Below are 72,089 nucleotides of genomic sequence, written 5' to 3' on the forward strand. Positions count from 1 at the left end.
ATATTAAGTGTAAAATCCTGACCTCAGTGAAATAAATGGTGAAAGCCCTGTTGATTTCAGTGAGCCAAGATTTTGCCATACTTATGCCAGGTTTCCCTTCCCCCGTGAGCGATAGAGGCAAAACACTTTCCTCAAAAACATTACCATCACATAATGTTCATGATAATTCAATATAATGACTCTCCTTTAAACAAGAACATCTTAAACACATAAAATAATTTCCCCCCTCTGCTTTCTTGTGGATGCAGCGAATGAGTACCCCCATGAATAAGGAGTACATTACCAGTTTATTTAGGTACTGTGTGGGGAGTAATTATAATAATTGTACTTCCAATTCAGAACAAAGCTGCCCTGCTTTGAAGCAAATTATTTTCTATTTCACTAATAGGTGCTAATCATAACATAACCAGATCCAGGGTACTGTAGTAATCTAATCTCAGATGTAAAGTGACATTTGTGACATTAATTGATTCACTATGTAAACAACTGAGATCCTGTGGCTTTCTAATGTAAATAAAAGAAAAGCCACAATAATCCTTATGGTTTGTGCTGCAGGGTTGTGGATATATATTGCATGTGTGCCATGAAATTTACCGATGAATTCATAGAAAAAGAGTTTGGTATTGTTTAACTATAATCCAACACAACAGGTAGCTCCTGTTATTTGCAAAGGCCATATTAAAAACCATGCACATGTCACATTACTCATTCATTAGATGCATTGGCTGCAGCAGCAATGTGGCTTCAGAAGTTTGGACTTTGTTAGTAGCCATGAGATGCCTGCTGAATGTCACAAATATCTTTACTTTGTTAAATAATAAAATATATTATAACAAATTAAGCCAAATTAAATAGATTCTTCATTATCTTCAAGACACATGGATTAGCCTCTCATGTGAGCAAATAATTACATTGTCAAACTTTTCCCTCCCACATCCTTCCCTGAGTTGCTGTCTCCTGGTTTTACTTGTTTCAATTCAGATTGTAAACATGCCATGTAGGGAATATGTCTTTAAAATACAGAAAATGCTGTATGCGCATTCAGTGAATAAAACCAAGTAATTATTATGATTATTAATACCTGAAGCTGAGGCAAGAAGTAGTATGGTATGTAAGTCAGTGAAAAGCCTTTATACAAGTAATAGCAAAATCGCTCAAGGAAGCATCTTAGCAATACATACAAAAAGCTATCAGTGTTACTGTGCTAGTTGATGGATGCAGTGACAGATCTGTAGTGAAGCAAGAGGAAATGTATGTCAGATTTGAGCAGCATGGGAAACCTTGCACTCTGTTTGCTGACATACAGAGTTGGATTTCTGGACAGCTGATGGAATCAGATGGGAGAATAAATAAAACAGGTTTTGAAGTTGTGGAGATGAAAATGAGAGGTAAAAGCAAAACTTGTTGGTGTAGTTTTAGATTTAGCAGAATAGAATGTGGGCAGTTTAGGTATATGGCCAATTTAGGTACATGGTCACGTAGAGACAAGATATTTCTCTTCTTGTTTTTATATACTGCATCAGCCACAAACATGGGCTTGCTGGATCTCAGGAAATATTATTCCTGAATTGAAAAATTATGACTTAATTTGAGAATTTCCTATTTAAATCCCAGAAGACAATGGCAACTGTCAGTTCTTGTTGATGCCTTTGAGCAACATTGAATCATTTTGAAGGAGTCAACTTCATACACTGAAGACAATGTACAGGGCACTGAAAGAAATGACCATGATAATCCCTGTATCACGCTTTGCAATGTGTTACAGAAACTAAGTGAAGGGCTGATGCTGGCAATGTTAGCAGCATTCCTAAGGAAATCAGTACAGACAAACTACTAGGCAAAATGTATTTCATGAACTTATCACTATTATGATTGAAGTCTCTCAATTTTGGCGACTTTTTGCCATATGAATCTTTGCAAAAAGCTAAAAATATTTAGATAGAACTCATAGCAATGAAAGTCAATCCTGGGCTTCACATCCAAAAACTTACCCTTACCGAGGACATATTTGAAGGAGTAAACATTCATTTATCTTTAAAATTAAGCCACAGAAAGTTATCTCCTCAAAACTTCTACTGAACCTGCAAGCATTACTTTCACCAGGCTCACATAACTAACATTGTGCGAGGTTTCAATTCTTTTGACTCTAGTGATAAAAAAGAATGAGCCAAATTAGAAGAATATTCAATCTGCTAAACTCCTTTATATAGGTTTTGAGTGAGAAGGAGAAGAAAACGGCTACATCTCTATCACTATTTAAGAGGCTACTTCTGAAATCACACTGGAGTGCCATCAAATCTACAACAAAAGACAGTGTACATGCATACTTAAAGTTGTAGCAGCAACAACAGGCAGAACTACAGAAGAAGGTGATTGCTTCACAGGTGATATCAGATTTCAAACCAGATTGATAGTATTCATAATAATATTAGTATAACTTTATTTGAATTTTTAAAAAATGATTGTATAGTCTCAGTTCTGACTCAGACTGCAAGTGGTCAGGAAAGTGACATTTTAAATCATCCTAAAGGGAGAATAGCTAAACATTTAAGACCATACGACTGACACATTTAAGGAAGATAAAAATGAGAAACCCTGTCATAATCGCCAAAATCAGAACAAGAATGCAAAAAGAAAGTGCTTTTCAGCCACAGCAACAACAATCTCTTGTTATAATTTGCTCAATAAAATGAGAAACCTGGGAGAAACCTGTGGACTGATCCCCTAGAAAACTGTCTTCTGCACAGCCTGACCCTTATTGTTGAAAGCTCATTGTGCCAGAGGAGTGGAGTTGTCAACCACAGCCTTCATCCCGTAGTTTGAGGAGACATGCCTCACCTTTAAGATAAGGACCACTTCACCTTGAAGATGAGGACAGAGACTTTGAATGTGATGATATTCTATGGGAAGCTAGCATAAAGCGTGGAGAAGGTGTGATGTGCTCATAGTAACTTGTGTTGCTAAGGCCACAAGCTGCAGAGTTCTGTATTTGTTGGAATTTCCAAAGGGCAGATGACATTATGAGCAGGTATACTGCATTGCTATACCAGACAGGAGATGATAAAGACATACATCATTGAAGACAGGCCAGTATCCACCAGGATGTAGTAGAGTCTCCTAGGGTATGTCTAGAATACATGGCTCTGTCGACAGAGCCATGTAGATTAGGTTTCTAGACATAGGGAAATGAAGCGGTGATTTAAATAATTGCCGCTTCATTTACATCAAAATGGATGCCACGCTGTGCTGATCAGTTGTTTGGCGCCACAGCGCAGTAGTCTGGATGCTCCACGGTCAACAAGGGAAGCCCTTGTCGATCACCCCATTATGCCTCATGGAATGAGGTTTACCGGGGCGGTCAACAAGGGCTTCCCCTTGTCGACCGCGGAGCGTCCAGACTACCGCACTGTGCCGCCAAACAGCTGATCGGCACAGCGCGACAGCCATTTTGAAGTAAATGAAGAGGCGATTATTTAAATTGTTGCTTCATTTCCCTTTTTCGAATACACTAATCTACATGGCTCTGTCAATGGAGCCATGTAGTTTAGACGTACCCCTCGTCATCCAGAGATGACAGAAAGTGTTACTGGTGAATGGTGCTATATGTTATCTTAGCATAAGTTAAAAATCTAGGACTCTGAAACTGTGGACTGTGGTGGTAAGTCTAAATAGCATTACTAGGACAAATTACTTTGATTATCACAGATGAGATATTCACTATTCAGTACAAAAAGCACAGAAAATAAAGTAGCTAAGTTGTTGTACTTTTCATGGGTGATCTTCAGAAATGTGTCTTTTTAATGTAACAGTTTCTTCCATAGAACTTGTAGGACAGTTATTAGGATGTTATATTTTTATCTTTCTGGGAAAGTCACCATACTGAATCATCTAGCAGACCAGGGGACTACCACGCCAATAACTCTAGTTTCTTTTATATTCTGTCATAAAATTTCTCTGAAGCATTGAATGGCTGATAGATTCTAAAATCTGTACTGTCTTCTTTTCTTGTACAACTTAGTGCTGTTCTGTGAGCCAGTCCTTTGTTATGATCTGAACTAAACTGACATTTATTTATCCAGAAATCTGATACTATTTTTCTGATATAAAAAAGGACAAAACCCTCAAAAGACACAATATACTTTCTATCATATGCCTGTGCAGCAGAGCAAGATAATCTGTTTTGCTGTTCCTAATGTTACAAAAGGTACCTACACCACCTGCAGGCCCAACAAAAAAAGGAAAAATATTAAAAGCAGGTTCTGTATTTTCCTTACTCTGGACTGTACTTGCTGCTATACCTTTCCAGTAAATTCTTGCAACTATGTTTTAAAATACCATATTTGCAGATTAATTATGTAATGTATCCTCCCTCCTCTGTTTGCTGTTTCCCCTCCCAAGGATATTCTATCTTCAGACTCAGTTGTTTTATTTTTCTTCATTGTGGAAATATGATAGAGCATTTTGTTATGTCTGGATTCTAACTTTCACTTTTCTGCTAGTGTAAGTCCAAAAAACATAACACAATCCTTTCCTAACTAAGGTGACTTCCGCATTTCTGTTAACAAGCAAAAAGACATTTCTACACTTAATATTAGAGCTCTGAAACTCAATATTTTTCCTGTCTATGTTTATCTTGATTTTGTTTAAAATATTGAACATGATTATTGAAAAGCCATATAGCTTCTGAACATTTCTCTTGCCAGTGGATTTTGACATAGTTGTAGACTGTATTAAAATAAACATCTTGGCATATAAAAGCCAATGGTCTGCTGTCTCTGAAAGGAGACATTTTCACTTCGTCAGTTTTTTTTTAATTGTACTTAGTTTTCTGAGAATGCAATTTTGACAAAGGTTAACATAGTATTTTTTTTTCCAGGAAAATAATGTTGTTACATACCAATCCTTTTATAAATCATAACAAAGCATTTGCATTCAGTATATTTAAATTTTGATTATATAACATGTATTATGAGAATGCCCTGACTTGTAATTTTCCCAAAGTTCTATTCTCCAGCAGCCACTGTGCTCCCATAAATTCAATCTGCTGCAATGGATTGCAGAAGCAGAGAAAGACTAAGACAGCTAGACTCCAAGCCAGTATTTTAAGAGTTATATTCAAGATGTTGATTTGGATACAGGGGTGGGAAAGATGAAACAATGGAAGGAACAGAGTGATGGGCTACTGCATATTGAATGAGCTGTTGCAGCCACAAAGCCTTAATAAATATTGCAGTAGTAATGTACTATAGTAGGCTGGTAATGACAAAAGAGTGAATCATGGGGCTGTCCCCTCATCAAAAGGAATGGGCAAAATCTCCTGGCCAGTTGACGATGGAGAGTGTCTAGAGTCCTGTGACAACAAATGACTGTGAGTCTTCAGAGTTAGGGGTACAGAGAATTTTGCAGGATTGCACTCTAAATATTTGCCCAATCTCTAGCCATATATTAAATTCTGTTGGGATTTTTTTTTTGTCTAAAACCCATAACCCCACTGTCATCTTAGTGCAGAATCAGGTGGTTAAACAATGTTTATGAATGTGAAAACAATTATCTCAGCAATAAGGAGTGTGGCAAAAACAATAGGTGAAGCTGTCCTGAGTTATTTATCATGGCTCTAGGAGATTTTGAAGTTATGATAATCACTTAATCTCACTTTTCAAATATTTATGTACTGAGTGTCAATGGGAAATAAACTATGAATGCTGGTTCATTCAGACGGTTGCCAAGAGGAAAGGGTTCTTTTAATAATCTTCCTGTCTCAGTGGTGCAGGCCACCTGAAGCCACATGTGTCAAAGAGAGCAACTTTTCACAAACACATTTCTATCTAGGTGTCACAAGAGAGCATAAAGGTATTCTCCTACATTTGCAGTTCTCTCACAAATCACTTGTTTGCTCTGCCAAAAGCTGCTGTGTTACTGTACCTTTTGGCTTCATTTCTGTCAGCATGTCTGCTCTGTTATCCTGACAGTGAAATTTGCTCAAGGGAGCAACATGTGTGGCTGGGAAAGTGAATCAAATCATATTCTTCAATATGAGACATCAGAGACCTATAGCAAAGAGCTGCAGAGAACTGTGCTAGGAACTTTAGTTGAATACATATATTGTTCTTTTGCTTGTTAGATTAGTACTAATGCAGGATTGCAACTGGTTTATAGCCCCTACAGCTGGTAGTGGTGTTAGCCATTTTATTGCTGTATAAAAACTGGAAGAGTGATGACATTTAATGACACACACACAGTATTTATAGTATTTATATCACATCACCAGCATCATATATTAGACACAACCCTGTCAGATGTGCCCTCTATAAAGGCTAATGCTCAATCAACCTCAATCAAAATCTATAGGTGGGTTCTCTTTCAAACTAATAGAAAATTAATCCACAAGAAAGGCAATGAAAGCAGAATTTATTGATCTAGCTCCTTAATGAAACATGGATATTACTTGAGGTCAGTTACTTCATTAGACTAAATGAATAGGAGAGCCTCATAAATATATCAACCATGCAGTATGTAGTAAAAGCTCTATGTTCACGTGATTTGGACTTGAACCAAACTCAAGCTATTCTGATGCCAACTATGCCACACTGAAGTTCAATTAGTGTACTCTCCTGCAGTATATTTTTCAGATGTGTATGGCTATTATTTAAAAGGTCACCACAGAACATAAGAACGGTCATATTGGGTCAGACCAATGACTCATTAAGCTCTGTCTTCAGACCGTGGCCAATGCCAAGGCCTTTAAAGCAATGAACAGATTAGGTAATCAATGAAATCTCCCTTGTCACTAATAGCCAGCTTTTGGGAAACAGAGGCTAGGAACACTTCAAAGCATGGTTTTGCATCCCTGTCCATCCTGGGTAATATCCTCCATGTACTTATTTAGTTCTTTTTTGAACTGTGTAATAGTTTTGACCTTCACAGCATTCTCTGGTAAAGAGTTCTATAGGCTGACTGTGTGTTGTGTGAATAAATACTTCCTTTCATTTGTTTTAAACCTGCTCCCTATTAATTTCATTTGATGACCCCCTGCTTCCTGTATTATGAGGAGAAAAAATACGTATTTACTTTCTTTGGACCAATCATGATTTGTACACCTCTATTATATCTCCTCTAAGTCATCTGTTTTCCAAGATGAAAAGTCTTACTCATTTCTCCTCTGATGAAAGCCATTCCACAACCCTAATAAAAATAATTACCCTTTTCAGGATCTTTCCAGTTCCAATATATTATTGTTTGAACAGGGACAACTAGATGTGCACATAGTATTCAAGATATAGAAGTACAATGGATATATATATATATCCAAAAAATGTACCCTGGTTGTGCCAAGCTGTTGCCCTCTTTGTGCCAAGTCTTTCATCACATTCCACTGAAGCCAAAGATTTGTACATCCAAATAAAAAAAGAAACTGATTGAAGAATGGTTACAGAAAAAGTTACAAATTACACTAGAAAAATCAAGATCTTCTGCAGCTGGATTTGGAATCCATTTTAAATTCAGAATATTCTGGTGGATTCTGTTACCTCATCAACAATTATTTTTATAACAGTGACTATTTAGCAAAGTTAAAAAGACAAGTCACATCTCCTCTTTCAAGACACTCAAATCTATACCAGTGCTGAGAGCAATGAGGACATTCCCACTCCACGCTGAGTAGGGCAGGGAAGGGGATATCAAGCTAGAGTAGATGGTCAGAACCCTGTGTGCCTCCCCTCCCACCTGATGGCCTGGAATGTGTGCAAAAGATGCTTCTTGTTCTCTCACTCCATCCCTTCCTACTTTTGTTGTGCAGCGGGATGGTGGTGATTGAGTTTCTTAAATAGAAGCTGCATCCTGGAGCTTTTCCACCTCACTCCTGCTGCCACTGGGCAACAGGGGACATGATGAACCAACAAAATTGCTTGACCCTTCTGGAGTACCAGAGTGGGGGGGAAAGGATAGCATCTGCCTCCTGTTGCTGCTGCTGCTGCTGCTGAGTATCCAGTTTGACTCTGTTTCAGACCCACCCTGACCCACCTTAATCCAGTGAGGTGGCATGTAGTATCTCATGATGGAAGGAGCAAGGCTGATTGGCACACTCTGCTTGCAGTCTGGAAGGGATCTTCTCAATGAAAAAAATAGCAAACTACCATTTGAGATTTTTCTCATTCCATCCATCATCACAGGAGTTATGGGTTTGGGGTTTGAAATTACATTGTTGTAACTTGGGTGGGTTCCAGTGACATTGGGGGCTACCCTCATTATGGAAGAGGGGAGTGGGCTAGGACCCTGGCTTCCAAACTTAGTTCCTGGGCAGGCCTACGGGTGGAGAGTGGGTGTTACCCTCAGATCGGGGTGTGGAATAAGTGTCCAATGGGTTGGATGCAGTTTGACAGGGTCATTCTCTAGCAGGCCACCAGATGCTGTATTTACCTGAGTGTCTGCAGGAAAGCCTGTTTGCAGCTCCCAGTGATTGTGGTCCACCATTCCTGGCCAATGAGAACTGCAAAAAGTGGTGTGGGCTGGTCCATCACTTTTCAGAGCTCCCATTGACCAGAAACGGTGAACTGCAGCAAACAGGAACTGTAGGGCTCCATGCCTATGAACGCTATGATAAAAGAAAGCACCTGGTGGCCCACCAGGAACTAACTCTGACAATCCACATTTGGCCCACGGGCCACTTTTTGCCCAACCCTGCCTAGACACATCCAGGATCTGTATTTCCTAGCTGAAATGAGCACTGATACAGCTCTGCCAGTTACATTGGGGAGTGTTCCATTACAGGCAGCCCCCGATTTGCGACACTATTGGTTCCTGGGAAAGTATCGCAAGTCGGGGGCGTCGGAACTCGAACCCGCATTTACTCTAGGTGCCGTGCGCTGTCGTAAATGCGGGCTGAGGACATAAGTTGGGGGGGTTTGGCCCTGTCCACACTTACAAAAATGGTTGTAAGTGTGGGGGGTAGTTGCAACTCAGGCCATCATAAAGCGGGGGTTTCCTGTAATGTTTTAAATAAAGTTGCAGACTGCATTTAACCACACTGTGCCACACAACTCATTGTTTCCATGTCCCCATAAATGCCTGGTTCCCAGAAAAAAACCTCTGCCTCAAGAATGGATTCTAATCAAAGACAGGCAGAAGACATACTCTCCTGCTGCTCACATAGCTCCATGCCCAAAGACCACAGCCTTTATACACAACATTACATAACCAAACAATGACAACAGTCTTCCCAGGATGGAACATTTCCTCTCACACTAAGTAAAAAAGCATGGCAAACTTTGTGTAACATTACTACCATAATGGCTGTCATAACAATATTCATATCCAAAAACTGATCTTCAAAATCTGCAACAAATGTGATCCTCCAGGCAGTACAAGACTCCATGAAAAAGGCACAAAATCCCCATTAGCATCAGTACATTTGAGCGCACATAAACAGACAAAATCTCTACAGTTTGTAAGCACGTTAGCTAGCTCTTTTTCAAGTCCTTTGCAACAGTGCAATTTGATAGTGCATTAACAACAGGTGAAATGCTCAAATAATAAGTTTACATCAGAAACATTTTAAACGCGCTCCTATTTTGATATAATACTATTGCACGTGGCACAGATTTCAAAGACTTTCACATTAGATCACCAGATTGTACGATAAAAATTCATCACTGGAATAAATAGCACTAACATAGAAGAAAACAAAATCAAATAGTCTGTATAAAAGACTGATTGAACTCTGGCAAAACAGTTAAATGATGAAGTATTAACTATAGTTTCATTATGCATACAACTGTCAAGGTCATTTAAATGGTCTGCAGTGGGAACTATGAGTTCCACCGACTGGATGACTGAAACCCACACTGCTGGGTGATTTGGTGATATTGACTGTACGATAATGAGCCATATGATTACTACTGTACATTTTTTTACAGAAGCCAAGGACCAGATTTTTCCAAACACCTCAATGCCCACCAGCTCCCATTTAGGCACATAGATAACTAGCTCAGTGGAACCCAGTGGGTACTGAGAGCTTTTGACAATCTGCTTTATGTAGGTTCCTAAATGAGAGATGATCTCTTTAGTGACTCTGGTCCTACTTGTGCGTGCAGAACATTCTGAAATGTTCTTTGCATTGTGCTAAGGTGTACACCACGTGTCACTTGCCTGCATGCGATGCTAATGTTCAATTGTTCCTTCATGGGAAAGAATAAATCCTGACACCTACCAAGAAAGGAAATAAAAATGACGTTATCTATATTGTACCATATCTTTTAAGCCATTACATTTCAACACAAAGCTTTTTCTTGATATCCAAAGCAGAAGAGTTTACAATAGAAAGCAAACTAGTATAGGCAACTAATTATTTACATTTATGCCCAACATTTTAAAAATTATTGCAAAGAGTCATTTGGCACCCAGGGGGCAGTACAGTCATAGAAGAGGGACAGTGTGGTACTCACAGCATCATTAAGATTTCTGTGTCCTAAAGCAAGGTCTGACCAACTTCTGAATGGGCGCCATGCCAGACAAACAGATGGGCACCAGTACTGGCAGCAATGTGGCCCTGCATGTGGCTGTGCATCACAAAAATGTGTCTAAGGAACGGTTTAATCCAAGACTGTACCAACAGCTGTGCATCCTGAGATTATATGCATATCATTAAGGAGGAGTGTCACCACTAATCCATTTTGAACAAGATTAATTATGTTTTTAAATGAAGGTGAAGTGGCTGTTTGGTGAACAGAGTGAAGGCAGAAACAACTGAATGAAATACGTACATGAGCACATCTTGACAACGTGTTCAAATCTATCAGTCAAAGAAAGGAGAAGCAAAAGGCTCTGATAATCCCTGACACAAGCGGAAAAGCTGGTGACCCTATTCAAGCATGAATAAACTCAAGAACAGCGTCATTTAACATGTCTCAGATTGACAGTGCCAGACGAGTACCCAGGAATCTGCTTCTTCAAGACCAGCCCAACAAGAAAAACAACAGAACACCACTGGTCATCACCTACAGCCTCTATCTTAAACCCCTCCAGTGCATCATTAACAATCTACAATGTATCCTGGAAAACAATCCCTCACTCTTACAGGCCTTGGGAGACAGGTCAATAAGCCTCATCTACAGAGAGCCCCTCAACCTGGAGCAAATCCTTTCCAGCAGCCACACATCACATTACACCTCAGTCATACTCACCCAGGAACCTATCATTGCAACAAACTCTGTTACTAACTCTGTCCACGTATGTATACAAGTGACACTATCACAGGACCTAACCACATAAGCCACAACATCAGAGACTCGTACAACTGCACATCATCTAATATGATGTAAGCCATCAAGTGACAGCAATGCCTTGCTTCCATGCATGTTGGCCAAACCAGACAGGCTCTAAGCAAAAGGATAAATGGACACAAATCAGACATTTTCTATCAAGGAATTTCAATCTGATTAAATGGATTTTACCCACAAAAGCTCTTGATAAGGTGCCACAGAACTACTCCAAGTTTAACATAGTTACTGATATTCTAGCTGCTGGTGCCAGTATGCTTTCAGTTCTTTAAAAGTGGTAGGTATGTCGACAATGCAAGGAGGGAATAATCTTCTTCAAATCTGCAATTCCTATTGTCAGAGGGATCTTTCCCAAAGTTTCTTCTCCTACTTTCACTGCCTGGAAGCTCCTCTTTGCTCTTCTTGCCATGTAGAGGACAGGAGGAGGGGAGGAAGCTTTAATACCAAATTTGATCCCTTAGCTGAAGTACAGTATTGGGAAAAAGATGAGGGATTTGATGAAAGAATTTTCCTATCCTGTAGCATCCATTTTGCATGTTTCCTCTCAGGCTGAGGTAAATAAATTTGTGAAAAAGATACCTAAATCCAATGGAAGAGTGAAAATCTGGAAAATTTTCATCTTTGCTGTAGTGTGTCTCAAAGATTTCACTTTGAAATGTGAGAAAATTGAAATAAGAAACTGTTGTTAAAGTTTTAGACTCTGAGATGTATGAACACCTGCAGCATATTGGGTGGGTGTCAAGGACCAGACTTGCCTAATGTTATCGGCAATGCACTACTTGCTTTTGTATTGAGGTTTGCTGAATCAGCACCTATAGACTGCTGTCAATGTAAAAGTCTCTACTGGGTGACTAACAGATATTGGTTCTAAATCCTTGGGATGATATGAACCTATGAGCCTCTGACTTCATAGACTCCGCACATTTAGCTCACTGAGTAACTGTCTCTGTGAAGTTTGCCGATTCATCACCTCCATATGTCAGAGTTAATGTCAAAGCCTCACCTATTTGAAGCTGACCTCATTTCTGGTTTTTTGGCACGTATGCCACAAATGTCAACCTCTTGAGCAGTACAAAAAGGTGACTACTAGTGGGTAAAGGATAAAAAGCCTTTCAGATGTGGGACACCTGAGGCAACAGCATTAGGTCAGAAATCAGTCTTTTCACCCAGCCCAAGTATGCTTTGTTGAATGGTGCTAAGGGATACAAAGTCAATGCTGGTAAAAGGAGTGGAGATTACACATTTCTGTGGCTCAGATGAAAATGTGGCACAGAAGTGGCCATTGGAGTAGTGCTTACTCTCTGCATTCAACTTGAGCTCGTATATGTGTAAGACAAATGTGTTAACTGCTACACAATAACAATTTGGTTAATAATTTCTCACACATGGAATGAGGAAGATTAATGCCACTATATCACATCCTTCACAAGGCCCCATTTTAGCTATTGCTCCATCCAGTTTTTTTTTTTAAATTCCAGGTCTGTCCTGTGTTAACAAGAACAATGAAGTGAAACGAAGCAGAAGGGAGACAATGCTTCCATCTATAAAACACTGTTCCCTGGGGAAATATAGGAATGGAAACATTTGGAGACAGGCTATAGTTTTACTGGTGCCCTTCATGGGATGCAAAGAACTTTCATTTACATGGCATTTGTGGTTCAGTTTTTTTAGTTACAGCTGCCACTCAGGAGATGTACGTTCCCTTCATATCCAGTAAGTTGGCATCTGAACTGATTTGTTGATTTTTCCCGAAATTACTTTGATTGGAGTCCATAATGAAGCTTGTTTATCTAAACTGGTATTGTGTATATGGAGTGACAAAAATCCTGGTCGGTCATTGTATTTGCCTTTGCCAATATCTGCCAGGGCTCTGTCTTTAAATAGACTTTGGTTAAAACAAAAATGTACTCTGCTGCTAGGGTGGCTGTTAATACAGTCTTCTGATACTCACAGGAAACTTGCAAGTACTAAATATGTGCAATTTGTTTTCAGGAGCAAGAACACTTACAAGTTCCTTTAACCACAGGTCCTCCCATACAAATGAAATTCAGGACCCATTCTCTTCATGTAGAAGACTATAAAATTAATGAATATTTAAGTGAAAACCATATTTCCTCTTATGTAGTTGCTTGGTTTATGCCCTAAGAGGCACATTTCTTGTTCCAATGAAAAGAGGACTGAGATAATGCAAAGTTCACAAAGTTCTCTTATTTGTTCTGTTACACCATTGAATCCTGATAGGTGGTACAATCACATAATAAAGTTAACTTGCATTAACAGTGTCCTACTCCAGGAAACTAATGGACTTTTGGAATAAATCCATCAATAAGTTCATAAAATATATGCAGCATCAAAACAGTCAACTTCTTACTAAGTTAATTTGCTTGGTCTCTGTTGAATTTCCAGATAACCATGTCAGATTCCAAATTCAGAATACAAAACTTTATATTTTAAAATATGATATTATGGCTTAATTTTTTTTAAAAGTAGACGGAACCTAGCCAATTAACTAGAACAAGTCTGAGGACATCATGCTATTCCTTTTATCATGATGTCAAAACAAATCTTAGCCACCTATCAATTTTGTGTTTCATGAAAACTCATTAAAGACATTTTACAAATAAAAGTCCGGCAACAAAACCTAGAGTCTCCATGTAGTGTTTTGTTCCATTGTATAAGCCATGACAATTACAAATTAGTTTGGAAGAAGCTCCTTCTAAAGACAGAACATTTTCTGCCATATTCATTATTTTCTGTTTTCTTAACAATCCTTCCCATGTAGTCTTGAAAATACGAATGCTTGTGGACTTGGCAGTCTTAACAGGTTTTTTTCACAAAAGTAGCCATTTAAAATACTGTTAATAATACAACTCCATTGGTGTTGACACAGCTATTCAACAACAGCAACAGCAGCATCACCACAATAAAAAGGGATGGGTGGGGTGGAGATGCTGATCTCTCTGTTTAATATATGGATCTATACGCAGCACAACATGTATCTATTATTGCAGCATTGGGAGATGGAACCAAGACTTCACTTAATCCTCACTTTCCCTCCCCCTTCCCCACCCCCTCCCCCTCCCTTGCTTGGGAATGGGACTTAGCAGCTCTGCTGAGCCTCCTTCGCCTGGAAGTACAGGTAAGACAGAGTACCACTGGCTGGCACTTGGTCTAAATGGTTTTAAGTTTAATCCATACCCCAATGGAGTTAGCAAGAGTCTTTCTACTGATTTCAGTGAGCCTTGCATTATGTCCTTTATGTCTCCTACAACTTGTGATGAAAGTATAAATGACAGCGGAGCCAATGTCATCTTAGGGTATGTCTACACTGCAATTAGACATCTGCAGAGGACGCACACCAGCCGACTCAGGCTAAGGGGCAGTTTAACTGCTGAGCAGATGTTTGGGCTCTGGCTGCCGCTCAAACTTTGAAAGCCTCCCACCTCGCAGCATCCTAGAACTCAGGCTCCAGACCAAGCTTGAAAGTCTAAACCACAGTTAAACAATCCCTTAGCCTGAGTCAGATTGCACAGGCTGGGCCAGCTGTAGCTGTCTAACTGTAGTGTAGACATACTATTAGACTAAATAAATACAAAAAAAATGAACAATAGTCTATCCAGCTTTTCTCGGAATATGAACCTCTCTAATCCTATATGTCATGTCGTTTGTTTTTCAAGTGAAATGTGATCCTGTAGTAAGTCAATGAAAAATTATTTTCTGCAGACCTGTGCACACCGCAGACAGGCGAGTTTAAGAAAATTGATTTGAATTGAGATGCAAGCAGTTTCAAATTTACTGAAATTGCCAAGCAAGAAACATTGTATTTTTCACCTAAATATTTTTCACCTAATAGTTGAAGCATTAGGTCACTATTTCAGTACCTTACAAACAAAAGCCTCACTGTTCCTCATTATTGAGGCCTTAGTTATTTTCCCAATGACAGTTGCTGTGTTTGAGGAATTACAATATAAATAAGAGGAAGAAAAATTGAACATTTGAATTCCAAACTACAGAAAATTTACATAAAACAAATACATCAAATAATATTTAAATATCAAGACCCTATGAAAACTGAAACTGAAGAAGAGGTCTGCTTGAAACCTTGTGGATTACAACTACATAGTTTTGTACAACTTTCAGTTTTAATCCCCTGAACATGACAGACTATAATAGAATTTAGTTTAATCTGGCAAACTTCAGCCTTTAAAATGTTTGCAAGTAATAAATCAAATATCAGTAATGAAGTGACTATATAGGCAGTTGTGGCAGACGTGATGGTCTTAATAACAATATACATACAGATGGATATTGGAATTTCTTTTACTTAGTGGAAGATTAACTAGAGAGGGTTATTAGGGCTGAACTGTATTTACACCACAGTAACTTCTCACCCATTGTGAAGGCTTAGTCATGAGCAAGACATACTGAAAGGGCAATGGGAGAATGTAACCTTTGCAAGATTTTGTGGATTAATCTAGGAATTCAGTTTCCAGATGTCACCTCTGATAAACACTAAATGGACTAAAATATTGAATTATTATAATTTAAATGATAGTACCTAGAGTCATCATCTAAAACTTGGGCCCAAAGTCATTAGATACCATACAAACACAAAGTAAAAACAGTTATTGACCTAAAGAACTTACAGTTTAAAGAGACAACAGACAAAGGATGAGAGAAAAATATCAAAATCCCTATTTTATAGATGGAGAACTGATGCCTGGAATGATTAAATGCCTTACTAAGATCACAGAAGATTGGCAGAGGAAACACCTACGGCTAATACCTTAACCACAAGACCATCTGTCCTCTTTGAATTGTACATATTGGCTGTGTCTAGATTGCACCCCTTTTCCGTAAAAGGGATGCAAATTAGACACAGAGCAATTGCAAATGACGCAGGGATTTACATTTCCCCTGCTTCATTTGCATAAACATGGCTGTCGCTTTTTTCCGGCTCGGGGTGTTGCCGGCAAAAAGCGCCAGTCTAGATGGGGATCTTTCAGAAAATAAAGCCTTTTCCGAAAGATCCCTTATTCCTCCAGCAGGGCAGAGCAGGGCAGGGCAGGGCAGGGCAGGGCAGCAGCAGAATAGCCAGCAGCAAAAGCAGAGCAGCCAGCAAGCCCCAACCTCAGAGATCCCCAGCAGAGCGCAGCAAAAGCAGGGCAGCCGGCAAGCCCTGTCCCCGGAGATTCCCGGTTGGGCAGCAGTGAAGCGGGTCCATGGCAACTGGGGAGCTCCATCCCCAGGTATCCACAGTGGGCTGGAGCACAAGTCCAAGTCCTGCAGGTGGGAGCCCAGTGACAATAGGGCTGGAATGGAGCCAGCCACAGGAAGGGGGAGTGTACTGGGAGGCCAGTGGCAGGATCCCCCTGATCTGGTAAATTTTCTCATTTAGTATGGGTCAGGTTCTGAGCATGCCAGACAAGGGAGGTCCAACCTGTATGGAAAGATTATATATAATTCAGCTGCAGTCCTCTAACATTGATTCTATGCTTTCATTTTGAATCAGATTCAGATCAGAGGGAATAGACACAAAGGTGGCTTACATCATATTTTCCCAAAGAGAGCCAGGTTTAATACTTTGCTCCAGTAAAGATTTTGTGTATGAAGCTTGGTTTAGCTTTGTTTAGCCTCTCTAATAGGGGATAATAGTATTTTTCTACCTAATAGAAGTGTTGCGTGTAAGGATAAATGCATTGTTTGTGACGTACTCTGCTATAATGGTCATAGCAGCCAGATATGGACCTATGACAGGTTTACATTCAAATGGGGCTAGTGATAGGATATCTACAGGGGAAATCCTCTTTTGTCAGCTAAACTGATTTTAGAATTCATTTTACTGCCAAATGGGCACAAAGTAGCATTTACAGACTAGAAAAATTCATCTCTAAAACTTGTTAAGGAAGGTGGTAAGGGGAGAGGAACCTGAATTGTGATTTACCTGTTTTCTCTGAAGTACTGCTAAGTATTTCAGCAATGCATGAATATCTTGTAGTAGAACGTTAGTCTCAGACTCAGCTGTGTTAGATTAAAGATGTTGGTGAAAAGGAGACTTTATGTGAGACCTAGAATAAACAATAAAATAAACATTATTAATGTTATTGTTTTCAGCTTACTCACAGTTACTATTCTCATGTTCAGTAAATATATTACTCGTCTCCTTTCTGTCTTTCATAGAAGCAAAAAAGGTATAAGCATTTGGTTTGACCTGCTATCTGAGCTTTCAAAAGAACATGACATAAATATAGTGAACATTGCTTTTTATAAAAGCATTTTCTGAGGGATTCTTTTTAAATATTGTATAGGTTGAACTTCTGAAGTCTGGCATACTCTGGACCAAGAATATCTGTTGTCTGGCAGGACCATGGATACTGCTGGACCAGAGAGCCTGGCTGGGAGCAGGGGCTGGCCAGTGTCAGGAGTTGGAGCTCTGGCTGGAGGTAGCAGGTCTGGCGGGCTGGTGGCCGGGAACACATCCTGGGCCAGCACAGTAGGGAGTGCAGCCTCAGCCAATGGCTGGGAGCACGTACAGCCCTGCCTGGGGCCAGAAGCAGCAGGGCTGGAGGAGCTTGGTGTGCAGCCATGGCTGGGACTGGTGGCAGAGGGGCGGTGTGAAGCAGAGCAAGCCCAGTGACCAGGGCCAGGAGTGGAGCCCAGTGGATTGGTTGGCACCTCAGAGTGAGGCTAATAGCTGGGAGAGGAGCCTTAACCTCCCCTGGTCCAGCAAGTTCCCTGGTTCAGGACCGCTCAGGTATATTATTGTCTGTCTGTCTCTTTGGTGACAAAGAAGAATTAATTTAGCATTCAGATATCACTCACATTAAATAGGGACTATCCAAGTTCACGAAACTGACATTTGTAAGATTGTATTCAGACACTGTATTAATAGAAGTGCACTTCCTCTGATTGCTTCCAAAAATGTTGAGCTTAAAGGTTACTGAAAGCCTAAGTTAGTTACTGGTTGCAGAGGAGTGTAACTGGTTTCCCTGTGGATACAATTCAGAATCAACTGTAATCCAAATAAACAACAACCCTCACTAGCTTTGACAATATATCTCTTATTAAAATGGAAGTTTCTGCTAGAAGTGTAGTTCCTCCTATTTAGTTAGTGTTTCCATAGCACCAATTGTAAAAAAGTAAAATAAGAAATGAAGGGTAGAATTTCAAAAATATTCAATGTTTGTATATTGTTTTTCCCACTGAAGTAAATATTTAAACTGTCATGTCAGGAGAGCTAAGACAGCGCTGAGAGCATCTAATTACCACCCTATAGCAAAAATTAAATTAAAAATTAAACTCAATGATTCTAACAAACCCCAAAGCATGAGCTAAGCTAAAAGGCGAGGCCCAAATGGTCAAGGTTTAATTCTGTTCTATTCACCTTGGCACTAGTTAGAATGCCAAATCTGACTTGAACTGAAAGGCCATGCATCAATATTTGACAGAAGCGGAACCCTTTTGCGTGGTGAATATGCTTGAGAAGGTCCCTGATATACAAAGGTCCTACTGCTCCACCACAGTAAGAGAAAACTTGAGTTTTGGATATAATTTGGATGTATGTAACTAAGTAAAGAAGCATGGCAATGTTAATGAATAACTACTATGATGCCACATAGTTTGAGAGATTTGCATTCAAATACCATGGGCTTAGTCTGTAAAGAAACAAGGTCAATATTTGCAAGATCAAATGCATAAAGTTATTCACAAAAATCCATATTTCAGCACCTAACTAAAAGTATACTCTGTTTACTGTATTAGGTGCCTAAACTTCACCTGATGTTTTTGCACGAGCATTTAGAGATGGGGGTGTTGCTTAAGGAGCAATGTTAGGAAACAATGTTGGATTTTTTCTAATTTTTCTTGAGTTATATTTTGTTCATTATTTCTATAAAGATTAATGACAGGTTATAGTAAAGCAAAACCATGGCAGAGCCTCAAAGGCCAGGATCATTGATCAGTGAGGGTATGTCTACACTACAAAGTTAATTCGAACTAACAGCCATTAGTTCAAATTAACTTTCATAGCGTCTATACATGCAAACCGCTAGTTCGAACTTAAATCGAACTAGCGGAGCACTTAACTCGAACTAGATAAACCTCATTCTATGAGGACTAATGCCTAGTTCGAATTAAGTAGTTTGAATTAAGGGCTGTGTAGCCACTTAATTCCAACTCGTTGGAGGCTAGCCCTTCCCAGCTTGCCCTGGTGGCCACTCTGGGCCAAGCCAGGGAAACTCTTCTGCCCCCCCTCCCGGCCCACAGTCTGGCTACGGTGCCTGTGCCAGGTGCAAACCTGCCAGCACCCAGCCAGCAGACCCTGCACCTGGCACGGCATGAGCCAGCCACCTGCTGCCACTCAGCCCTCCACTTTTTCCCAGGACCAGGCTGACGTCTCCCAGGAGCCTGCCCGGGGCTGCAAGAGGCGGGCGCCCGCCTGGTCTAGTGCGGAGATCGTGGACTTCATCCAGGTTTGGGGGGGAGGCCTCCAACGACCACAGTCTCCACTCTAGGCACACAAAGGTGGATGTCTAGGACAGGATAGCTGCCAGCCTAACCACCAAAGACCACATGCGAACCGAGGAGCAGGTTTGCATGAAAATACAGTTGGTCCAATGAGACCCCCGATCTTGAGCCCTGAGCTTAGAACATAAGAACGGCTGTACTGGGTCAGACCAAAGGTCCATCTAGCCCAGTAGCCTGTCTGCCGACAGCGGCCAACACCAGGTACCCCGGAGAGGATGGACCGAAGACAATGACCAAGCCATTTGTCTTGTGCCATCCATCTCCTGCCTTCCACAAACAGAGGCCAGGGACACCACTCCTACCCTCTGGCTAATAGCAATCCATGGACCCAACCTCCGTGACTTTATCTAACTTCTCTTTAAACTCTGTTATAGTTCTAGCCTTCACAGCCTCCTCTGGCAAGGAGTTCCACAGGTTGACTATTTGCTTTTGAAGAAGAACTTTCTTTTATTAATTTGAAGCCTGCTACCCATTCATTTCATTTGGTGTCCTCTAGTCCTTATATTATGGGAACTAATGAATAACTTTTCTTTATGCAACCTCTCCACACCACTCATGATTTTATATACCTCTATCATATCCCCCCTCAGTCTCCTCTTTTCTAAGCTGAAAAGTCTCAGTGTCTTTAGCCTCTCTTCATATGGGACCTGTTCCAAATCCCTAATCATTTTAGTTGCCCTTTTCTGAACATCTTTTTTGAGGTGAGGAGACCACGTCTGTACACTGTACTGAAGATATGGTGTATCATAGTTTTATACTTTCCCTCCTCCTTCTTCCCCTGGCTTCCCCTTCCAGCTCTCTCCTCCCAGGTCTCCCACCCTCTCTCTTCCCCTCTCCCACCTCCTTTTCCCAGTCTCCCCAGAGGTTAATCCCTCCCTCTTCCAATTTTGTTCAAAAATAGAAACTCTCTTTATTTAACACGTGTCCTTTATTTTTTACATCAGGAAGGGGGGCTAGGGAGGAGTAAATGGAAGGAGGTGAGGGAGGAATGGGGCACGAGCCCCCGATGGGGAGGACTGGGGTGGCTCTGCGGGCTCCTCAGGATGGAAGCTCTCCTGCAGGGCCTCCTGGATCCTGATAGCCCCCCGATTGACCCCCCCCCACCGGATGGCAGGCTGCGGCAAATGCAGCCCGGCTGATGGCTGAGTGCTGTGATGTGCTGAGTGTGGGCACTCAGGGCACTCCAAGACAGGACTGCTTTGCTGTCCCTCATCAAGGTAGACATGCAAGCAGGGAACCCTGAGAACTGTCTGTCCAGGGTGGGAGTCAGGTCCCTTTAAACACAGTCCTCGGCTAGCCTGAGGCAGCAGCTCCACACTCTAAGTCCTAACCTGATGCCCTGCTGGCACTGGTTTCAGCCAGCCTTAACTTCAGTTCAGGGTCCACTCAATGTGGACATGCTGTTCGAATTAGCAAAACGCTTATTTGAATTAGTTTTTAGGTCTAGATGCACTGGTTCGAATTAGCTTAGATCAAATTAACTAATTCGAATTAACTTAGTTCGAATTAGAGCTGTAGTGCAGACATACCCTTTGAGACCATGGACTCCAGGCCAAACCTGAATGTCTACAGTGCTATTTTTAGTCATGCAGCTGAGTCACTCGACCCCTGGTTGTCGAACACAGAACTACAGATTTTTCTTTGCTCAAAAAAGATATTTTGGCCTTGGAAAGTGTTCAGAAAAGGGCAACTAAAATGATTAGGGGTTTGGAACAGGTCCCATATGAAGAGAGGTTAAAGCGACTGGGACTTTTCAGTTTAGAAAAGAGGAGACTGAGGGGGGATATGATAGAGGTATATAAAATCATGAGTGGTGTGGAGAGGGCCAATACAGAAAAGTTATTTATTAGCTCCCTAAATAGAAGAACTAGAGGACACCAAATGAAATTAATGGGTGGCAGGTTTAAAACTAATAAAAGAAAGTTCTTCACACAGCGTGTAGTCAACCTGTGGAACTCCTTGCCAGAGGTTGCTGTGAAGGACTCAGCAGTTTTGTCAATGTATGTAAACCTCATTCTATGAGGAATAACTCCTTTTGTCGACAGAGTTCTGTCAATAGAAGGCATTATTGCATCTACACTGTCCTTTGCATCCACACTGTTATATCGACAAAGCGGCTTGCTTTGTCGACAGAACTGGATGTAGTCTAGACGCTCTTTGTTGACAGAAGCTTTGTCGACAGTATCTGTCGACAAAGCTTCTGTCGACAAAACCCTGTAGCTAGACATACCCTTACAGAGTTTAAAGAGAAGCTAGATAATTTCATGGAGGTTAGGTCCATAAAAGGCTATTAGCCAAGGGATAAAATGGTGTCCTTGGCCTCTGTTTGTCAGAGGCTGGAGAGGGATGGCAGGAGACAAATTGCTTGATCATTGTCTTCGGTTCACCCTCTCTGGGGCACTTGGTGCTGGCCACTGTCGGCAGACAGGATACTGGGCTAGATGGACCTTTGGTCTGACCCAGTACGGCCGTTCTTATGTAGACATACCCTAAATTATCACTAAGGATGCCTAGAATGTGGGCTAGGTTGCTTTTTAGTTTATTCTTATAAATTAAAATAAATAAAAAAGCAAATATTAAATTAGCTATCAAAGTAATATTTGCCTTCACTATATGTAGCAATGTAAGATAAGGAAATAAAATGGTAGTGAAATATCATACTGCAGGGCTTAACCTGTAGATGTCAGGAAAACTTTGTGACCTGAATATTGCAATTCATAGCTGAGAGAGGTGCATTTTGCAGAATTCTCCTTCCTCTGAAACAGAAACATCATGAAGTATTGGCTACTGATAGAAGGCCACATCATATTATCAATCTTTATTTAGAAGCTCCCAAAGTAATCAGTTAAGTTTTTCCTTAAATAGCAGAATTTGACCCCTTGCACAGGTTAATGTGAGATATGATATAGCAAAACCTTTATTCCTGTTCTCTGAAATCTACGTACTAATCTATAATATCACAAAAGTCAGTCTTGCAATCCTTATATGACAGCTGCCTTCATGGATGACACACCAGGGAAGAACAGGGGATCTCCAGAGCTAAACTCATGAGCTGCAACAATTTGACTTAAAGAGCCAAGCCTGCAGCTAGAACAACTCAAAATGTCAGTGGACTGGCACAGAGAGAGACTTATACCACACATTCATCAATGGGTTATTCTTCCTCAAGCAATACTCCCATTGGGCACATATTTAATAAACAACAAAATTAAGTTATTTGTGAGAGAGAATTTAAGATGTTCTGTAATCTCTGAAGGTTGCAAAATAAGAGGGTAGTTGTGAAAACATGATGAAAATAGGCTATTGTGTTTAGACTAGGGGAATATTTCACAACTCAGAAAAAAAGTTACATGATTAGCATTCCTAACCTTGATCTATGTATATAATAGGCTATAGCCAACATCAAAATAATGTTTATGCTATATTTCTAGCATTCGTTAATATATTAAACTCTAAATTATTCTGTGAATAAATGTTTATTATACATAGTATCCTACTAGCAACATAATACTCAGAATATTATTCTATGCCCAGTCTCTGGGTGATCTTTTCTGCTTCACTTGCCATCTGTATGCTGATGACTCAGATCTGCCACTCATCTAGATCTGTCATCCAAATTCATATAATGACCTGTCTTTCTGACATCTCAGATCATTCTGATTTCCTGCCCTCAAATTAAAAATTGAGCTCCTGATCATTCCTCTGGTCTCTCCCACTTTATCACCATAGACAATACTATAATCTTCCTGTCACTAAGATCTGTACTCTGTTTGTCATCTTCAATTCAGTTGTCAGCCTAAACCCACAAATCCAGATCATAGCCAAATCTAGCCACTTTCTCCTCTATAATATTTTTATGATCTTGCCAGTTTTGTTTGTACAGGTTAGCAAATCTCTGTTCACTCCAATTACTGTAATCTTCTCCTCTGTCACCCTCAGAGCTGTCCTGTCCATAGGATGGTTCAGGGCAAACACCCTGTGCTTTGGGAATGCAGCCCAGAAGACTTGTTCAACGACAGGAAGTGGAGCCCCTTCTGCTCCCCTGGCTTGCAGCTGTGCTGCTCAAGGGTGGGGACGTAGGTGTAGAGGTGGGTCTGTGCCCACACTCACTGGCAGCAGGAAGTGGAGCAACGTGGCTGAAAGCCAGCAGAGAGGGCTGGAGCTGGGTTGCTCTTCTTCCTGCCACCGTGGGTGACTGCAGGGCTGGGTCTGTTGCTGGCACTGAGTCCCCCTCTGTTCCTCCAGGCCATGTTTCTCTGAGGAGGGGCTTGGGAGGGAAGGGGTGGAATTTAGGCAAGGAGGGAGTGGAGCAAGGGCTGGAAGAGACAGGGTGGGATTATGCCAGGCTCCACATCCACCTAGGGATGGCCCTGATCACCTTGATCCCTCTTATTTTGCTCCTCATACTCATTAGTGATGCTGCTGTTAAATTTATATTTCCAGGCCATTATCCACCAATTTCCTTCAGGATATTGGACAACACTTTACTAAAACATATGTTTAAGGGCCTCAGTGAATGGTATACTTTGGGCAACCTGCAGGTTGGATGTGGTTCGCCAAGGTTAGTCTCTGGTTGTCTGCCAGATGCTTTATTTGCCTGCTCATCTACTGGTATGGCTGTTTGCAGCTCCCAATGGCAGAAGTTCACCATTCACGGCCAATGGGACCTACAGGAAATGGCACAGACTAGGGCACTGCTTCCTGCAGTTCCCATTGGCTGAGAACGGTGATCCATGGTCAATAGGAGTTGCGTATCTGTGGATGCGCAGGTAAATGTAGCATCTGGCAGCCCGCTAATTTTAGCGAACTGCATCTGGCCTGCAGGCTGCTTATTGCCCATCCAGGGTGTACAGGCAACCCTAAATCTGGAATTTCCTAACTTCCAAGTACTTGATCCAAATACTTGATTTTGCATCTTTAATGTTAATTTAGATTATTTTTTTATGTATGCCCGGTACAATGTTGTTGTCCTCTGACAGAAATAAAAGAGATATAAGACTAAACTATACAAAAAACTATCATCACGACTCCTAACTGAAGTGTGGTTTTTGATAAATCCTCAAAAAATTATTTGAGATATAGGGCTGGATATTTCCTGATATTATGTGCTATTACGCAGCAAACACCTTTAATTAGAACACACACACACACACATATATATATATATATACACATATCTGCTTGCCCATAGGCATACACAGCTCACTTTTTAAAATACATACTTGATTTTTGACCACGTAATTGTTAAATATCATGAGGATGAAGAATGAGTGGCAAGGAACAAATAATTATGAGAGGGCAGCAGAGCTGCAAAGCTTGAATGTAGATCCAGACTCAAACTTGCCCAAAGTCTGGATTCTGGGAAGGTTGATTTATACTATCAGAAGCTGGGCTCAGCTGTTAAGTTTTGTTTCACATTCAGATCCATACTTTCTGAACTTTGGAAGTTTTTCTTCTGTTCCACCTCTATTTTTTGTTTTTAAAGATTTGTTCAAAACAGTCCACAGAAAAGCTTTGAAATGTATTCCAAAGAACTTCACTATTTTCAAAATTAGAGCTTCAGACAGTCAGTTACTTTTTAACAATTTTTTTCTGCAGTGGAGAGTTCTTCTGACCCATTCCCAATCCTTCTCTGTCCTAAACTCCTGACACCCATTGTCTTCTTACAATAAAGACAGCATTTCCCTCTTACTGATGTTTTAATACTGAAGTTCCCCAGGTACCTGGCAGGAATTATACATACCTCAGCATGTTTTGTGAGAGTCTGAATTAAAATCACTGTACAGCTGTCATGAATTTCTTTATTGCTTTGCTGGTGGCATGAAAACAAACCAGCATGAAGAACAAGGCAAAGATTTCATAACTTTTAGGCAACCTTGGTGACAAAGTATGTACAGTCGGACAATCATTTGTTCTCTTTTAAGCTTCAGGGGGTAGCCGAGTTAAGTCTGTACAGAATAAACAACAAATGGTCTGGTAGCACCTTATAAACTAACAAAACATGTAGATGATATCATGAGCTTTTGTGGACAAAGCCCACTTCTTCAGATGACCATGGCTTTCATCTATAAATTACCCAGTTTTGTTATTCATTTCCTACTCTTCAGCATGTTTTAATCTTCAGGTACTACATGCCATTTATGTCAATGATTCCTACTTTTTTATTATTGTTCAACAAGTTCAATAATAACTAGCACCTAGTCTGTTTCTAAGGATCATAATTCCATTCTCTAGTTGTTTGGAATATTTAACATGAAGGTTTGCTTTTCAGGCTAGAGGGAAGACAATCTTTTCACTTAGATTCATAGATTTTCAAGCCAGAAGGGACCACAACAATTTCTAGTCTGACCTCCTGCACATTGTGGCACATAAAATCTTGTTAAAGAAACAAATGAGTTAAAAAAATGTTCTTCCCTACCTAGTGCTCTGAAATCTGTTTACCCAAATGCTTTTACAGATGATTATACTGCAGACTGCTTTGCTACCTATGGGCACGCACTAGCTATCTCAAAAGTTAAAAATTAAAATGGCTTCTTTTGCATTTTGCTGTGTAACATGAAATAATAGTGGTAATATGTGGCTCCTTTGTAACATTTTCCATTAGTAGAACTGTAAGAACTTTACAACGTCCTTATCTTCATTATGAAGATGGGGAAAATGAGGCAAAAAGAGGTTAAGTGATTTGTCCAAGGTCACTGTAAGGGGATCTACAAAACCTATAGGCTACGTCTACATTATGCTCTCTTGCGCAAGTACATATGCAAAGGAGGTGTGGTGATGAATATTGCTGTGCCTCATTTACATACTTAATGAGCCACCATTCTGCACAAGGGGCTTTTGCGCAAGAAGGAGCAGTCTACACTACTCCTTCTTGAGCAAAACCCCCCTCTTGTGCAAGAGCCGTTCTGCCACTTACAATCAGGCAGATATTTTCACGATATTCATCACCATGCCTCATTTGCATATATTCTTGCACAAGGGAGTGCAATGTAGATGTAGCCATAGGGTCTACAAACCCGATACTGAGCACAGAGAGGAGTGTATTTCTTATTTAGAAGCAAGCAGAAAGTTTTTCTTAATATCTAATCTAAATCTCCTTTGCTGCAGATTAAGCCTATTACTTCTTGTTGTACCTACAAATCCTCTTGACAGACGGCATCTATCTAACACTTCTTAACATATATGAAAACTGTTATCAGGTTCCTCCTCAGTCTTCTTTTCTCACTACTAAACATATCCACTTTATTAACCTCTCCTTATAGGTCAGGTTTCTAAATCTTTGACCCCCCCCCTTCTCCCCCCCAGACTCTCACCAATTTGCCTATATCCTTATTAAAATACGGTACCCAGAACTGGACACAGTACTCCAGCTGAGACCCCTCCAGTCAGAGTGTACAGTTACCTCCCATGTCTCACATATAATACTTCTGTTAATACAACCCAAAATGATGTTAGCCTTTTTTCGTGAATGCATTGCACTGACAACTCACATTAAATTTGTGATCTATAATCTCCACCCTCTCTTCACCCATACTCTAATCTAGCCAGTTAGTCCCCATTCTGTAGTTGTGCATTCGTAAGTACTTTGCATTTGTCCTTACTGGTTTTCACCTTGTTGAATCCACATCACTTTTCTAATTTGTCAAGATCATTTTGAATTTTAATTCTGTCCTCCAAAGTTCTTGCAATTCTTCCCAACTAATGCCATCTCCAAATTGTATAAACACACTCTTCACTCATTATCCAGGTCATTAATGAAAATTCAGCATGATATCAGACCCAGGATTGACCCCCCAAGAGAATTTCCAATATGTATGTCCTCCCAGTTTGACTGTGAAGCACTGGTAACTGCTTTTTGAGTATATCTTTCAACGAGTTGTACACCCACCTTATAATTATTTCATCTAGATCACATTTCTCTAGTTTGCTTATGAGACTGTCATATGGAGCTGTATTTAAAGGCTTATTAAAAATCAAAGTATAAATATTCAATACTGCCATGTAATACATGAATTTTTAATTTGATATCATGGACTATAACTATAAATGAAATGGAATATAAATATATACAGCCAAATTCTTCTCTGAGTGTGAATTGACTGTAATGGAATTTCAGGGCAGAAAGAGCCTCCATAGACTATACATTGCAAATATTTTTGCTGAATTCATTTTTAAACATAAATAGCTCCCTTCCATCTGCATGCAAGGTTTGTTTTAAACTTTAAAGATCGCGATGGTCATACCCATCAAAAATACAATAGATCCCAATAAAACTTGCAAAATACTGCAAACGCGTTCTGCAAATGCATATTTTAGTGTCAATTCTTAGGGGTATATGGTTGGCAAACAAGAATTTACATAATTGACATTTAAAATATGAGATTAACCTGAGGACAATCAATATTTCAAGGTTTTCATTCAGCAATTCAGGAATATGGATATTTACAGCTATATGGCACTTCACACACCAGAGGTCACTTTAATTGAGTTTGTATATTGAAAAATATCTACATTCAAAATCAAAACCTCATTTTATTTTAAAGGTGAAGTGTTAACCTTCTCCGTGCACTTAAAAAATATCAGCTATATTGCCATGCATTGTCAGATTTTTTCCCATTTAGAATTTTACATTTACATTTGTTATATGATTTTAGCACAACGCCTTCTGCAAGATTCCCATCATGGAAAAACAGCATACAGATTGTCTAAATGCAAATGCAGGCATGCACATAAAAAGGAAACCTATACGATTATTTATGAGGAGACGTTGTTCTATTGCATTTAACATATGGCTGCTGCCCATGAGGAGACAGCAATTGGGTAAAAGTAAGTAGAGGTGATGTGGTCCGCATAGAGATTGTGTGGGGGCATTCATTCTTGTTATATTTGTTGCTGCAATATTTGATGTGATCAGGAGTCTCTTCATTTATTGCTGTATAGTCTTATTTTAGTTTTGATAAATTCAAACAACATAAAATAACTGAAACCTTTCATGTTTTTAGAACTGATCTTTAACAAGTATATTTTGAATACAAAAGATACAACAACTATTGTATGAAATAGTTGCCTTGCTCTCACAGTACATGATTCTGATCTAAGCCCCATGCCAAATGGATCTTGACTTTCTCATGGCAGAACCCAGGTCACCCTGATTTCAGTGGGATTTCAATGGGATTTTTCATATAGGAAAGGCAAGCACAATTTGGCCCTTGCTATTGGGTGAGTCAAATGGCAAACACAGACTATTCACAGTATTTAATTAATGGTCCCAATCTTTTCTTATCTAATCTAATATTTACCTATAAACAATTATAATATCCCTAACGTAGATGCTGAAGTATAATTCTGCACTACAGTGCAAGAATCTGTAGCTTGTTTGAGCAGCTTTTCTATCACTTCCCTCTCTACTGTTATGTTCTTTCAAATCAAATACAGGTGAATGGAACATCTGGTAGCCCACCAGTGGCATGTTTAAGAGGGTTTTCTACCCAAACTTTCTGAGTTCATAAATTAAATTAATCCTGGATGATGCCTTAATAAACTGCAATAGCTTTTTTCAGTTCACATGATTGAAGCAGTTGTGCTGTTCTAACATAGAACTCTTGTTCAGGTATGGGGAACTAACTCAGAGAGACATAGCTAAATATAAAGTGGAACAGACTGTTTAGCATAATTAGTTAACACATTTCAACAGGCCATTTAAAGTGAAGTGATCTGCTTATACCCCTCCAGTGGTAGGGAAGGAAGGAGAAAGGGGTTGCTAGTGGGTTATAGATTGTTGCAATATACCATAAATTCAGGATCTCAATCAGTCCATGATTTTCATTGTCTAGCAAAAATATTAATTTAAGCTCCAAGGCTTGTCTTTTGAAAATGTTATGCAGGTTTCCTTTGAGGATAGGGACTGAGCTGTCAGATAGGGTACATCTAGACAGTGGGCTATTATGGGATACCCTGCGTCTTTTAAACGTGACCATTATTTTGAAATATTTTTGAAGTAACGAGCATGCTACTCTGGCACCCCTGTAACCCTTATGCTATGAGGGTTAAGGGATGTCTCAAAATAGCACGTTATTTTGAAATTTGGCACTGTATAGATGCACCAAATTTCAAAATAAGCTTAATATGGAGATATAGCATCTCATAGAACTGGAAGGGACCTTGAGAGATCATTGAGTCTAGTCCCCTACCCTCACAGAAGGAACAAGTACCATCCCTGACAGATTTGCTCCAGATCCCTAAGTGGCCTGCTGCTCAAGGATTGAACTCACAATCCTGGATTTAGCAGGCCAATGCTTAAACCACTGTGCTATCCCTTCCCTCCCAGCTAGTTGAAATACAATCATAAGAAGATACGCCATTTGCGTAGGGCTAATAGCTAATCTTATTTCAAGTTCAGGGTGCTGTGTAGATGCACCAGAGTGATCACTTAGTGAAAAGTGTTCACCTATAGATGGTATGGTATTTTTGTCTTATTTTCCTGTGTGAGTTCACAGGAAAGAGTAGTGACTGTCTGATTTCACCCACAGAGTTGCTATTGGAGTATACAGTGCGTGGTCAGAGAAAAGGTGGTATGGAAAATATTTCAGCGCAAACATCACAAATATCAAAAGAAAGTCCAAGTAATGAATGGACAAGGAAAGTGAACTCCACTCTCACATTAAGAAATGGTCATTACCAGGGCCGGCCTTAGGCCAATTCCCCTGATTCCCCCGAATCGGCCCCCGCGCCTAAGAGGGGAGCCCCGCGCTTAAGAAGGCCCCACGCCCAGGTGCGCGTTGCATGCACAGGCCCCACCCCCGTGAATAGGGCCCCGCACTTCCTAAAGCCGGCCCTGATCATTACAGATCAGGGACGACGTAGGTTGGTGGGACAACACTGGGGAATTTATACGGTAGTGTGTGGTCTGTGCTGTACTTGTTCTGTACATTGACAACCCTGGAAACTGAAATGCTCCATCTGGCACACATCTACAGTCATTAAAATAACACTAAAATTCAGAAATTCAGAATTAAGTCTATAATTTAAATTCTACTTCACACCAGTAGGTTCTCATAACAGTGGCATTTTAATATACCATATGTTCTACAATACTTAAAAACCACTGCTTGAGCTAAAAGTAGTTTCATTTAATATTCTTTCTTTTGAGCTTAAATTAGACATGTAGCATACATTTAACATTTTGAATATTTTTGCAAAAATGGTTCAGATTATTTTGTTTTACATCCAATTATTAGTTTTAAGTTCCAGCCATGTCACAAGGTTTAATTCCCCTTTTAAACATATAAACATGCTCCAAAAAACCAACAAACCTCACAACAACAAAACAATAATCACCCATCAGATAAAATATGTAACCAAAAGCCAATTTTTTGAAATTATTAAAAATAAGTCACAAGTACTCTCCTTTGAGGTATTAATTTCTAGTGCATAGGAAACTACTTTCTGAAATAAAAGCAGCATGTCAAGATGAGGTCTGCATGTGTAATACCAAAAAACACTGGTTGTTGACGAGCGCGATCTAACCTGGGAACTTCGGAGCTAAAGACAAGGGATTTTACTACATGACCTGAAAGCCACGGGCCATCAGCAAAGGCTGTAGAAGACTCATTAACCTCTACCTGGACTTAGAGAGAAAAAGAACATGAACCCAAGTCTAAGCAGGCCAGGGTTACACATGTATACCACTGTATGTCTTCTTCCTCTCTGATGCACTCTCTACTGAAGATGGCTCAGTGTATGAAAGAAATAAGCAAACAGGCACAACAGAGGGTTCATACTTAATCTAGGGAAAATAAAAGTTATGGTGCTTAGAGGGAAAAATGGAAAAATTGACTGATCCTTGCTCCCACTGAAGGCAGATGTCCACTAAAGGTATGTCCACACTGCATATAAGCCCAGGACACATACATTGCACTAACCCAGGGCTTGGGCCCAGGATCCTAGGACCCCACTGCAGGGAAGTAAAGCCTGGACCCAGGGCTCAAGCTCTACTGCTCTAGAGTTTAGATGCAGCCCCACTAGCTTCGTGCCCTGAGAATCTGCCAAAAGTATCTCACAATCCTACTGGCTGACATTTTTTGTCCTTTGGACAGTCAAAGTTAGCGAGCAGTCAAGTTTGCCCCTACTATGAACAAACAATGGCTAGAGTGGCCACATTTTGGGAGAATGTTAGGATGTCTGGGATATGGTGGCTGGACTCAGTCCCTCATAGTGTTGTCTAGATGCTGGAGCTCTCAGTTGGGACCCATCATTCAACAGTTCCTGACCTGGGATTATAAACCAATGGGGACATTCATATGGACTATCTCAAATGGACTAGAAGACCAAGACTTAAGCTTTTCAGGTAAGAACTTTGCTTTGTGATCCATGTGTTTGTTCCCACAGATTAGACGGGGGTGAGCAATAAGTGGCCTGCGAGCTGGACGCAGTTCACCCTGCCGGGTGATTTATTTACCTGCATCTCCAGGGGTATAGCCTCTCAACTCCCATTGGCTGCTGTTTACCATTTCCGGCCAGTGGGAGCTGCATCAAGCACCACAGGCTGGGCCACTGCTTCCAGCAGCTCCCACACAGGCCGCAACTCCCTGCAGCAGAGATGTAGGTGAATGAATCATCTGGTAGCCCACCAAGTGCTAAGTGTGGTGACCTGCATCTGGCACATGGTCCGCTTACTGCCCATTCCTGGACTAGACTTTTATATCTCACTCTGTGTAGGACTGTTTGTTATTGCTACTTTGAAGCTGCAACACACACGAGACAGGCCTACCAACTAAGAAAAGTAGGCACAAGTGAATCGTATCAAAGCGATGGAAACTTAATATTGTTGCTTTATCCTAATTTTTTGTGTTTAAATTAATTAGTAATACAGGCTGACACTCCGTAATCTGGGATTCCCTAGGCTGGCAACACCCCTGGTCCAGGATTGTCAGGGAGACCCCGTAGGGCCAGGAGTGTTGACAGATGAGGGTAAGCAGAGCGTGGAGTCCTGGGCGGCAGCAAGGCCTCTTGGCGAAGCACAGAGTCTTCCTTCCTGGGTGGCAGCACAGCCACAGGGCAAAAGCGGAGTCTTGGGTGGCAGAAGAGGTGTGGGAAGAAGAGGGAGAGCAGAGCCCCACACAGCAGCAGGACAGCCAGAATGAAAAGTGGAGAGACCCCAGTGCATTGACCTCCCTGACTCGGCAAATTCCCTGGTCCGGGTCCAGTCAGATCCCGCATATGCTAGACCAAAGAGGTTCAACCTGTATTAAAACTGCAATCTTTCAGTTATTCTGATGCGGTATAACAAAGAGGAAATAAATACAATACATTAAATATAAAAGCATCTAATAATAAAAGCATGTTCCATAAACAATGAATCCAAGAATACTGATATGTCATGAACAAGCGTTGAAAGAATATTGATTCATTCACTGTGAAATGTATCAAAACTAGGGGCTATGGAGAGAGATTCCATTTAAAAATACAAATACTTTTAATTCTCTTTACATCTGCAGAACTGTGCTATTTAATAGATTACTGTAATAACCTCAGTGTTACAACTCATTCAAATAATGTTTATATCAGATGACAGAAATAATTGCCCACAAATCATACTATAGCATTTATGCATGCTGCATATTTGGCTTTCTGCTCTTGGACCAATTTTCAGTGTCATTAAGTAGAAAGCATATCATTTCCCAAAGAACTGGGAATGAAGTACATATAGAAACGGATTTGGCAATTTTTTACATAAACTTTCTGTTTTAGATTTGGAATATTTATATAACACTAGATCAAAACAATACTCTAGAAACATATCTGTGGTGTCAATTCATTTCCCCAGCACTGATGTTCTACAGGGCTTTACCTGGCTGTGAAAACTTGTGCCTGGGACTTCTTTTGTTGTTTATAAAATGTTATTTTTCTTCCCTCAGATTGTTATTTTATTAGTTTTTAAAATTCCTTTGGGATAACAGATGCTAAACGTTAACATTTACCAAAATACTTGTAAATTACTTTGCACTCTGGGAATAGATAAAGTTGTTTTGGTTACCTGTCATCAAACACAATCACAAAGCCAAACCAGCTACTTTTAGCCAAATCTCTATGTGCTAGAAAACTGATCTCAGCTCAGTACAATGCATACAAATGAATTTGTGCCACTGTTTCCCAGGAATAGTATGAAACTCCATGCTTATCTATCCAGTCTTTTAATTTATGTTGCATATCGCCATGTTCTGGAAATAGCAGAGATTATAAAAAATATATGGAAGAGCTTTGAAGAGGTAGTTTGGTTTTGGAAACCATGCAAAATAAATAAAGGTTGAAGTTATATAATTACTCCCTGACTAATATTAGGCATTTTTCCACATCTGAAATAATTATTCATCTCTAGAGCCACCAGCCAGTAGAAGCTATTGTAATTACCTCTGAAATACTAAGTTTCAATAGCTTATGCTCAGCATCCCAGTTAACAATGCCATCTGTGACATCATAAAAAAAGATTTTTAAATCATTGCATTTCTTTCAATACATTTTGGGATTATTTTATGTATTCCAATAAAGGAGATTGCTGCTTTTAGATAACAGTTTGGTTGTGCCAGAACAATAGGATGTGCCTCTAATGTGATTGTTTCTCATAAAATGGAAAGGGAAGGGTCTGCTAGTAGGGACAGCTGTACTGTAGAATAACCACAGGAGGTAGCACGGGACCAGAGATGAGGACTGACATGGGCAACAAAATGGCAAATGAAATTTAATGTGATAAATGTAAAGTAATGCACATTGGAAAATATAATCATATGTAAAATATGATGGCAATTAATTTGGCTACAACTACTCAAGAGAGAGATCTTGGAGTCATCATGGATAGTTCTTTGAAAACATCCATGCAGTGTGCAGCGGCAGTCAAAAAAGCAAATAGAATGTTAGGAGTCATTAAAAAATAGATAGAGAATAAGACAGAAAATAACTTATTGCCTGAATACTGCGTACAGATGTGGTCACCTTTTCTCAAAAAAGATATATTGGCATTGGAAAAGGTTCAGAAAAAGGCAACAAAAATTATTAGGGGTTTGTAACGGGTCCCATATGAAGAGAGATTAAAAAGACTTGGACTTCTCAGCTTAGAAAAGAGGAGACTAAGGGGGGACAGGATAGATGTCTATAAAATCATGACTACGGAAAAAGCGAATAAGGAAAAGTTATTTACTTATTCCTACAATAAAAAAACTAGGGGTCACCAAATGAAATTAATAGGCAGCAGATTTAAAACAAACAAAAGGAAGTTTTTTCTTCACTCAGTGCACAGTCAACCTCTGGAACTCCTTGCCAGAGGATACAGTGAAGACTAGAACTTTAATAGGGTTCAAAAAAGAGCTAGGTAGATTCATGGAGGTTAGGTCCATCAACAGCTATTAGCCAGGATGGGTGGGAATGGTATCCCTAGCCTCTGTTTTTCTGGAAGTGGATGATAGGGGAGGGATCACGTGAGGATTACCCATTGTGATCCCTCCCTCTGGGGCATCTGGTATTGGCCACTGTCCACAGACAGAATACTCGGCTAGATGGATCTTTGGTCTGACCCAGTTTGGCTGTTCTTATGCTCTTATGACCGGGTTAGCTATAACCCAATTGGGGCAGCATGGGACTGAGGTGGAGAAACTGACAACTATCTAACATATATGAAAGAGTTTGTCTGGCTGTCGGTGTGTCTGTCTCCCAGCTGGGTTACATGCATCCCTCTCCCAGTTGTGTCTAGTGCACCTGCATCAGCCATGGACCTGGCCCCTAAGCTGCTGTGGTAAGAGAAGTCTGGGATTGTCCTCTTTCTCCCTGGCAACCTGGGTAAATCTTCTAATTCTAAATAAAGGGTGTATTACGAATGCACAGACTTCAGAAAGTTCATTGGTAAAAGTAACTAAATTGTCCCATATTTACTACCTGGCTGGTTAGTCAGAGCTTCTGAGAGCAAGAAAGCCCAAATGTGTGTCAGTAAAATAACCACATCAAATATTATTCTATATATTCCACACATTTAGCAGGAAAAGCTACTTTAGAAAACTTTTAGCAAGTGTTAGACTTTTTTCATATAAATCTGCGACTCCCTTATTTCCATGTGTCCAGCTGTACTTACTTTGAGAGGAAAAAATAAATAAATTGTAAAAATCGTTACACCTTTTCTGAAATAATTGTTCACTAGGTCTGGTGGAAATTTTTCCATCAAAAGTGTTTTGGTACAAAAATGGTATTTCAAAGATTTTTTTTTTTTTTTTGCAAAATATTTAATTTCACCCAGAAAATTTAAAATTTTCATGGAAAAGCTGAACACCAAGAACCTGAAAAATTTCATCTTAAAGCCAAAATTTCTATTTACAAATGCCACCATGGTGCCTCATTGAAGTTGTCTTTCATGTGTCTCATTACCCCATTCTCTTCTGCAGCTGAAGCTCCTAAGACAAATTACATCACCCACAGGCAGAGACTCCCTTGAAGCACCATGGTGGCTCCCAAAGAGAGAAGACCATACTTCATAAGGAGGTCCAGTCAGGAAGCCTGGGTCCACAGAGGAGAATGATGGCATGAGGCATTTGAATTGCTATTCCTGTGAGGCACTACAGTGGCATTTTCAAACAAAAACATTTGTTTCCTATCTAAAAGTTTCTGGCCACATTTTCCCCCCAAAGCTGAAATTTGTTGGGAACAAAATAATGTTCTGAGCATTGTACTTTTTCAGTGTATAGTACTATAGCTTTCGGCTTTTGATACCGTGAGTCTGTGCACTTCTAAGAGCAAGGTCTGGGATTCTCTGCTTTTCATAATATGTAGTTGTTATTTCTTGCCCTCATGGTGATGGGATAATTGGCCCTTAAAATATGTAAGGTCCCATATCTTGGGACCCATAAAGGCTAAATATAGTTTTATAACATGTAAAGCCCAGGCTCCCCCATTTTAATGGCATAAGGGTTTTATTTCTAGCCATCTGTCTGTCATCTTTTAAGTAATGGGAGATGCTCAGTACTTTGGTGATGAGCCATATAACTATCTGGATAAGTAATGTTCTATTGCTCTTCCTTCTCTGACACTAACTGGTCTTGGCAAATGGCAACAATTTACAGCTTCCCAGAGTAACATAATGAAATATGGGAGAAAACTTACCCAACCAATTTCTATGAGACTTTATGTTTTTCGTTTTTCTTCTGGGACCTGTACAGTAGCGAATAAAAGACAAGCTTTACAGGAAGGTCGGAAATAAAAGTACCACCAATAACATTTTGAAAATTTTGTTTACATCCATTCTAAACAAATGTCCTGTAAGACAGGTAGAGGAAGAATCTCTGTCTCACTGCACTCCCTATGTACTGCTCAGGTGACACATAGGCAGTAGGAAACAGTTTAGACACCCCCTGCTAGGATTTCTCACTAGGGAGCTCCCCAGTAAGCAGAGAGGTATTTTAGCTTTGCCTCCTTCCTTGCACCCTGGCACAGTGGTGAAGACGGCTGTTTCAGAAAGGGTGAATGATTCGCTACAGCCCCTTGAGAACCATTGCATGATTATGCAAGTGAGTGCAGTTCTCAAGCTGCTCTATCTTTGGACATAAGTGGCTTCCTGACAACCCTCCACTCCGCTGCAACCATCAAAAAACCTGCCCTGTGACAAATGTAGAACACAGTATGATATTATGAAGTATAAAGCAACTAGATTGTGCTGTGTGACTGGCTTTCTATAAACACATAAAATAGATAGACATAACAGTTTTATTGGCACTCATTGGGGATGGCCTGCATAACTCATATGTGACTCTGCCAGTACATCTAAGAAACAAGCTGCCTAAAACACAGGGCAGGAAGGAAAAATAGATAAATAGGAAAACCATGATGGAGTTTTTGGACCTAATACACAGGGATGTTTTTGACTAAATAAAACTAGATGAAATGGAGGCGCAGGAATCTTGCAGTGAACGGGGTGACTTGTTTTTTCCTGCAGCAATTTGGGTTTGAAATGTCAGTCAGTCAATCCACAGTTGCTGTCACTTGAAAACAAGTAAAAGCAAGAAGCCCTTACCTATTGCCCACAATTGTTGCTACTCTAAAATAAATTAAATGGATTTAATTAGGCTGTTATGCTACAAAGTAAATTACAAATCAACATGAAACATTCTGAGATATTTTTATTGTTGAGCAAATGGTCACAAATATAAATAGCTACAACTGCTTATACACCACAAAAAGAAAATCAACACATCAGGTCTTGAGTGTCCATGAGAAGATCACCCTTGTTATTCTGTAGCATACAGTCGGTCTGCCCGTTAATGCAACACATCCCTGTGACAATAAAGCTAGTTTGCAAATCTCTCAAATTAATTAATAACAAGCCTAATCTAGGTCTCTACCAGTTATAGAAGACTTCTCAGAGTACAGCCACTAAGCCATATCCATCACAAGTCAGAAATGAATCAATGATGAAGGCAATTAAAAAGTAATTTTCACAGCAGAAAGTTACTTAGCTTAAGGCATTTCCATCAAAAGCTTCCAAAGCCACAAGTGTTACAGGAAGTCTGTACTCATACACTAGGCTGAAATATCAGGCACGTAAAACAAACACTGGCTGGTTCAAGACTTGGGACATGGAGTTTTTTTAACTGGCTGCATTTTTTTGTTTCTGCTTTTCTAAAGGGATTAAGAGACTCTTTTTAAAGAAGGGCAGATAGGTTTTACAAGGCTAGCTCTGATCCTGACCTGTTTTATGTTCTGCCAAATAGCTTCCACGCTCATGCGAATGAATGGAAAACACTTCTTTCTCCAGTGAGCCATCCCCAACGCTTCCTTTAACATGTCATTTTAAGGTGAGGACAAGGTCAGATTCTACACTTGGCTGGACAACAGAACCCTTCCACAGCCTCTCTCTCAGTGTTTCATCTTTATTCAATTTTTCAAAGACACTGGAACCAGGTGTGTAACTTTCACTCCCTAGAATTTTGTTTGGTTGCTTATTGGGAATATAATGGTTATGGTGAAGCAATCTTAACTGTGGTAAAAATGTTGCCTAGCCATTGAGTATCACCCATGTTGCATGTTTTCGTCTCCCAATACATCAATCCAATAATAGTGGAGACTGTTCAGCATCATGCAGAAAGTATTAAAAAACAAGGATAGGACTGCACTGGAACACCAGCTATAAGCCCTCTTGAACTTTACAGAAGTTCAACTCAGATCCCAATCTGAATCTGAACTTTGCAATTTAGATCCATCTTTCATTCAAAAATTAAAAATGGAATCTTATACAGAATCTGGTCTCCCCAATAACTATGATAAGAAGAATAATCAGCATCTTGATCATTTGAACCTTAATTCTTTTGCAAGTCTGTAGAGTCTAACATTATGGCTGTCTCCCTTTCAGTATCATAACCCAGCATGGCACACTGCAGATATTACCAATTTCAGCATCAAACATGGTTAGGGATTGGCTACGGTATTAAGTGCTGAGGAATTATTTTTTCTTTAATTAAAATAATACACATTTATAATGTCCCTACTTTATATTCTATCCAAGACATGAATTAAATATAAGCCTTAGGATGTTACATAACAATATACAAGCTCCAACCAGGCAGGATTTAACATACCTCTACAGACATTATCCAGAAATGGTGGGGAGCCATCAGCAAGAGACAGCACGTTGGAGTGTTACTAGCGTTTTGGGGAAAATAGACTTCCAGCACCTCCACAAGAACCAGAAAGAAGTGTGACAAATGTGCTCAATATCCCCTTTACTTTCCTTGTGTAGGGCATTCAGCTAAAGCTGTAATTCTAAAACTCTGATGTTTGTAAACGAATCAGTAGATTTCTTTAAGCAAACTTTTGGCAGAGTGATTTCTGTAACAAAAATGGCATTCCAAATTCTGTGGTGACACTGGCAGCAGACTTGCTCCCACATTCTCTGCAGACTACAAATTAAACAATAAATATAGTGTTGGCAACATTGCTTAAGACACAATTTAAAAAAAAAAGGAAATTGTAGCCATATATCTCTACCAGTTTCAGACACAGGACCTTGGAAACTGGGTCACTTAAACAAAGTAACAGAGATTAATGTCACCTCATGTTTCTCTCCACGTACAGTGGGCCAATTACAAGGGTGGTTCAACCAGCAGAGTCTAATATATGCTTTATTCTAACACAAACAACCAAGCTGTTATTTTTGTGCTGTGATAATTATTAATAGAAAGTTTCTAGCTCCTCCTTGGTTCATTCCTTTTCTTACAGCTAAAATCCCAAGAAAATGACAAAGCCAAAAAAATCTTAAAAGTTAAACATCCAACTCCTTTAGTGCCAAACTATGCCTTTGATGCTTGTGTACAGTTTCATTTGGCTTCAATTGGTTACAGTGCACATTAACGCAGAATTTGGATTCCGATCCAGCAAAGTACTTAGGTCCAGATCATCAAAGGTATTGAGATACCTAACTACCATTAACGTCAATGGGAATTAGGTGCCTAAATATCTCTGATGATCTGGGCCATAAGAACATGCTAACATTTAAGTATGAATAGTCTTATTGACTTCAGTGTGTCTAAACACATGCTCATAGTTAAGCACATGTGTAATTGCTTTATTGGATTGGGGCATTGGTACTTAAAGACCAGAAGAGCAAATTAAAAATGGTTCAGTGTAATGGTAATTTGTTTCAAGTAACTTTTTTGCTTCGGCCTGAGTTTTTTCTAAACAGAAATAAAGAGCGTGCTGAGGCATCTTTGAATGTGTTTCCACACTTTGAATACATATACTGCTAAAAGGTGGGCAAGTTGCATTAGGGATGAATTTGGCTCACCATTATTAGATATTAAGCTAGCATTTAGATGAGCAGTTCTGTGAAATATCAGAGTGTACTCACCTTTGTTGGTTCAATTGTAAAGCTCAATACATTGCAGATGGTGCTCTGCTATTTTAACACAAATGTAATATATCACTGCCTTTCTCTAAGCTTTTTATGACACTCTGCTAGATGTTTAATTTTTTATGAATGAAGAAGCAGTCTTTCATTCTGACAAAATTTCAAAAGAAGGCTTCAAGAAAACCAGTGCTGAGGAATGTGAGTCTGAGTCCATTCATTTCAGTGGCTTTGAATCAGGCCCTGTCTTCTGAACATGAGTGGCAGAAAGCCAAAGTGACACTAACATCATTTTTCATTGCTGTACAGTAGCAATGGATTAGTCTCCCTTTGCTGTATATATATGGAGTGTTGGACAAAAACTGTGCTTGGAGGAAAATGGAATTGGCAGAGTGCAGGACCAAAACCAAGCCAATGCTAATGGTGGGACATGTTTGAGAAGCTGTAAGAAAGAAAGTTGCAGAGTCTGCAGAGTAGCAGGTAAGCCGTGATGCAGAAACTCCTGTGCAGAGCTGTTAAAATGATAAGGAGTATGGAGGGTATTTGGAAGCAGTGAAGGGGCTTAAAAGGGAGGTGCCAAGGTCAGAGCAGCATGTAGGAAATTTGAGTTTGACGGTGTTTTCATTTGTATGGCATGGAGAGGAGCCAGGTGGGTATTGGGCAAGCCAGAGAAGGAATTACAGTGGGAAATAATCAGGGCATGAACAGGAATTTTGGCAGTAGGGATAACATTTGACATTCTGTAGGAAGAAATGACACGATCTGGCAACAGCTTCTCTGAAGGACAAAAAAAAAAAAAAAAAAAAGAAGTCATCAAGGGTGATTCTGAGACTGCAGTCCCAATGAACAAGGAAGATAGTGGTGTTATTTACCCTGGTGGCAAAGACAGGTTGGGGAGGCAGGACTTAGTGAAAGTTGAGGAGTTCAGTTTTGCCAGATAACATAGATTTGGATGGTGGGACATGTGAAAGGAGCGGCAAATGAGATGGCTACAAATGTGGTCTTTGTGAGAGCTCTGGAGTGAAGTGGGCTTTTTTTGGCATGCATCTTCCCCATGAATCAGAAATTGTGATACCTAGTGGCGATATTAGACTTCCCTTGCAAGCTCAGAAACAGAGGCTTTTATGAACTACAGGAAAATTTAATTGTCCCCTCTCTCGGTTCTTAATTATGCCCTTGCTCCAGATATGCAAATCCACATGCAAGTACAAATGTTTGAGTCAGGAAAAAAAGGAGGCAGAATCCTCCACAGTAGGATTTGGAAACTGATGGATAAAAATACAGATGAATGGAGAACCGAATGAATTGGGCCTTATATTCCAGATCAGTTGTTAACTTATTGGGACTCTACCATAAATACTGGGTACAAGATGCTTGAAGTAATTATATACAGACAATAGTGGAATTGGAAATAAGGGTAACTTCTGGGTAAGAAGATCCCTGCTTTGGAAAGGAAACATACAGAAAAGCCATAGATATGGCTAAAGGTATTGTGAGAAGATTGAACTTTATATACCATATCTGACACTTGTACTTATATATCTTCTTTCTTGTATAGCCAGAAGGAAAAAGGTAATGTAGGAAATGATTGTACATTAAGGCAGCTCTGGGAAAACACAGAGTGACTAATCATCTGGAAATAATATACCAGCTATGTGCTGCACTGTGTGCTGAAGTGCTCTTGATCAGTTCAATATGGTTCAGTTCATGACTGAGATTTTGAATTAGCATGTACCCAATCAAAACTGACACTGAAAAAATAGCAGGCAGGGGACCGATCTTCCTTTCATTGTGGACTGTGCCTGATTTATGCACCATACTTTTGAAGGTGACATACGATATATACCCGAAGACATTTTTTCTGCTTGTTGTACTATGTTTTATTTGTCTTTTGCAGGTCAAGTTCTGCTCCGAGATATTTAGTGGAAGTTATATATATATCACTGCATATGATATATATGCATATGATACATGATAGCAGACTAACTCTTAATTAGAAAATAATGGATTGTGAAAAGGGAAGAAAATACCTAACACAATAACCCAAGGTGCAATATTCCTGAAGGACTGTAAATATGAGTAACTGAAAGGGATATTAATTATTGCTTGTCACTACATTCCAGGTCCCTTAAGGCTACATAGATCGATGTGCTTTGGTCCAGTGAATATTCTTTATTGGGATGTCCTTAGAGGACCTCAAAAGAAACTCATTCTCATGAATGTGTCAAGCAATTCAAATGTGCTTGATCCTACAACCTTTATGAAGCCCTTTCCCCATAACTTCAGTGGCAGTTACATATGTGCTTTGCTCAACAAATAGGGTATGTCTACACTACCCTGCTAGTGCGAACTAGTGGGGTAATGTATGCATACCGAACGTGCAAATGAAGCCCGGGATTTGAATTTCCCGGGCTTCATTTGCATAAGCCGGCCGGCGCCATTTTTAAATGCCGGCTTGTTCGAACCCCGTGCCGCGCGGCTACACGCGGCACGGGCTAGATAGTTCGAACTAGCAAGCCATTCCGAACTATCTGTGGAACGAGGTGTACAGATAGTTCGGAATGGCTTGCTAGTTCGAACTATCTAGCCCGTGCCGCGTATAGCCGCGCGGCACGGGGTTCGAACAAGCCGGCATTTAAAAATGGCGCCGGCCGGCTTATGCAAATGAAGCCCGGGAAATTCAAATCCCGGGCTTCATTTGCACGTTCGGCATGCATACATTACCCCGCTAGTTCGTACTAGCGGGGTAGTGTAGACATACCCATAGGGACTTAAAATTGTTCTTAAAGTTAAGCATATAAAATGGTTACACAGCTTCTTACAATGTCTGTGCTTCAAGATATGTTGCATATGTCCATTATCTTTAGGTGTATCATGCATGAATGCACAGAGTTGACCTCTTCTTCATGGACCTCTTCTTCATCTTTGAGAGCATGAAGCTATGGAAAGAAAACTGGTAAGTGTATTGACTGATCGAGGTAGATATCAGAAACAATTTTGGAAAAAAACATAAGGTGTGACTTAAACTACACCTGTTCTTATAAAAAGTATTATAAGAGGGATCTGTTACCAGGGCATGCTGCTCTCCCTTTGTCCTCCCAAAAGTGATTGCAATAAGGAAGATGACTTCTGTCGAGAGATATAACAAGGAGCCCCAGTGGCTAAGGGCTTGAAACAAGGCCCCACAAAAGCTGATAATATTAAATTCAAGTCCAAAGAAGGAGTAATTCTCTGGTAAGTGAGTACAACCTCTCCAAGCTTTTTAGGAACCTGGTAGTCATGAGATTAGAACATATACTTCTGCCCATAATATGGGAGGTGTGTGTGAAATGTGAAATTGCAGCTAGATGCATTTTGACGGAGCAGTCAGACCAGACTCTTGAAGGAATAACTTTGATTAAAGATGTCAGATTTGTAAATGAAGGCAAGAACTTTGACACCTATAATCAAGGGTTGAACAAAGACATGAACTGTATGGGCTGCTACATTCAACGCCCTAATGACATCAAAAGCTAAGTACCAGGCACTTACAGCCCAATATATTAGCCTCATTTAGCACAGACACTCCTTTTTTTCCCTTTCTTGTTCGCTCGCCATCCTTTTTTTTCTGCTATTTGTACCTCTGGAATCCTTGCTCCATTCACCTGAAGTAGTGGGTTGTGCCCATGAAGGCTCATAATGCCATCTACATTTTTGTTAGGCTCTAAAGGTGCTACAGGACCATTCATTGTTTATGTTTTTTTCAGTTACAGTCTAACACGGTTACCCCTCTGAGACTTCCTATCAAAAAGATTTTTATTTTTTTGCTTTCCCTAAACAAAAGTGGGCATTCATTGCACCATTCACCTAAGCACTTTCAAAAGTGAGAGTGAAGATCACTTTCAGACACTGGTTTATGACATGCAGAGCAGGGCTTCGAGATAGGGGATTTTGGCGTAAACATCTTTTGTACCAAGTAAAACTTGGAGAAAAAGAAAGAGAAAGAAACTGCAACTTCTTAAGCTGTTTTGTTGCCTGGTGAGAGTTTTAGTTCAGATATCCTCTCTATACCACTATTCCATCCTGCTGAGCCATATTTGAAGAAACTTGGTTCATTTGTAGATTTCACTAGGCCAAAGCATGCTAGAAAATTACTGATTGGAGACAAGAAGAAGAAAAATGGAAGGAAGACAGGTTAACTTTGTTGCAGATATTTCTCCATTTTGTAAGTACCAGAAGTGCCAGTTAGCGTGGCACTTTGTACTGAATGTCTCATTTTTCTTAACGATCTTTGTCATATTACTTATATTGTTCCCCTCTTGGACCACCACTTGGCACTATGTAGTTTTCTTGTCTTCACCTTTATTATTATTATTATTTGTAATAAGTTATTTTATAGAATGTTTTTCATCAATTCAGTAGCATTTCCTGTCCCATTTAACTCCAAAATTTACATACGGATAATGTCATTCCTGTGTTCTCATTGGAATAATCTGAATAAAGTCTTGAAAAATGCCCGAAATAATGAACCGTTTTCATCACAAAGGAAAGCAAGAAACAAAACATGTAAAATGCATGACAAATGTCTGAAGGAACATCAGCTTGTAATCTTATGACAGCTTGATTTTATAATGTGCTCTCTACATTGTATGTTTTTGATTTGAGAGGTGTTGGCTTGAGTTACAGTATTTTTCATTTTTCTGACCTCTCTTAATTTAGTTCACATCTAAAAAAAAAAAAAAAACATTAAACATTGCTAACGTGGCACTCTGCTACTTAAAGCATCAGTCAGACTGCCTCAAAACTGCTTAATGTTTTTTTTACAAACAAAAAAGAGGATGAAATCAGAGAATCTGAGATGTAAATAAGATGACCTCTTTTCTGTGACAATGCTGTCTAGTTATGAAGAAAACAGGACAGTGGATTTTGTTTCCATTGCATTACATGAGCACTTTGACACTAACTTCAGCAAGAGTAATGAGCCTTAGAATAGCACAGATAATCAGGAAAGGAGAAAAAAAAAGCAGACAGCGAAGACCTGGACATTCAAAGGAGCCCAATGAAATTAAGTACCTAATTCTCATTAACAGTCTGTAGGAGTTGGATTCCTATTTTAGTTAGGCTCCTTTGATAGTGCCAGCTCTGAATTTTGATGAAGTTTTCTTGTACTTTTTTATACTGGTTGCTCACATGCAAGATTACACTTATTTACCTTATTTATCTAAACTGAGTCACAGTTTCTTTAAAATTTCAGAGATACATTTTGGCAATATCATCACAGTAAAGCAACAAAAGGGGAATAACATGCTTAGATCTGGACTCCATCTTTCCTTTTAGAGCTCTGTGCTTGCTACCATTCTGAATATACCTTACGTCAAGGGCCTTAAACTCAATTTACCTTAGGGTCAGTGCCAGTCCTCAAATCCTCCTTGTTGGCCAGCAGGCACCCCCTTCTGGCAGGACTCCAGGGTGTGTATGTGTTTTCACCCTTCCCCTCCAATCACATGTCTCCTGGCCTGCCTGTGAACCTGAATGCTCCCCGCTTCCATGTATTCTCTGGCCCTGCCTGCTGCTCCTGGGCAATTTACCCTCCCCGCTTCTCCCACTCAGTGTCACCTCCGGTAGCACAGCAGGGCTAGAGCATCTTCCAGCTACTAGCTCTATGCCACTGCCGGCACATCCATGCAGTCTGGGGGAAGGTTGTGTGCAGAGCCATCTCATTCATAGCACAGTTCAGTGCAGCCACCATGGGCTTCACAGTAGCCATCTCCCAAGCCAGCCCATGCTGAGATTGGGGTGCTTTGCTTCCCGCTGCCATGCTGAAGCAGAGACACCAGTCTGTCCTGGGAGATGGCAGCGGAACAGAGCTGAGGCTACTGCATTGCTCCACTTCCCCACACAGCGAGTGTGGCAGACCAGAGCCCTGCTGCCACCCCATGTCAGGCCTCCCAATAATCCCTCAGGCTGTATCTCTCTGGCAAGAGGACTTGAGGGAAGGAGTGCAATGGGGAGAAGGCAGAGCAGGGACAGGAGGAGGTGAGGTGGGGGAGTGGACTAGGCGCTGGAGTTGGGGGAAGAGTATGGACATATATCCCCAAGGCTACAGGGACACTGTGTAAAAAGTTCAGTTAATATTAAAATCTGAGGTGTTTTTCCTATGCTGCTCATTAATACACTGATCCAGAGAAAAATAATAAATTATACACAAGGCAAGATAAAACACAAAACACAGCCAGAGTAATTTTTAATGAACAAATATTTTAGAATAATTAAATAATCAATCACATAAACAAGCCATAAACACATCTTGATCATAGCTGCTATGTGAATTGTTCTGTAATTTGGAAAGATATCTGTCTACGAAATATTGATCACTGGATCTATGCATTACTTTCAAAAAATGGCAAAAACTATATTTGAAACGTGTAACTATACGAGGTCATTTTAATTGCTTTTTGAACTAACTGGGATGAAAATCGGTATGTACTATATTTCAAAATTAAAATATGAGCTACAATTAATGGTTTGCAATTTAATCTTGTATATTTTTCAATATATGTATTTGGCATTCCTTCTTGTGATTCTACTCCTTTCCTCTCTACTCCAGTTTCTTCAGCATTTGTACTCTGTAAAAACTCAAACCTTTTTCAACTGAGAAAATAGTGGTCATCCCTGTCCAACCCTCGTCAGTTAAGTCCTAAATTTAGTCTTCCAGATCCCATCATCAGAACCCAGTCAGTTCAGATCCCTCCTCCTCCTCAACTCCCCCTCCCAGCACTCATCACATGTGCTCAGATCCTACCATCAATACAGCTCCCCCCCTCTCATCAGGTCCCACTATCCTCATTTCAGTTCCCCTGCAACACCTAGGCCCTCCCAGCCTTACCTTTGCTCCTCTTAGGGTTCTTCATCCACCCAAAGCAATGCTGCAGCAGAGCTTTAAGAACTCTCTCTTTAAAGCCCTATTCCTTTTGCCCTCCCTCTGGGCCACTGATGGGGGCTGGGGTGGGACAAAAGGGTCAACAACTGGGGGAGCAAGGGCTGCTGAAGGGTGGGGGAGAGCAGCTGCCTCAGAGCTCTGCTATTTAAAAGGACCTGGTGGACTTACAGCAATGGCCGGAGCGTTGGGCCCTTTAAATAACTGCTGAAGTCCCCAGCCCCACCCCTTCCACCTGAAACCCCACCCCTTCCAGGGGCACAAAGCTAAGCCTGTGTACTGGAAAGATTTTTAAATTACTTTCACCCCTGTGTCCAAGGCTCTGAGAGGAGGACCAGGGAAGGAAGGACAGGACCTATGCCAAACTGCTGTGCTCTCTGCATCCTGTTCCTTTCCCTCCTGTGAGAATGGCAAGCAGAGAGAAGACAGATGGGCTTCTGGATGAACTTGACAAGGGGCTTGGAGCATCTCATGTCATCCTGAGACAAACTCCGGTACCCTCTGAAATCCCATCACTCACAGAAAAATCACAAGAGCTGGCAATACCTCAGACAATGACCTGGATAATTTTGGTTACAATTGGAAAATATAAAAGCAACTGCAAAAGGATTTTATTGTCAGGAAGAAAGGCTTGCAATTGGAGATTGAGCTACCTAGTCTCAAGATCAGACAGTCTGATGGACTGAGTCAATCAGATCTTAGAGCAACATCTGGGTCTGTCTGCTACCCTATGCAAAGTTTGCCTACAATAATTCAGCTCATGCTTCCATATCACAGAGACATTCTATGCCAACTATGGCTTCAACACATACTTGTACCTAGCCATGCCCACAGGTTCCCCAGTACCAGTAATGGTGGATCTGGGGGAAATGTAAAGCCTGCTAAAGGAGCATATAAAACCCATATTGTTTTTGGCCAGCAGACCATCCTTGATTACTCCAGGTCAGTAATCAATTCAGAACCTCAAATCAGCCTACCCATCGGCCAGATTGGATCACCAATACTTGTTCCCATCCCAAATCTGCAATAAATCAACCCAGTAACATTTAAGTTGCAGCTCCTAGAGATGCTGAAGAGTAAGCTAGTATTCCATATCTCCCCCTTAAAACCACATGCAGAAAACCAATTTAGAAGCTCATTCCAACTGTGCAGCATCAACTGTAACCATTCAAAGACAAAAAGAATACCTGGGTCCAGCAAGTCCTTGATCCCTATGGCTACGTCTACACTGGCGCATTCTCATGCAAAAACTCTTTTGCAGAAGAGTTCTTCTGCAAAAACTCTTCCAGAAGAGAGCGTCTACACTGGCATGTGCTTTTGTGCAAGAGCATCCATGGCAGTGTAAACGCTCTCTTGCACAAGAAAGCTCTGATGGCCATTTTAACCATAGGGCTTTCTTGCGCAAGAAATTCATCTTGCCTGTCTACTCTGGCCTCTTGTGCAAGAATAGTTGCACCAAAGGGCTTATTCCTGAGTGGGTGTGTCAGAGTTCTGGTGCAAGAAGCCCTGATTTCATACATTAGTCAGTTTACTTGCGCAAGAACACGCAGCCAGTGTAGACAAGCAGCAAGTTTTTGCTCAAGAGCGGCTGCTTTTGTGCAAGATTGTGCCAGTGTAGACACAGTCTATGAGTTTATGGTAAGCGCCACTGCTTGATATATTGGGAGGGCTATGGTCCACATGACCAAGCCTGGGAACTGGGGGAGAATAGTCATGTGCTGGACATACTGTGAAATTTTCACTGAGCTCACCCCAAGAAGCAAAGCCTTGGGTCATCTAATAGGAGCCCTTAAAAGGGGAGGGGAGTTCTGTCAGGAACACAGACCTGCAGCTGAGCTGAGAACTAGTTAGCTCAGTCTCCAGGAAGACTAATGGTCACAGGTGAGCTACAGAAGAAGCAACTGATAGGCTGGAAGGAACTACCAGGTGTGCTCATAAGCCCAACCACTAACAGCAGGTTGTTGGCTGCTCAACACTTACACACACAGTTGAGTTCACTCTTGTGCCTCCTTTGCTCCTAATCTAACTCTAGGCCTACTCCTACCTTGTTCCCACCCTGGTTCCAGCTTTAATCCAGTCTGCTCCAACCCTGCTCAGTTCCTGACCCTTGTTCTTACTGTTGGCGTTGACTCTAGTTTTCTGACTCCAACTCTGAACATTTGTGCTGTCCTTGGTCACTGGTTGTTGTAGCTTTGACCATTAGACATGACCACCCATGACCTAGTTGCTAACACAAGTGTCCAGCAACCTTAATATAGACAATCCTAGTAGACAAGCCTAAAGAATATGTACGTCCAAACCATGGTCAGTTTATGAATATTAACTCTCGTAGCAGTAACTTTATGGGCTATGGTAAAGATTACTGCCACAATACTAATGATGGGAAAAGGTGGTTACCGAAATGTTATGGAAATGGTTAAAAAAAGAAGCAAGCCATCTCTTTGTATAGGAGACAGTCAACCTAAATTTATCACTATTTGTCTTTGCCCCTTCTAACCCCCTCACCCAATACCTCTTAATTATTTTACTTTAAATATCCTGGAATTATTTCCATTATGTTAATCATTTGACTGATATGTTTACTAAGCATGGCTGAATGTAAAAGAGCAGTCCTTACTCACATGAATAACCCCACTAAAGTCAATAGGATCACTCAGTTGAATTACTTATTTGAGATTACTTGAATTACTTATTTGATGCATCTGATGAAGTGGGTCTTTGCCCACGAAAGCTTATGCTCCAACACTTCGGTTAGTCTATAAGGTGCTACAGGACTCCTCACCACTTTATTTGAGAATGTTTGGCAGACAAGACCCTAAATGGGGGTTTAAACAATAATTCTCAAACACTATATTTTTAACTGTACTTATAAATATAAGACATTTAATGGAATTTCTACAGTATTGTACATTGCTGGGGAAAGAAAAAAAATGTGTTTAATTCAATCTGAATATAATTGATACTGTTGGATACTCTTTGTCACTCTATATAAAACCCTACGAGCTAAATACAGGTACAGTTCCAGATGCGTAGTTGTAACAAAATACATTCTATTCATTTCTACTATGGCTAATCTTTAGCAGGAGCATCTTTTCTGCTTCAGTGTAGGTAATTTTGCAGGACTTCAAATTATGCTTTTGGTAAGACTGACCTCTGTCAGCACCTAATTTATCACATTTATTTGAGAGCTGTAAGGTGAAAGCACAGAAACAAGAGTCATTTGACCTCACTTACCCAAACAGACCTATAACCCAAGTGCTTCATTTGATCTTTCAAAACAATAGATAAGGAGCATAGTGCATTAGCAAGTGATACTTCTTGTGAACAGTAAACATACACTGTTTACCCTATGTGTCCCTTTCATACCACAAATGTTAAATATAAAACTTAATTATATTTGAGAGGAAAAGCGCAGAACCATTTTTGTAAAAGATAAAGAGCCACTGAGATTCAAACTAAAGAGCTACTGGTTCCACAATTAGTTAATCTTTAGATTTACATGTTCAAGCAACAGTTGGGAAGATTCTCAAGATATCCCCTCTAAAGAGAGAATTCAGCTAAAAAAGCCACTTTTATGAAATTTGTAGATTAAAGATTACAATGTTTTCCCATGCGACTCCACTCCCCCTGGAAAACTTCAGATGAAAGTTCGGCATATGCACTACAGAGATGGCAGTTTCCAATAATGGACCAAACTTCAAAGAGCCCATTTCAGCAAGATTCTCACAGAATTGAATGGAAACATTCCCTGAGTAAGAAATGAGCAAAGATGTTAGGATTTGGTGCAAGATATTTCTAACACTACTTTACACATACACAGTGCTTTTTTATACCTCGTATTGACTACATTGGCCCAATTTGGCAGTGATTATTCACTATGGACAATGCCTAGTCATAGCATCCTTCAGGGTAGGGGAGTAGCTTTTGGTGTTATTGTGCCTCCGTAAAGTGTAAAGATTGACTTTCATTGTTCCCTCACACTCAAGGTTAGTGCCCTTTTATAACACTGTCCCCTCACTGGCTAGCCAGCTCAGATAGCAGATGCAAGAAGCATAGTTTTGTCTCCTTTTTGCCTGTCTAGCATGGTTTGCCTCGCCTGATGAAGATGACACTTGTGGCTGTCCTCAGTGAAAATAGTGACAAGTTGGGGAAAGGCTATTTGCAGTGCCCCATAATTTATCATAGTTCATGGTACACCTGTCATAGAAAGATTGTTCCTGCTGTAGAACAGGTGATAGGGCAAGCAGATCTACATTTCTCTTAGCCTGTGATTAACATTCTCCCTTGTAAAACAGAAAAGTTATGTCATTGCTTAGCAGTAGTCCATAGCACCTGTTGCCTGGGATGTTTTATAAGATGGAGTAGGGATGACCATTTGTTTGCTATTAAATATTCCAATACTAATGTTTTAAAAACAGAGTCCATTCTTCAACTGTTGTAATAATGCCTGAACACTGATACTGTCTTAAGGATATCATTATTATCTTATTTTGTCTTGAAAGGGTTACAATGAAAGGGAAGTGTATAAGAGAAAATACTTCTGTGCTGACAGTGAGTTGCAGCCATATCACCAGATGTCTGCTCTCCAAAACCAAGGAGAACTGAGCTCTGTGTCAGCACTTGGATAGAAGACTTCCAAGGTTGAGATTGGTAATTGGATAGGTGACACCTTCAGGTAACTACACAAAGTTCTGTAAGTAATTCAGAAAGCAGAAGAGGAAGTTACTCACCTCATGCAGTAACAACGGTTTTTCAAGATGTGTATCCTTATGGGTGCTCCACTGTTGGCGTCGGGTTGCCCCGGTGCCACAGATCAGAGTTTTCCATAGCAGTAGCCAACCAGACCGTACATGCACGGTAGGCTTCTCATGGCATTTGCTCCCTTTTGCTCATGTGCATGGTTGGGCTCCTGCCAGTTCCTCTTGTCCATCTGAGTATCTGAAAAAAACATAATTAAAGAGCAGAGACTCCAAAGAGGGGAGGAGGACAGGTAGTGGAGCAATCATGAGGAAACACATCTCAAAGAACTATCATTATTGCATGAGGTGAGTAACTTTCTCTTCTTCAAGTGATGTCCCCAAGGGTGTTCCATTATTGGTGACTTCCTACGCAGTACTCGAGAACACAAGGAAGGCAGGTCTCGGAGTCATGGTTTAATAGCTGTTGAAAGTACTTCTGAGGCTACTGAGGAGTCAGTTAAATGATGCAAGACAGGGTAATGCTTCATAAAAGTATCATTGGAAGACCATGAGGCTGCGCAGGAGATGTCTCAGAGAGGAACCCCCTCATGGGAAAGCCGTGGATGTCACTATGGCTCTAGTGGAATGAGCCGTGGGTGTTACTGGAAGTGGCTTATTTCAGATGGCATAACACTTAGTGATACACGAAACTATGAGTCTAGAGATACGTTGTGATGAAAGTGGTTCACCCTTGGAGTGGTCCACTAGAGAAACTGGTGAGCATTGAGAGCTGCAGAAAGATTGAGTTCTGTCTAATGTGAAAGTTGAGTGCTATATGCATGTCGAAGGGATGCTCTTATGTAAAATAAAAATGACATGCCCTTGGCCAGGACAAAATACTTTTTGTCTGCTCACTTGTTGGTTGGTGGAGCAGAGGCTGGGTCTGCCAAATTTCACTGGCAGCCTCCATAATGACCTCTTCTATGGGCAGTGCAAATTTGGCCCATTGGGAGGGTTGAAGGTTTTTGACAAGGCAATATTGTTTCTCTTGTACATCAGTTAGCTGGACTTCCTGGCTAGTGGCCACTCTCAAACAAGTCCTGAAACTGTTTCATGTCATCTGTGGGTGGAATAAGTGCTTCGTCCAGAGACAAAGTGGACTTAGTTCGAGTTAACGTTTCACTGCCGCGTGTAGCCACAGGCAGTTAGTTCAGACTAAGGGGATTTAAAAATGGTGCCCGGACGGGAAGATGTAAATAAAGCCCGGGATATTTAAATCCTGGGCTTCATTTGCAACTTCGAATGCCTACATTAGCCTCCCTAATTCAAACTAGGGGGCTAGTGTAGACATACCCTGTGTGAATAATTATGTAGTATGGCCACCTAGGGGATGAGTGCCTAGAGGAGAAGACACTCCTATGGTCCTCAGGATAGGATGCATGTACCGACAGCATTGGAGAGTGAGGCAGTGTCACTGAGCCCCTTGAAGAAAGGGGTGGAAACAGAAACATGTCTTAATTGGGCACCACACAGAAATACGTGATCTGGTGCTGGAGGTAGTGGGGAGACTGATCTGTGGTATCTCCTATGTGAGGGGAGATCGTGCATAGTTCTCAGATGTTGCATAACCTGTGACCCCAGTGCTGGCAGCAAAGGTGACAGTGCCGAAGAGAAAGTCGGAGATTCTGGGCTAAGGTTCCAGGACTTGTTGGATTTGGTACGGGCTTTCATCAATGCCAGTGGTTTGCTGGATGCATTCAGTGCCAAAGTAGGAAGCTGAGATGGTGGTTCCAGCTGTCTATCCTGAATTGGTGTGGTAATTAATGCCAGTGACACTATCGGTGCAGTTGCTGGTGCCACAGTCTTTGTAGCTGGGATTGCTGGTTCCGCTGTTGACGTCAGTGCTGGATAGTGAAAAAATGCCTCTGCTGTTGGCACTGATGGCGGCTTGTGTTGTGCTTTTGGTTCTGGGACAGCCTTAAACCACGAAGGTGCAGTGCCAGATGTTCCAGGCTTGCCCTCCATACTGATTAATAGTAGAAACCAGCAGAAGGGAACACGCTGGTGAGGTGTGTTTCTTAGCCGAGGACCCCGAACTTGGGGAAGAGGTTCTCAATTTTTGAGTCCTGATAAGGTCTGAACAAGTGGTGGATGATGTAGAGTCTGATGGCTGAAGTGCTTTATCAAATAAGAGCATGAAGAGCCACATCTCTCTATCTTGGTGTGCCCTCGCAGTCAGCTTTGAGCAGTGCAAGCATTTCTGAGGTACATGTGCCTCGCCGAGGCAGCTAATACAAGAAGAGTACCCGTCGGAGGCAGGCATGGGCTCACGACAAGTGTTGCATTTTTTGAAGCCCAGCGAATCTGGCCTTGTGAGGGGGTCTTCTTCTCCGTCTGCCCCCACTTTTTTTTTTTTTTGAGCTGCGGCCTTAAAACAGCCAGTAGCTATGTTTGTTTGTTTTTTAAACTGAACAACTAACTTCTAAACACTAACTATAACTACAACTGACTATAAATGACTAAACTATTAACTAACTACTTTTTTTTTACTAAAATACTTGAGAAGAGCTTGCTCATTCTGTGGCTGAGGGCAGCAACAAAGGAACCGGTGGGAGCTGGATCATGCATGTGAGCAAAAGGGTGCGATGGCGCGTGACGCCTACCGCACATGCATGGTCCAGCTGGCTACTGCTTTGGAAAACTCCGATCTGTGGCACCAGGGTGACTGACATCACTCTTAGAAGAACTCTTCCTTTTGAATCAGTATTGGTCCTACGTTCCCCTAGGTGGGGGAACAGGTGGTATATTGCTGAAGGTACTGCCTGCTCTGCCGAGACATAACCTAGGAAAGTCAAGTTAGACATTAAATGACCTAGGCTTCTTTGTCTTAATGCAGATTTCACTGTATCTGCAAGAAAAGCTGTAATATTTATGTCTAAACAATACTCTCACAGAAACAACAGTGCATTGTTGATTCGGTATCTTAAACTCTCTGGACACTCAGGTTACATTACTCTCATGTAATCTCAGAGTGAGAATTTGGCTAAAGAACCGTGACTTATGCTTCACACACTATGTTAGCCTGCTGTGCACAAGACAGATTCAGATGAACACTTGATAGATAGTGCCTTTAGACTAGCATGCTTCTTAGACTGTACTTACGAGATTATTTTCTGAAATATAGTGTGAAGTGTTTAAAATGTAATTGATTGTTCAATTAAAAATCATACCACAGAATATGTCACCAATGCAGTTAAGGCACAATTCACCTCTCACTGAATGGGATTTCTTCCATTGATTTGGTAGGAACTGGATTCTAATAACAATAGAGAATATTGATGTGGTTTACTTACATCAGATGCAGTTTCAAAGAGAAAAGTTGTGAAGATAGTGTTAATATTCATCCACAATATATATTCCCATAAAGATATATGAATCAGTCAAAATAACATTTAATTTGGACTTCAATAGTGCAAAGGCCTCCTCCTGGCCCACTAGCATAGTGTGAATTTCACTCTCACTGAGATGCGAAAATACATATTAGAAGGCAAGCATTTGCAGATTCAGCACCTAACTGACAATGTGCAAGTATGAATTACTTAAGTCTTGTAACCATACTTAAGACATTTTTATTATACTTTACTTTTGCAAACAGCCATTGCTGTGTATGGTGCTTTCCAGAGAGTAAAAAGAAAGTCATTGCCATGAGTTTACAATTTAAAATGTCAAGAATTGGATTATTTTAAGTGCTTCCATCTTATCAGTTAAACAAATGAATCTTTAATGAAGCCAGCAGAACCTAATCCAGGGCCTGAACCAACTCCCACTGAAATCATTGGGAGACTTTCTATTTAATTTAATTGGATCTGGATCATGCCTATAATTAGTACTGTACATGGTTTAAGATTAAAAATCTTGGAATTCATTATACAGTTTAGTCATGCCAGTTCTTATCCTCCTAGCTGGAGTGACAGTTGGAGTTTAAACACATGAATGTTGGATTCCATAACAGGCTAATTAGTTGGATAAAAAACTATGCAGCCTACACACATGCAGTTACACCATGTTATTTTTTCCATGATGTTCAAAGACATTAAAGGGGAAGTGGTCAGTGGTAATAAGGTTTTGAATACCATTCAAGGTGCTTCTTTTGACTTGTGATGTTCTTCTGAAAACACACATTAGCTTTCTGTCTAAGTTTAGTTTGAAGTAGTTTTAATTTTTCAAGGCACTAAGCATACTTATACTTTACTAGAAGATTTACCCAGTGTTCCTTGGGTCCTTAACTCAATTAACTCTTGTTTTTCTTCATTTAAATCATTGTTGTGTGGGAAAGCTGGTGATGAAGGGTTCAATATGCTGGCTGTCCTGGGGAGAGAGGACTCTCTCACCACAATAGCTTGGAGCCAGGTGAGAAGCACCTCTCCATGGTCACCACAGCTCCAAAGGGCTCAGCCAGGAAAGGGGTGTATGTTCCCTGGCTGGGGCAGGTCCAGGTTCATCTACCCCCTGTATTTCCTAGCCGGAGTGAGGAATGCTGCAAACTGTGCACTTTCCCTTCTCTCCCTGACAAAAGAGGAACTACCAGCAATGTTCCCGTATAAATGGGCAGGGGACCTTCAGCCCACTCCACCCTCGCTAAAAGGAATCTGAGGGGTGGGACGCTCAGGACTGGGGCAGTTCCATGGGGGGGGGGGGGGACGGTGCCCCAGCCAGTCCATTTCACCTGCCTGGTAATTTTGTCTCTTTTCTGTGTGGTTTTATGAGAAGCAATCCCATTACAGCCACATCCCATTTCCCTGGCATAACCAAACCCTTATCTTGCTTCAAAATATGATAGGAGGAAGCTGTATATCAAATCTGGTGCACTCGCTCTTACCGTTTAGAAAGAGTTTTGAACAAACAAACAGACTCCCTCAAATATATAGTAAATTTACTCAAATCTAAAACAAAGTGCATTGTTCCCCATTTCCTACTGAAGTCCATGCTTCTGATTGCTGCCCCTCAATTCCTCACTGTTCAATACCCAGGCTAGCAAGTGCTCTGACAGAATTTTATCTGTCATCATAAATGAAAGACAGAATACATTGTGCAGATTCTAAATGCCGTATGGCAAGAAGATAAAAATGTGAAGGTTATCACAGTGACATCAGCTTTCCCACAGTGCACCTATTTTAAAAGAAGGCACATATTTAAACAATGTAACAAGTAATACAAAAATATGCCAGGGCCCTGATTCACACTGACATTAAGTCACCTTTACACAACTCTGGCAGTGTAAAAAAAAAAGCCTTCACTTGGGTATAAAATTATTTATACTGACTGTACAATGTTATAGGATCTTATTGTAAAGAACAATCAGGCCTTGTTTGCATAACATGGATGAGTTCAGGTTACATTGTGAACTTTAACTTTTCCATTTCCTGACTTCTGAATATTTAAAGCTCCGGTGAAGACAACAAAATTCATGAGAGTGGACTCTTGCACTTGTGTAGATCTCTACTGAAGTTAGGAGAGCTTCTCATGGGTAAAGGTGTCAAGTCTATTTGCAGGATTGCAGATTAAAGTTATAGCTTTAATGTTATATTAACATGTGTTTCAGTATTTCTTATAAAAGAGACTAGAACACAAATCTTTCTAAAGCTTTCACTGTGTGCATTACCATAGTTGTACACATATAAAATTATCAAATTCCAGTTTGAAATGGCAACACAAAGCCATCACTCCAACACAACTATCAGATGCTCATCTATTATATTTTCTGTACCTTCTCCAGATTGATGCAAATAGCACAACTTAAGACTAACACAAAATTTTGTGCAAAACTAAATTTTCACATTTGGAAACTGTGGTCTAGCTTCTAGAACATGGGAATCAAGAAATCTGGGGATCTACCATTAAGTTACTGTGAGCAACTCTCAATCTTTCTTTGCTTCAGTTTCTCCATCTGTAAAATATAGTGTGTGATTACTTTTATCTTTTAAATAGTATTCTATATTGCATAATATACCATTATTTTAAAGGAAAGATTCCATATGTAGCTTGGAGACTAGCTTTCAGGGAGGATTAACAAATCAAAGCATTTCATTTGACAAATCTCAGAGGGGTAGCTGTATTAGTCTGTATCTGAAAAACATGGAGTCCTGTGGCATAAGCTTTCATAGGGAAAAACCACTTTGCCAGAGGCATCTGATAAAATGGTTTTTACCCATGAAGCTTACCCACAAAGCTTATTGTTTGTGCATTTCATTTGAGTTTTGTATGCATACACAAAATTCTCCCCTCACTACGCAACACACACATTCTCACATAACAAAAAGCCAAAAGGAAGGATTTTGTAAAAGGTATATGCATGTGAAAATCAGCTTAAAATGAATTTTTTTCCAGTCAATGGAAATACAAATATTTTTTTCACCATGAACCTAATAACTCAACACATTCACTGGAAGCAAAAGTCATCCTAGGAGCACGCAAACATCATGCTCAGATATCTAACTATTCAAGGTGCTTTACAGAGTCCATCACCGTGACATGAGACTCACATGGTATCCCTTTAAGTATGACTGTCAGAGGCCTTCATAGTTATAAGGAGAGAATTAAAGATTTTTTTTTTAAGAACTAGAAAGAACAGAAAAGGAATAGAAATGGCTAGAATCTCCAGACAGGAGTGGGGAGCAGGTTTGTATCCTTTGTGGTGATTCTCACACTTCTAAAAGTGTCAGATTAGTACTGACTGGAAAACAATACGCATACAAAATAAACTATTAACTAAAACACATTAGTTGGATGCATTTTGATTATATTGTTAAAGACAGCTGCAAACATTTTTACTATGTCAGCGAAGGACTGTTCATCCAGTGATCCTTATCAATTTATGTGTAATCTGGATATGGATTGTACTAGGCTGGCCCAGATCCACAAAATTTTATAACATCTAGGAAACCAAGCTACATATCATTTGTTTTAAGAAAATCACAAGAGACTGACTGTCAACAGTTTTTTTCATGTTGTCAAAAGAATGGTTTATGTATTTTGTTTCCAAAGTAGCTGAAGAAACATAAACATGCAGAGAAAAAAAAATCTCTGCAAAATGAAAAAGATTGAGGAAAACACAGGATTTCACTGTATGTGATGCTGTCAAGGGTATTCAGTGTAAAAACAGTCTTCTTTGCTAAGTAACAGAAGTTCACATAGAACTCAAGAGGTTTTCATTGAAATTAATGCTGACTCTCTCTCATGCTATTTTGTGGCTCCAATGCAAATGACCCAGTTCAAAATCCTTACATGCCAAGTCACAGCATTTGTATTTGGTTACCTACAAATAATACAGTGTTTTGTATTATATAAAGGGAGATATAAGAGGAGCTAGATGTTGGAAATCACTGTTGTGATAAAGTAAAGTTCATAAAAGAACAGCAATTGTTTGGATGGTTTTTGTAGTGTTTTCTAAAATAAAAAGATATGGCTGAGTTTTATTAGCAAACAGATTTAGGGTTTTCTGATGAAGCACAATCATTACATCAAGAGCAGTCTTTGCTCATCTGGGCCCATTTTATTCTCACTTGATGATTCCAGGTCCTAACATATATTGGGTTTTGTAGATCTATTTCCGCAGTCCTTGTTCAAAGAATGTTCTTTCATTAACTTCCCCATGGACTTCAGAATCAGATCATTGTTTGGAGAAAAGGCAAACACTTGACAATTCATTGGGTGTGTGTGTGGGAGTCCGATAAAGATGAAGAGAGATTTACAAGCCAGGGTGATTAATATATTAAAAATGTAAATATAATTAATGAAATGAGTGCAAATTTAATAATTTACTGACACAATATTAAAACCATTCCATTAAAATAAATTAAAACTATGACTTCAGACAAAGAATAAAATATAAAGGTGTAACTACCACTCTGTCTTTCAATGAAAATTCTATAAAAATATGGAAGATTCTTACCACTAGTAAGAGTAAAGCACCAAAAATTTGAAATATATAGAAGGCTTCTTGAATCTCTCTCTAGATTTTCATTTGTGTCTATACAGTTGCACAAAGTTTGACATTATGAATCTTCATAAACAAGCAGCATTGTAATATGTTGTTTTGACAATTTATTGATGTATTAGAGCTCAGAGAACCCAGCTCATAATTTAAATGTTAAGTAAAAAGAGAAGTCTTTCAGTAGAGGTACCATATAAGATTTAGGTTTGAAGTTTTGGGTTTTTCACACTAAATTAAAAATAAAATTTAACTTACATCTTTGAATGACACGGGAGGGAGGTTCGAGCCCCTACACTTTGTTCATAATTGCTGTGCCATGTAAGCAAATTGAGTAAGAGCAGGGGACTGGATTCGATGCTCTCTCATGGTCCCTTCCAGTTCTATGATTCTATGGGTGATACATAAGTCCTGCATTTGGGAAAGCTAGGGTTGAGTACTAAAAACTCCACTGAAGTGTAGTGGAGGGCCATTGGGGCCTGGACCATCACCCTGCCCCTGCTCTGCCCTGGGGACTGCTCAATTTGGCCTCTTCTCCATAAGGCCCTGCCCACAATCCATCCCAATCTGCCCCAGGCATACCTCCACTTGGCTCCTTCCCTAATGCCCCCATTCCACTGCTTGTGCCACTCTGCCCCTCTCCTGATGCCCCACCACCTACACTCTCTGCTTCCTTCTCCAAGGGTTCTCCTTGCCCATCGCTCAGGGGACAAACAGGTGCATGTAGGGAGTGGGCAGAAGCCTTAGGGAGGGGAGGAAGAGAGAAGGGCAGGGAGGCTATACAGGAAGTGGTGAAGAAGTATGAGAGGTGAGTGGAGAAAAGGGGCAGAGAAGCATGACTGATGGACGTCTCAGGGAAAGAGACAGACTGGGGGAGGGAAGAGGAGCCGCATTCCTGGGGCCATGGGAAAAGAGTAGGATGCTGGGTCAGGGCTTCAGGGTGGAGCATGGGCAGGTGCCCTTTCAGTCGCCCTACTCCCAAGGTGAGGCTGGTGGTGTCTCTTGGCATATTATATATTCCGCCCACGTACGTTACATGTTGTGGTCCTCAAGCTTCCCATCTTTCAACTTTTGATTCTTCAAGCCTTGTGACTGAATGATGCCTATAATAATACCCTTCGTTCTGATCTAAATTATCAGACAAGATGATGCATGCTTTGTCTCAGCAGGAAGAGGCGGCAAGGTTTAGTCACTTCCAATTCAAACAAAATTTGATGGGAACTGAAAGGTCAGGAAATTAGTGACAGGACACAGAACTTTTCACCTCTAAGTCATCAGTACAAAGTTGACTCACACTGGTAGCAGCCAAAAGTCTGGTTAGTAGCCTATATGAAAGGAGATAGTGGTCTCAATCTAGCTGCTTGGTCAAATGAGATCCCACATGGCAAAAAAACACAATCCCAGTTGGCACTAATTGGCACCTCTTTTACCTGCCAAAGGAAAGACCAGACTGAACTACTTTCTCACGTCTACAGGCAATGCCAGTTAGTCAAGGAGGAATCACAGTGTATAGCATGATTGGGAAGCTTTGTCTGCGATGCCTTCTCTGTGAATAAATAAACTGGATAATAGGGATCTCAGTCAAATGCCTCCCACAGTCACCAAAACCTCTTCAACCTTTAAAAAGCAACTCCACCCTGAACTCATTTGCTCTTACGTGGATATTTTAACAGGTGGTGAACAATGCAATGTAAATATATATCCATTGACCATATTTTCTTGCAGCTAGTGGATGCTGGTATAACTGTTTCTCATGAATTTAGTATTTTGTTATAAATCTTTAAACCATGTGCTGTGCTTTTGGGAACTGATTCATTATCCCACTCTTTGTCTCCACTTACTCTGGCCAATGTCCTTGAAGAATTTCTGTAATGAATACTGAACTGAAATACCTAGGGTCATTATAAAACAAATGGAAAGAACGTTTCTAAAAACACTGAGGATTTGATTTCTGCTTGGGTGTTATCACTAAAAGCAATACCTAAGGCAGCTGTTAATAATCTATGATTTACAGCAAGTCTAGTAGTGGCCGAAGACTTTGATAACTAGTTTGGATTTCTTCCATAAAATTCCATCTACTCTGAGCTATCGGGCTTTTATAAACTATTTTAATTAGACACTTGGGGCCTGATTTTCTAAAGATTACTGCACACTTGACTGTACATTATGAATGTTTGTCTAGTTATTCACTGTCTAAGCTATGTCCTTAACTGGAGACCTCCTTGTTTTCATCCAAAATTAAGTTCTCAGCAGCTGCAGTCACAATTTCAAAAGAAAGAAACATTCCCAGAGGTTAATCATCTTTGATTAGTAACAGTCAAGTGGCCTATTTATTGTGAATTTTAGAGTTCAATCCATCCCAATTCACTACAGGAATTCAACCATCTAAATGTCTGCTACTTGGCCCCTTTTTCTCCAGCCTAGAACAATGACAACATTTGCTCTTACGTGGATATTTTAACAGGTGATGAACAATGCAATGTAAATGTATATCCACTGACCATATTTTCTTGCAGCTAGTGGATGCTGGTATAACTGTTTCTCATGAATTTAGTATTTTGTTATAAATCTTTAAACCATGTGCTGTGCTTCTGGGAACTGATTCATTATCCCACTCTTTGTCTCCACTTACTCTGGCCAATGTCCTTTCACATTGTGCCATTCATTACTTATTTGTATAATTCAATAGACAAATTAAAGCTAAAGGTGTTTCATACACAAAAAAAAGTACTCACACATTTCAGATGAGACAAGTAGAGACACAAAGAGTAAGATTTGGTGCTACGCCTTCAAGGGAGAAGAACACTCAATTACAGCCAGGATGAAAGTGGAGGCATTAATTCTTTGAATTCTGGGTAGATGGATGCTTGGAGGGGCTACTTAAGCCCTACTCAGTGCCTAAGCCGGGGAAATCTCCTGCAATTAATTGTGGGTTTTTCTGGCCTCTATAAGCCACCACAGTGGCATGAAGGGTCTGTAGTGGGGAGAGAATCCCCCCCAAAATCTGGAAGTTTGAGGTTGCTGTCAGTATTTATATTATTTCTAAGCTTCTGTTCAAGAGCAAGAGTAGATTTGGTAGAGAGAGAACAGAGCATGTAGCAAAGGAACTGGTGTGGCAGATTGTCAGTTGCTGTCTAGGGATTCAGACTTCTCTCTTGAGGCATCTTCATATGGGGTACTTGAACTCCCTAAAGAGGTGAAGGAAAGGATTGGTCCTAGAGAACTGCCACTGTGCTATGGCTCCTTTATACCTGTCAGCCAGCTAGATGCTGCCTTTATACCTCAGGCTAGGGATTTCTGTCACTTAGCCCACCTACCTCTGCTATTTTCACTATAGACAGATCCTATCAGATATTGGAACTGACATTTTCTTCACCTTTGTCTTTCCCAAGCTGTACAACATTGTCAAAAAAAAATGAAATTAGGAAGCATTTAAAAGGTGATTAACCTGCATGTATAATAATCAGATTGTCTCTCTTCAGCCACAACACTTGGTATGGAAAATGCCAGGCATATAGGTAAACAGTGCATCTGACATACAGAATGTAGTACTGCCTGTGCTCCCCCTTTGCAAAGATATACTGGGGTAGCGCAAAGGTTGCATCCACTTTGTGGGGGTCCAGAGTTTCCAGTGGTACTAAACTCATGTAAACTGTTGCTCCCTGAGTTTAAGAGCTATTATTATATTTAGCACCAGCACTCCACTACAAGACAGAAGAAAGGTGTAAGGAGTCGCAGGTCTAGAACGTAGTGTTGCGGGGTGTTAGAAAACTTACTTTTCCATGTCACCACTAGGGAGACAGGTAAACCAGCACCCAACAATTGGAGAGTCTGACACTTCAGAAAGTATTGTCCAAAGATGCCAGAGTGACAAGCCCCTTTGGCTGCCTATTTAAGCCAAGAAGTTAGTCCAGGAAGCTATCTGAGTAACAATGCAGACTCTGGCTTGCTATTGCTACAGATTTTGCCTTTCACTGTGTCTTGCTCCTAACTTCTATCTTTGATCCTGGCCTGGCTTGATCTCAGTATCTGTCCCCTTCCATAGCTTGGTAACTAATCCCGACTCTAGCCTTTGACCCCAGCCCAGCAGATGCTATCAGCCTAGCTGCCTATGCCTTGATTATCAAAAGTCTTCATAACCTGTCCTTCAAACTATTGTGTCCAGTCTTGCATGGCTGCACAGTCTGCTACGTCTAGACTGGCATGATTTTCCGCAAATGCTTTTAACAGAAAAGTTTTCTGTTAAAAGCATTTGCGGAAAAGCACTTTTTGCGGAAAAGTGTCTGTGCCAATCTAGATGCGCTTTTGCGCAAAAAAGCCCCGATCGCCATTTTTGCGATCGGGACTTTTTTTGTGCAAAACAAATCTGAGGCTCTCTACACTGGCCCTTTTGTGCAAAAGCTTTGCGCAGAAGGACTTTTGCCCGAATGGGAGCAGTATAGTATTTTCGCAAGAAGCACTGATTTCAGGAAGTCAGTGTTCTTGCAGAAATTCAAGCAGACAGTGTAGACACCTGGCAAGTTTTTCCGCAAAAGCAGCTGCTTTTGCGGAAAAACTTGCCAGTCTAGACATAGCCTCTAGGTTTAGTGTCTAAAATAACATGAACTTTACCTTACATTTATACGTCTCAGAGGGTTAGTCATGTTAGTCTGTATCTACAAAAACAACAAGGAGTCCGTTGGCACCTTAAAGGCCAACAGATTAAATTTATAAGCAGTTTTTACAATACTTGGAAGTTTACTTCTTTCTTAGAGCTCATTATATATGCTGCATGCATTAGCCTCTTTTTCCCTTACTATGTGACCTGAATTAAATTACATTTTTACATACATGTTTGATGCTCATCTTGCAGCATATTGTATTTCTGATCTCTGTTTTCAATCAGTGCAGCATTATTAAAACCATATTTGTGGAGGCAACAGAGCAATTTCCAAAGTGATAGTCTTTTTTCTTCATTAGAGATTCCAAATGCCAATTTATCTCTGCAGAAACACTTATCTCAGTGGGTATATTAAAAATGCATAGATATGAACAATTTTCTGCATGTCAAAAAAAATCAAAAGATTTAGATACAGAATTACAGGTTCCAAGAAATAAATAATATTTTCATTTACAGGTTTCCTTAGTCTTTCTACAAAAACAACTATTGCATCTAAATGTATGTAAATTTAGGCTTCAAATCTCAAGCATAAACTAGTGATTTTGAGTGTCTCAAATGTTTGGTGCTCAACTTGGCTATGTCTACACTACAGAGTTTTTCCTGGGATACTAGAGGTATGTAGACTCTTCCGAAAAAACAAGTGGAAAAAAGTATGCACAATTTACGTATCTTTTTCCAACCCTCTTCCCCCGTCCCCACCACCACTGTGTGCACATACCCCAGAGACATCTTAGAGGGGGCTGACTTTCAAAAAGTGCTGAGCACTTACTCTCAAATATCACACCCTTTAAAGTGTCTCAAGTTGGCTATCCAAAAATAAAGACATTCAAAATAACTAGTTACTTTTGCAGATTTAGTCCTGGATGGTTTCCAAAATTTAATACTCATCTTTACCATGTTCCATACTGCACAGAGCAAATGCATACATTGCAGAAACTTATAATTCATTTTCTGTATTCAGAGAGGGCAACTAACATTTCTTTTGAAGGTAAGACCATTACAATGTGAATATATATTAAAAATAACTTTTAAAAAAGAGAACAGCCATATTGGGTAAGACCAATAATAGCCCATCTAACCTAGTATCCTATTTTTAGTGAGTGCCCAATGCTATAGAGTGAATGACAACAAGAAGGCAATTTCAAGTGATCTATCTGTTGTCCTCCTGACTCAGCTTCTGGCAGTCAGAAGTTTAGAATATGTTGCTGCATCCCTGGCCATTTTGGCTAATAACCATTGATGGACCTACCCTCCATGAACTTATCTGATTTTTTTTTACCCATTTATAATTTTGGCCTTTACAACATTCCAATAATGAGTTCCATCATCCCTGGCTGACTGTATGATCTGTGAAGAAGTACTTCCTTATGTGTTGTTTTAAACCTGCTGTATATTAATTTTATTAGATGACTCCTGGGTTCTGTGTTATGTGAAGGGATAAAAAATGTTTCCCTATTCACTTTCTATAGATCATCATGATTTTATAGACATCTATCACTTCAGTTATCTCTTTTTTTTTCTAAGATGAAAAGTGTGAGGATATGTCTACGCTACCAAGTTTTGTTGAGGAAACTAATGCTGAAATACAGAAGTCACAATGGTTGGGAGGGACTGGAAGATTATGGGGGTTTGGTGCAGCAGCGACAGCAGGGTTAGTCCTCCCCCACCCCTCTTCACCACACAAACAGCAGGACCCTGAGTGGCTTGGCAGCCTGCTTTGCTCTGCCGCACTGCCCTCTCCGCCCTGCCATACTGCCCTCTTTCAGCCCACTTTGAGTAGCTTTTCAGAGGTGCCAAGAAGCAGAGTGCCCTGCCCCATGGAGAACTGAGGCAATGCAGGCCAGGAGGGCAGTGTAGTGGGGCAGAGCACGCTGCTGGGCTGCTCTGGCTCCCTCCACCCACTTGGTGAGTGGCATGGTGAGGCAAACCCTACTGTCCCCAGACCAACCCCCCCGGAATCCTCCAAGCTAGATTGTACAGAGAAGTGGGCAAGAAGGTGGGGTGAGGGCAGAGCAAGGATGGAGTTTGCGGGAGGGGTGGGTTGAGGATGGGTAAGGGGCCGGGCCGGTGGTGGTGGGTGGGAGGAGCTGCCTCAGTCCCTGTGCCTGGCGTACTAGGTGGGGTTGTTCCAGGCCCTGTGCCCCCTCACACCAGCCTTGCCCACAGCGTCTGGCAAATCATTTGTCACTAGGCATTGTGGGACCATGGAATAAAGCATAGGGCATCCTGGGACCATGCAAAATGTCCCATGAGGCACCACTTTGTTCAGGAGCTTTCAGCATCCTTTTGTGCCCTTTTTCCAATTGCCCTTCTGTACCACATCTGCAGCGAGAAAGAATGGATCCTGCACTTCTCTTGCATGTTCTGTTAACTGCCATTAGAATCTCAAGCATGGTAGTGGAGATCATCTTGAAGTTACTGACAGAGGAAAATGACTCAGAGGAACTTGACAGTGTACATGTTATGGACAGTGGCAACCTGACATTGCATTTGGCACTCATAGAGCATCTGTACAGGGCTGATCATTACCCCTGAGATAGGGACACCAGCAGTGATTGGTGGGATTGCATTGTCATGCAGGTATAGGGTGAATACCAGTGGCTACAGGACTTTCGGATGTGTAAAGCAACTTTCCTAGAGCTGTGCGCTGAGTTGGCCCCTGAACTGTGGTGCAAGGACACCCAAACTAGAGCTGCCCTCTCAGTAGAGAAGTTTGTGGAAATTGCTATGTGGAAGTGATTGGGTGTCACCAGCTACAAGTCAGTTGTGAATCATTTTGGAGTGGGGAGGTCGACTGTTGGAGCTGTACTGCTGCAAACGTGCAGGGCAATTAACCGCAATCTGCCCGTGATTCTGGGAAATGTGCATGACTTAGTGGCTGGCTTTGTGGACATTGGATTTCTCAACCATAGCAAGCAAAAATGGTACACATATTCCGATTTTAACACCAGTTCACCTTCCCATTCTGTACTTCAGTAAGAAGGGACACTTCTTGATAGTGCTGCAGGTGCTTACGTATCAACATGGGCATTTCTCAGGTGGTCTGGAAAGCTGTATGATGCATGAATCTTCAGGAGCACTGGGCTCTATAAAAAGCTGCAGGTGGGGACTTTCTTTGCAGACCATAAGATTACAGTGGGGAATGTGGAAATGCCCACTGTGATCCATGAAGACCTGGTTTACCCCTTGCCACCTTGGCACATGAAACCATACATAGGACATCTGAATAGCAGTAAGGAGCATTTTAACAACAGGCTGAACAGGTGCCACATGGTGGTTGAATGCACTTTGGGAGACTGAAGGCAAGAGGGATATGTCTCTATGGCAGGCTAGACCTCACTGATTACAACAGTCCCATGGTCATCACAACTTGTTGCACTTTGAATAATTTGTATGAAAATAAGGTAGACTTGTTTGCTCAGGGGCAGAGCACAGTGCTTGGCTATAGAGTTTAAGCAGCCAGACACAAGAGCTGTCAGAAAAACTCAAAGGGCTGCTGTCAACATCAGGGAGGCTTTGAAGGTGCTCTCTGAAAATAAGGAGCATTAAAATAAACCTCTGTTACACTTACCATGCCCCACCCAGCCACTCAATGATACACATACTCAGGGACATGCTTTTCATGTCTGCACCTGGGATCGCAGGGACCTCTTTGTGACATTGTTAAACAGTAATGAAAAGTGTGGAACCCTACTGAAAGTGTGCCTGTATTCCTCAGAAAGCAGTGCACTGATTATTCAATAAAGCAGCACCTCCCTGCCCTCGCTGGTAAGCAAGATGTTAGCAAAGGGTTACAACTCATAGATGTGTGTAGGTCCACGCACCATAATCAAAGTTGGCAGAGGGAGGTGGAGTGCATGGGAAAATGTGGGCTCCAAGAAAAGAAAAAGGAATATGAGGGCATGGAGGGGGGAGAAATTTGCTGGACACAGAATTTTGAATCTGCTGCATGAGAGGGCAACCCACATTGGTTCACTGTACTGCTTCAGTGAGCACTTTAAGATCGCAGTCTATTGTATCATGACCCTGATCATGTATTCTGTGGCCTGCCTGGCAAATGCCTGGTTGTCCATGTGATTCCTCAGCTCTTAGCAGCGGAGACGGGGACACTGTCAAAGAGTGTGTCCAGCTCCTTATAGAAACATCCGGTCTTTAGTGAAGCTCTGGAGCAACTAGAGAATTGAGAGCCACTTCCTGGAGCCCAGAATCAGCAACAAAATGCCTTGAGATATCCATACTGCATGTTTGTCAACAACACAGGGAGGAAAAAAGTCAAAAGTCCCTTGTGGAGCTGGAAGGTTTTTGTTGATGAAAACAGGCTTTTTTTTCCCACAACAAAAGTCATGTTGTAGTATGAACACTAACACAATTATCAACAAGATGCACTTTTCCTCAGCAAAACTTGCCAGTGTAGACAAGCCTTAAATCTTTTTAAATCTCTTCTTGAAAAAAGAACTGCTTTGTGTCTTTATTTTATTTTCTAATTTAGGGTATGTCTACACTTGCCGCCTATTTCAGGATAGGGCTGCAAATGTAGGCATTCGGAATGGCAAATCAAGCCCGGGATTTAAATATCATGCACTTGATTTGCATCTTCCTGGCCGGGCACCAATTTTTGAAATTTACGAGCCCAGAATAACTGCCCGCATCTACACGAAGCAGTAAAACAGGCGTTTGAAATAAAGCCCTATTTCAAACTACCTGTTAAACTTCATTGAGGGAGGAATAACAGATAGTTCAAAGTAGGGCTTTTTTTCGAATACCCGTTTCACTGCCACATGTAGACGTGGGCAGTTATTCCGGGCTTGTAAATTTCAAAAAATGGCGCCTGGCCAGGAAGATGCAAATCAAGCGCAGGATATTTAAATTTGCAATTCCGAATGCCTACATTTGCAGCCCTATTCCGAAATAGGCCGCAAGTGTAGACATACCCTAAGATTGTGGCTCAATTAACACGAAGGATGACAACAAGAATTTGCTGAGGGATGATGGTTTTTGGATCCCTGAAAAATGTGCTCCCTACAACTGCATGCAATGAATTATTGTCTGGCTGATTTGTTCTCTGTTACCCTTTTAAGGATTCTATCTGCAAGTTGTAGCAGAGGGAGAGGAAGAGGAAATTTTACCTGGATGAAGCAGAAAGTGATAGGCTCAAAGTCTAGTGTAGGAAGAACTATTCTTTCAGATGATCATAAAGGGAAGGTAGAATTTATACCCTGGCATTCCCATCTTCCCACCCATGGAATTTAAAAGAGCGCTGGATTTCCTCAGTCTGTTGTGGGTGTAACACTATTTGCCCCTTTTCTCCTTGGGGACCCAGGAAGGAAGTTTTTTCCTCATTGCTAGATTGGCCAAGGTAAGATAGGTTTTTTGGCTTTCCCATAGCAATTTTGGGACCTGTTGAGGTAGGACGGGGTATTACAGAGGTGCTGGAATAATGTTTATAGTGCAGGTGCGGAGCACCATTGAACAAATTGGTAAACCCTGTGTATAATGGAAGCCACTTCAAGTGAGGGGGTGCTGCTGCACCTCTGGCCTCCTGGTTCCAGCACCTATGGGGGCTAGATTATAATGTTGCAACTTCATACATAAAAGTTACAGCAGATCAAGATGTCCAGTGCAGGTACTCAGGAAGAGATGCAGTTATCAGATAAATACTTTCCCAATCCATTTCAAAGGAAAGCATCCCTTCAGAGAGCTGAAGAAGGGGTAGGAGGAGGTTCAGGATTCTTATGCCTGGTAGAGTAGGTAGCCAAACCTGCCCCTACTTTTCTAGTCTGCATAACCTCTGTATGGGAAGGGCAGTGAGATGGCTAGGGCCAAGGTGGGAACAGGGAAAGCTGATAGCAGCCCTTCCAGTGTGATAAAATGATAAGAACCTGTATAATACAATTTATTCCCAGGTACTTCAGATAGTTAAAGTGAGTAAATTTGTTGCCTCATTAAATAACCAGTTTTTCTTCTGGAATGGTCAGAATTTAAGGTAAGCAGTGTCTTGTGTATGCACATATCATCAAGTACACAGAGAAGGGATGGGATGGAAAACTATGTTGATCACCTGGGTGATTAGTTGACTACAAATTATCACATTCCTGTGGCATCAGCCTTTTGCATTTGTTTTTAAGGATGTGAAACTGCAATATTTACTCTGTAACTAATTCAGTATTCTCATCGCCCATTAATCTTCCCTTTTCTTACTCTATTGCTGTTCTCTAACTATACTTCTTGACATGGTACCCACCAGCCTGTACTGTCTAGAGACTGCCCAACATCTATACCACTAAACCAAAATGAAAAATCTTCTATCAGTCTTCCCTGCTCTGACCCTAATCCCTCTAAAATATGAGAAAAAAAAAACAACAAAAAATCTGAGTGGTAGTAAAAGACCTAGACAATTTAAAAGCTCACTCTCCCTCCCAGTCTTTTAAGAAGACTTAATACTGAGATGTGATTGGGCTTTTGTTTGTTTGCTTGCTTTTGAGATGACTTACATTTAAATTTGAACAAACAGAAGTTGCTCAAAAGAACTCAGAGCAGAATTTTCAAAAGTACTCTGCATTGGCCTAATTCTGCTCTCACCGAAGTCAGTAGTAAAACTGCAATTAGTCTACCCAGTCATGAGCATTTGTACATTGTTTAGAGGCAGGTCCTCAGCTGATTTCAAAAGAGCTATGACAATTTACATCTATTCCATGGTTAAAACTGTCAGCAGTAAAATATGAATGAAAGGAAATCAACTCTTTACATGTTGTTTCTCCTCCCATGCCAGCTTTACACCAGTAAAACTATTCACTTCAAAAATTATTCCAAATGTATGCTGGTATGGGAGGAAAATCTGGACCATGTTTCTGAAGCAAAGAGGGAATTTTCATCTTCTACTAAGATCTATGTATTTAATCTAGTCCTAATCACATTTCCACAGTATTTCTTTCCTCAACATTAGCAAAAAAAAAAAAAAATCATTTACATTTGAGAATGGGAGTATGGTGGAACAGTCCACACAAATCTTTCTCTGAGTATTGCATATTGTTTATGGATCACTATATGTGAACAATGCCCTCCCAAAAAAGCATTTCTTGTATTGTAAGAGTGAAGAAAGTCTGTTTCAAAATGCTCTCTGGAAACACTTGCAGAAAAACTACCTAAACAATCAAATACAGGGAATGCTTAAAA

The 72,089-nt window shown here is 40.6% G+C and overlaps 1 long non-coding RNA gene across 1 annotated transcript; it reads right to left on the bottom strand.

Annotated features, from left to right (window-relative positions):
• Positions 1–9,851: 9,851 nt before the first annotated feature.
• Positions 9,852–36,988, bottom strand: LOC112546947 (uncharacterized). Its single transcript, XR_003090677.2, has 3 exons — positions 36,939–36,988; positions 17,218–17,341; positions 9,852–10,200 (listed from the first exon to the last, which is right to left on the bottom strand). It is a non-coding gene; the product is annotated as an uncharacterized LOC112546947 (long non-coding RNA).
• Between the last annotated feature and the right edge of the window lie 35,101 nt (positions 36,989–72,089).

Source organism: Pelodiscus sinensis, chromosome 5, assembly GCF_049634645.1.
Source record: "Pelodiscus sinensis isolate JC-2024 chromosome 5, ASM4963464v1, whole genome shotgun sequence".
NCBI classification, from domain to species: domain Eukaryota; kingdom Metazoa; phylum Chordata; order Testudines; family Trionychidae; genus Pelodiscus; species Pelodiscus sinensis.